This window comes from Miscanthus floridulus, chromosome 6 (assembly GCF_019320115.1).
Source record: "Miscanthus floridulus cultivar M001 chromosome 6, ASM1932011v1, whole genome shotgun sequence".
In the NCBI taxonomy this organism is placed as follows: Eukaryota; Viridiplantae; Streptophyta; class Magnoliopsida; order Poales; family Poaceae; genus Miscanthus; species Miscanthus floridulus.
The window spans coordinates 47,179,864-47,251,952 of NC_089585.1; the positions used below are offsets into that span (position 1 = coordinate 47,179,864).

At 41.2% G+C, this 72,089-nt stretch overlaps 3 protein-coding genes, 1 non-coding gene and 1 pseudogene across 4 annotated transcripts; 2 read left to right on the plus strand and 3 right to left on the minus strand.

Moving 5' to 3' along the window:
- Positions 1–4,084: 4,084 nt before the first annotated feature.
- Positions 4,085–4,193, plus strand: LOC136462022 (small nucleolar RNA R71). Its single transcript, XR_010760550.1, has one exon. It is a non-coding gene; the product is annotated as a small nucleolar RNA R71 (small nucleolar RNA).
- A 23,732-nt stretch (positions 4,194–27,925) lies between these two features.
- On the plus strand, positions 27,926–32,073 carry LOC136458219 (serine carboxypeptidase-like 26; annotated as a pseudogene).
- A 34-nt stretch (positions 32,074–32,107) lies between these two features.
- LOC136458220 (serine carboxypeptidase-like 26) lies at positions 32,108–38,031 on the minus strand. The gene is made up of 10 exons (XM_066458204.1): positions 37,708–38,031; positions 37,309–37,416; positions 36,543–36,638; positions 36,358–36,450; positions 35,660–35,748; positions 35,115–35,402; positions 34,858–35,009; positions 34,672–34,767; positions 32,411–32,516; positions 32,108–32,275 (listed from the first exon to the last, which is right to left on the minus strand). Exons 1-10 carry the CDS (start codon positions 37,955–37,957, stop codon positions 32,126–32,128), a joined length of 1,428 nt encoding a protein of 475 aa, XP_066314301.1. The 5' UTR covers positions 37,958–38,031; the 3' UTR covers positions 32,108–32,125.
- A 16,528-nt stretch (positions 38,032–54,559) lies between these two features.
- Positions 54,560–55,195, minus strand: LOC136460567 (uncharacterized). The gene has a single exon (XM_066460219.1). It carries the CDS (start codon positions 55,193–55,195, stop codon positions 54,560–54,562), a length of 636 nt encoding a protein of 211 aa, XP_066316316.1.
- A 4,051-nt stretch (positions 55,196–59,246) lies between these two features.
- LOC136460568 (serine carboxypeptidase-like 26) lies at positions 59,247–65,670 on the minus strand. The gene is made up of 10 exons (XM_066460220.1): positions 65,382–65,670; positions 62,744–62,851; positions 61,964–62,059; positions 61,782–61,874; positions 60,932–61,020; positions 60,563–60,838; positions 60,326–60,471; positions 60,141–60,236; positions 59,702–59,807; positions 59,247–59,584 (listed from the first exon to the last, which is right to left on the minus strand). The coding sequence occupies exons 1-10, from the start codon at positions 65,668–65,670 to the stop codon at positions 59,435–59,437; spliced, it is 1,449 nt and encodes a 482-aa protein (XP_066316317.1). The 3' UTR covers positions 59,247–59,434.
- Positions 65,671–72,089: the final 6,419 nt, after the last annotated feature.

Sequence of the window (72,089 nt, forward strand, 5' to 3'; positions counted from 1 at the left end):
TGGTATTTTGTTAGTCACTCCTTGGAGGGGGTTCATGCTTATTGATGGGGAAACCTTAGCGGCCCTAACTTGTTAGATGAACCTTTGAAAGGCTTCATAGTGAACCCTATCGATCTTCCTTGGTAGTGGGTTAAGAGGCTCATGACCTCAGGGTGAAAGGGTAAATCATGACTCACAGTGAAAGTGTACAACCTCTGTAGAGTGTAAAACTGGTATATCAGCCGTGCTCATGGTCACGAGCGGCCTTGGACCCTTACAGAATAGATGATGAACACTGATGATACTGATGATGAAGATGCTCACTAATGATTACTGTTTATGCTATTCATTATTCATGTTTACCTGATCATGTGTTTATATGGGCTTGTGATAAACTTGTTGCTACTCCTATGCTAAAATTGTGACTCATTAAAAGCTAATAGTAGTTAAAGTAGTGTCAGCCCTTTGAGCCTCATGAACCCCATGTTATATTTGTTGAGTATGACATGTACTTACGCTTCCTTAATTTTTTAATTATTTGGATAAAAATCCCGAATGGGTAACATATTGCTAGAGTTTGGAGGAAATAGGCTTGCGATCAACCAGTCAGTTATCCCTTGTGGAATTGGAGTCTTCACCCGAAGATCGGAGTTGTCCTTTCGCTATTTGTTGTTTAAGGTTATATCTCTTGTAATAATACATTATATTAAGCATTGTCTTTTGATATTACCCTTATTTGTAACTATATATGAGATTTGACTTCCTAGGCTCATATATGGTGCGTATCTGGTTTTGTTCTTAAAACCGGGTGCTACAGGGCATACATTTTTGGTGATCACTCCTAGTGTAGGAGTAAAATATTTTTTGGTGGATATAGATGGAATGGCATGGTTTTGTGCCTACCCCTAGTGTAGGAGTAGTGCATATGTGGGTGGTGTGTACGTGATCTTGATTTTAAGAGCATAACAAACCTCTCATAAGGTATCAACAAAGCTTGACTAAACTCAATGCAAAGCAAGCAGCATATATGTGGAAGTTTTTTAGTCCAAATATCATATATGGCTCTGCTAGGAATTCAAGCTTCATCATACAAGGAACTCATCATGAAGCATTTTTTAAGTTTTTCAAAAGGTGAATCTTCGGAACTCTAGTATCACTTGGAAAATGATAAACAATTGCTCAGACCATCTCATGTCATATCTATCAATTACCTAGACTTAGATCAAACATGTGCCACCCACGGGTTTCAAGCTCAGAGTAAATTCTTATATCAAACAGTCATATCTAAAACTCGGGAGAATTCAAGGTTGAAAACTAGGTACTTGAAAGGAATTACAACGGAGCAACTATTCATCATTTCAATTTAAGAGATTATCTTCAGAGTCCTTTCATTTTATTCAGCTCTTAAAATTCAAAACTTAAAGAAAACTAAACACACCTTTTTATTTTGTTTTCAAGTTGTTATGCATCTTTTTATTTCTTTAGCAAATATATAGCAAACTCAAAAATAGTAAAACCAAACAGGAAAGAAATACTTAGATAGATACATGAGGGATGCTCTTCCCCCAAGCTAGATGTTGTCGTAGTCGAATGTTGAAGTTGAGTGATCCTTCTTAGAGCAGGTTTGCCTGTGGATGTCCTTCTCATCCATCTGGAAGTTGGTTTACTTCGGGTGGAGTGAGATGAAGATGACCGAGTGAACTTGCTCTTGATCTTATGTATCATCCTGTAAAATATGAACAAGAACACCAAAACTCGTGGCATGGATTATGATAAGGGGTTAGTGGTCAGCCATTTGGAGAGTGGCTATTCTTGTGGGTTATAGGCATATTTTCTAATTGACAAAGTTCTAGTATGATGTCTTTCTCATCTTTTTTTCAGATGCAGGAAAGGAAATACATATGCATGGTATTTTTATTTTGATGCCACCACGGTGAATATTCCCACGGATGTTTACACACAGTAGATTTATTCACATGGGGCTTCGAATTTATGATGCAAAAATTTTCATTTTCTTTTCTAAATTCTATAGTACTGCAGAAAAGTAAATATGCTAAAGTGAAAAATAATTTACGTAATGCTAGAAAGTAAATATGGATAACTATCAATGTTACCTCACGACAAGGATTCGGGTTTTAAGTCCTCCAGACAGGACTTGACTAGAGAAAAGACCTTCATTCTTTGGGTGCATCATCCGGTCTCGGAGATGGAGACCTTGATGGTTGCACCTCTTGTGATGGTGACTCTGATGATGTCACCTTCTCTTTCCATATCTATTTGGTCTATGGACTTGACGTAGGCAGAATAGGCTCATCTTTCATGGGTTCTTCAGGTTCCTCATATCCATTCCTTTTCTCCAGGGAATTGGAAGTGGACTAGTCTAGATCTAACATAGATGATCGCGTTTATGGTGTTGAGGAAAGGTCTTCCCAAGATGATAGGTGTATCTTCTTTGTCTTCTCCCATGTCTAGAACCATAAAATTAGCAGGGACAAAGTGATCTTGTATCTTGACCATGACATCCTTTGCTATTCCCTTAGGAAATCATATTGTTTGGTCTGCCATTTGCAGTTGCATATATATAGGGAACAAAGGTTCATTACCAAACAAATACTCATATGTTATCTTGGACATTATGTTGACGTCCGATCTAATGTCGTAGAAGGTGTTGTGGAAGATTCTTTGCCCAATGGTACACTCGATCGTTGGCACACCAGGATCATCCTTCTTAGCAAGGAATGGTGAAGCAAGGAGGTGGTCGTACTCTGATCAGAGTGTATTGATCATGTTGACTGTTTCTTGGTCTTGTTCTTCCTCCTTCGGTTCTTCTTCTTGGTCACTATTGTCTCTTTGGGAAAGTATGATCTATGTGGATGTGTAGGAGATTGCAAGATATAGTTCTTGAAAGAGAACTCCTTTTATCCTTAATTGTGAAACAAATATTGGCACTGTCCACGTAGATGATGTCCTTCGCGGTGCTCAGGAAAGGTCGGCCCAAGATAATGGGTGCCCTTTCATCTCCACCTATTTCTAGAACCATAAAGTCTATGGGAACATATGATTGTCCCACTCATATGATGTCATCTTCAAGAACTCCCTTGGGATAGCAGAGTGACTGATTTGCAAGCTACAAATGCATATTTATGTACAACAAGGGATCTTCTAAAATTTTCTCATAAATTACCTTAAGCATGATGTTGACACTTGCTCTGAACTCATAGACAACTTTCTAGAAAATGTAGCATCCAATGGTGATGGGTATGATAGGTCTTCTAGGGTCACCTTTCTTGTCGGATAGGGAATAATCTATCTACCTTCCCTCCGATGATTGTGTGTAGTAGTAAGCTGTATTGTGAATATCGACAAGATTTATAGTTTCTAGATCTTTCAGCTGCCTCGGAATCTTACCTTTGTCGGACAGAGGAAAAACAACTGAGCTATTTGTGATTCTATCATTTTGTTAAAGCTATGCTAGTTCTTAATGGTAGAAGCAAAGCTATCCATTCTATTATTTATGTTCTCTAGAATTTTATCATTGGTAGCTACCTTTCTAGATAATCCCTCTATAAGTTTGGATTGGCCAGTCAATTAATTCTCTCAAGGGTGGTTGATTGAAGTTATTATAATTGTTACCTTGATAGTTACTTTGATAATTACCATGGTAGTTTGGCCTCTGTTGCTGGTTTCATCCTTGATTTTGTTGAGGACGATAGTTGTTGTTGTTGATGAAGTTCACATCCTCTTGAGTTTCAGGATAGTTGTTCCCTAAATGCCTAGTGTTTTCACATACTTCACATGTCATGCAGGAATCATGAATGTGCATCACTGCTTGTTTCTCATTAGCTTGGTCTTTAAGCTTCTTCATCAGTAGGTCCATCTTGGTAGACAACATGTCTACCTCATTGAGTTGATGCATACCTCCACCTCTCTTGCAGGTTTGAGTACGTTCTTCATTCCAGCTTTGGTTGGAGGCCATCTTCTCCACAAGAGCTGTTGCAGCTAGGATTGTGAGTGATAGGAAAGCTCCTCCCACAGCAGCATCCATAGTCTCACGGGTACTATTGTCAACCCATGGTAGAAAGTTTGCATGAGTAGCCAATTCTCCATCCCATGATGAGGGCATTCTGCTATGTAGTCTTGAAAGTGTTCCCATGTCTTAGGGATAGATTCATCATGTTGCTGCCGAAAACTTGAAATTCTCCCACGCAGAGCATTGGTCTTGTCTGTGGGAAAGAACTTTGCTAGGAAGGCAGTAGAGTAGTTATCCTATGTTGTATTTCTATCTTTGTTGGCATAGAACCACTATTTAGCCTTCCTCAAAAGTGAGAATGGGAAAGGGCGAAGTAGTATGGCATCCTTGGTTACTCCCTTGATAGTGAAAGTGCTACAGATCTCTAGGAAGTGTTGGAAATGAGCACTTGCATCTTCATGTGCCTTCCCATAAAAACCGGCTGGCTTGCACCATGTTGATGAGAGCTGGCTTGAGCTCGAATCCATTGTCTCCAACATTGACTGTCAGTCCAATACGGATGTTGGCTGTAGTTGGAGCAGAGAATTCACGGAGAGTCTTGTTAGCCATGGCTTCAAATTTAGGTGTTAAGCTTCACCTTATATGGTTGTCCTCTGACTCTAAAGCTGAAACTTTCCTCAGTTTAGCCTTAGTCCTCTTGAGTAATGCTTCTGGATCGTCAACGTAATTTGTCGGAAGGTCAAAACCGATCATACATTACCCTGCATAAGATACAAAAGTAGACAAAACAAGGGTAATCCTGCTCGACCAGAGGTCAATGGTTATCTCGATCATATCAATAAGTATAAGTTTATCAATACTTCCTTTGCCTAGCTACCTTCCCCAGGAACAGCGCTAGAAATGCTTGTTGGTATTTATTAACTTGTCACTTGTTTTAAGTAGCCACCTATTATATTCCTGCATCTCTTAGCATTACTTGAACTAGGTTGTCATCCCTAATGATAGTGCAAGAGATGCCCATTGGTACTACCTAACATTACTACTAGAATAATACTAAGTAGTGCTTTAAAATTTTATGTGACTAGAAAGAATAATATATATGAATGAAAAGGATCTGCAAGCGCACACATAATTATATCATTGTAGCACTTCACCCGAAAGTATTACATGTATCGTTATTTATATTTTACCACAGGGAAGGTCTGGCATGGATATGTATTGATAACTATACTATTTGATGGAGAATTGAGCCATAACTAATATTCTACTCACAACAGGGGTAAGTCATAGGATAAAATATGTATATGATAAGCATTGATCAATGATAAATCACTCAGATTACTACTTTCTATGGCATTAGCATGGTTAAGTAGAATATTAGAGAAATAATTTCTAAGTCATTCTTAATTACAAGTCAAAGCATACATTGATTAGTGCAATTACACCAAGTAGTCATGACTAAGATCATCTTTATATCTACACATAAGAGATATTACTAAAGAAGATTAATAACAGAGCTTGTTCTTCCTTCGTAACTGGATCCTACATGCGCCTATATTCGAAGAGTGGACTACAAAGGACCTAATGGGAATGTCACACCCGTGATCTACCACATGACCCAGAATATAGGGTGTATCCACAGGTAAACAACGTATAAGCACCATGCTTACACAATGTCGACCACTCACCCCGTGCACATTGGAGCGAGCGCTATACGAACTTATGCATGGATATAATGATAAACTAGCTATACTAAGCGTATAATCAAAGTAGACGATGAACATTATAACAAAGAACATGAATGGCATGAATACTAATATTATCATAACAATTGTAGCAAGCATATAAAAGTAATGGAGATACAAAAGAGAGGGGGTACAAAGATTATACCAAACCATGCTCTTAACAAGATCGGGAATCCAAGCGACGCTTGCTTTCCTTCCTCTAGACCTAGCCTAACTAGCTATGCCCTAGAATATTGTGGAGCTTTGAGGATGATTAGGGTTTCTGTCTTCTCAAATGACTTAATGCCTCAGGGGGGGTGGTAGGGGCTGGTATATATAGGTCGGATCATCCATCGTGAGCCATTGGATCAAACCGACTTAAAGGACGGCGTAGATGCAACCTAGGAGGCGGTAGAGAACCGACATTGCAATGGGGACTGACATGTGGGCCCTAGGGGCCGGGCGGCCGTCCCCACCTGGCAGCCACTCGGGCTCTGCCTTGGTGTGGAGTCCTCTCGAGTCTTCTGGAACCTTCTGGTGTCTATTTCGCTGCGGATAAGCGCAATTAATTCCGACATGTAGGTCCACCTTGACGGTTTTCTGAATAAACCCTACAGAAAATATAGATTCACCAAAACTCGTAGAATATGTTAGTTTAAACCCCTTGACCTTTGTTGGTGATCATATTTATGCCCTTATACATGTTTTATTGACGGTTTATAGTGGTTGTTAACTACCATCAACAACAATGAGAATGAATTGTTATGCAAACCATTTTCTGAGAGTGAGGTGGCATATGCATTATTTCATATGAAAAAAACAAAGCACCTGGGCCTGATAAAATACCAGTAGAGTTTTACCAAAGTTGTTGGAAGATTATTAAGAATGATATCATGGATCTTTTCAATGACTTCTATGATGGAAAGGTGAACATTAGTACAATCAACTATGGAATTATAACATTACTGCCTATGGTAAAAGAGGCTAGTAAGATTCAACAATACAGACCTATTTGTTTACTGAATTGCTTATACAAAATAATCACTAAGGCATTGACAATTAGGCTGGAGGCTGTAGCTGATAAATTAATTCATAGCAATCAGACAGCCTTCATGAAAGGAAGGAATATAATGACTGGAATTCTTTGTCTGCGTGAGATTTTGCATGAAACCAAAAAATGAAAAGAGGTGGGGATTATTTTAAAACTTGATTTTGAGAAAGCTTACGACAAGGTTAATTGGAATCTCCTTTTTGATTGCATGGGGAAAAGAGGCTTTAGATTAAAATGGTGCAATTGGATCAAGCAAGTAGTTACTGGAGGAACAGTAAGTGTGAAGCTCAATAATTCTATTGGGCCTTATATCAAAAGCTATAAAGGAGTCAGGCAAGGTTATCCCTGGTCACCTATATTGTTTAACTTAGTAGCAGATTGTTTGACTAGGATGATTTTCAGAGCTCAACATAATGGTCTGTTCACTGGGTTGATTTCCCACATTATACCCCATGGAGTAGCTGTCCTGCAATACGCAGATGACACAATCATTTGTTTGAGACATGACATGACTGGGGCTGTCAACATGAAATTTCTGTTATACATGTATGAAATGTTGGCTGGCCTTAAGATAAACTTTAACAAAATTGAAATTATCATGATTAACTATGAGGAAAGTTTGGGACAAACATACGCTGAGTTATTTAACTGTCAGATTGGATTCTTTCCTATTAAATACCTGGGCGTTCCAGTGAGCCCAAGCAGACTACATGTAATTGACTGGTTGCCCCTTATTGATAAAAGTAATAAGAGATTGGACACTTGGAAAGGAAATTGTATGTCCATAGCTGGTAGGACAACACTGATTGGGGCCAGTCTTAACAATTCCCCAATATACCATATGTCCATTTACCTGTTACCCAAAACAACTGTGAGCAAATTAGAAAAAAATAGAAGATCTTTTTTCTGGGGAGGGACAAAGAAGAAATATCACCTGATTAAATGGAAAAAGTGTGTAAGAGCAAGAAAAAAGGAGGTTTGGGTATTAAGAATTTGAGGAAAATGAACATTAGTTTATTGTGCAAGTTGTGGTGGAAACTAGAGAAAGAGGAAGGTCTGTGGCAAGACATTGTCAGACACAAATACTTAAGAAACAATTCAGTTCATTCTGTGACACACAGACTGAATGATTCACCTGTATGGTATGACTTACTTGAGATCAAAGAAGTTTACTTGTTGGGAAGAAAAAAATGCACAAAAGATGGGTGTCACACTAGGTTTTGGAAAGATTCATAGGTTTATCAACAACCCCTTTGCCTAGTTGCACCTGATCTTTTTGAGTTATGTGAATGTAAAGATATAACTGTTAAGAATGCTAGGAATGGTGAAATACCAATAACTTTTAGAAGGTGGCTGCCAGCAGATCTGAGAGGTAGATGGGAACAAATCTGGAGGGATATACTTGTTTTCCCTCTTGAAAATGTTTCTGATGAGATAGGGTGGTCTTTGGAGAAGAACAACAAATTTTCTGTCAAATCTACTTATAATGCTTTGACAAGAAATGATGCTGGGGTTTATCACAAACTGATTTAGAAAGGCAAGATTCCTGCAAAGATCAAAATCTTTATGTGTGGTTGAAGATTAATGATGCAATTCTAACTAAAGACAATCTTATCAAAAGAAAATGGAAAGGAGACCCTGCTTGTTATTTTTGTGATAATCATGAAAGTATCTCACATCTCTTTTTTCAATGCCATGTGGCCAAAACCATATGGGCTGTGGTGGCTAAATGCTTTGGAGCTAATACTGTTCCCAGGAATCTATACCAGTGTTGGCGTTGGGTAGCTAAATGGTTACCCTTTTGGGGAAAATTATCATGTTTTTGGTGTATCAGCAATCTGTTGGGCCATCTGGAAGGCGCGCAATATAGCGGGTTTTGACAAAGTAGTGATTAAAAGTCTGCTGGATATTTTCTGTCATATTTGTGCACTTATGAATTACTGGGCAGGCCTCTACGCTGAACCAGACAAGGAGCAGATCATTGAGGGGATCAACACGATGCTGAAGGTGGTGAAAGGGATCCTGAAGCGTCAGAAGGAGGAAGCGGAAGCAACAATGCAGCTTCAAGACGGTGGAACTGATTTAGACAATGCTGGAGTTTAAAATGATCTACTGACAACAAGTTATCACGTTGCATCTGAGAAGAAAGAATCATCTTTTGTTCACAAGATTTAGTCATCTTTGTGCTGGAAACCTTTCTGTAGTTGGCATGTTTGCCCCGTAGCCTGTGTTTGTTAGTGATCTTAAGTTTCTGGTGTCTTTCTTAGGTTCTGTGAGCGGATGTCCTAACTCTGAGCCAGAGTCTCAGGCGTCCAAGTTTGCTCACCGTGACTCTGTCCTCGAGCTCCTTGTTTCTATTCTTTTCTCTTCCAAAACTCTGTATTTCCGTTATGTCAAGTAATGGAAATGGGAAGATTTCTCGGTTGGAAAAAAAACTTTTGATTTGAACTCGTTTAAAAAAAATGCTTTGTTTTACCAAACAAAGTTTTTTCAAAAAGACTTTGGTTTCCACAACCTGCCTCACAACCCCAACTTGAAATATAATCATGATGATCAATTTGTTAATCTCTACTCTCGCGAGGGGTAAGGCCACTGTGAGTGTGGGATCTCAAGTGACGTAGCTCATGGAGCAATTAAGGACTGTTCATTGGGATAGCGAGTCTGAGTAACCACCCATACAGACCACATACCGAGTATGGGACTGATAAGCTAAGTAACTAATTGTGACCGGTTTGTCCGTTGAACTGGCAAGAAGGTGGCACCGATTAGATGCTGGTAGCATTAACCGGGAACCAGTCGAACCTTCCGTGGACATTCTGGACGGATTAGGGACAGGTTGGAGACGTGAGGCAATCCTTACTCGGGCACGGGTATGGTGGTTCATCACGTTCTCCGTGTGGGTACACTTGTACCCTCTGGGCGGAGTTTATTTGAAAGCCTGAAGTGAAGTCCTTCGGGACAGAACCGGTTGTTCTTACTTCTATACCCATTGTAGTGATGATGATGACACATGATGAAAAGATGAATTATAATGTTGATCACCTTTATTATATTACTCATTACTACTTGTCATGAACTGAAAATTGCTAATTAATTTAATTATGAATCATGAGCATGTCATTCTTTTAATGAACCTTATGCTTTTATGCAAATGAACAAATGCCTATTTAATCCCTCTTGCATCCAACAAATATTTATATGTTGGAATTAAGTCATACGAGTACACAATGTACTCACCATGCTGTCGTTAAGTTGTTTTGTAGGTAAAGGACATTGGCGGCCATCTCATCCCGTAGTTGGTGGCAAAGTGGTTGAATGGCAGGAGCCGTCCAAGCTAGGGTAGTAACGCCCATGGGCTAGGCAACTACCTGTTACTAGTGAGTGTATATCGTATTGTCATTGTGTTTGGTAAGATATTAGTTGTGTCTCACTACATATAATTGAGTGGAATCAATGTCTCCTCTAATGTTGTATAATCAATTTGTTGAATGTGACAATACTTGTAATATATGTTTTCCGCTAATTGTGTACTCCGATAATGAGATGAATGTCACACCCCCAAAATTTCCGATTTTGGGTTGTGTATAGAAAACACTAAATAAAATGAATTATTTTAATATTTGGATAGAATTTATCAAGTTTAGTTTGAACTAGCGCAAATTTAGTTATGGGAAGAATGTGAATTTTCAAAGTTTTCTAATTTTGACGGGCTTTTGGATAATGTGATGTTTCCTTGTGGCTTCTTTGTGTGTTGAGAGTGACCAAAGTCTTCAAAACACGTTTAGTAAGTCATTTATCTGTCTCTGACTCGTCTCTATCTTTTTCTATAATCAAATTCTGGCTTTCTCGATCCTAATATTTTCGTTCGGAATTTTCCAAGATCCTCTTCATGTGCTCTAAATCATTCCTTTGAGTTTCTCATTCATTAACCTATCTCTCAAAACTTCCTGTGAATTTTTTCCAGCTTTTTCTAGAACTTGTTCCTACTTATCTGTGAGCATAATATAATTTTTAGATGCTCTAAAATTTCTTTTCACGAGCTCCAAATATTTTATCTCGGTCCACTTTGTCTCTCCATAGACTCACTTAGCACATATTCACGTATACCCCTTCAATTTTAGGCCTACAAAGAGGAGCCAGCCCCATTGCTCCTTGCTCTCTTGTCTCGCTGCTTGATGGCCACGTGCTGTCAGCTCCTCAATTTCCTTGTCATCTAAATCGTATTGTAACTAATATCAATGCCAAGTTCAAGTTATATCCGGCCACATTGCCGTTTCGATCTGTACATGGGTTTCCCCTTGGCATGTCTATGTCTATATAAATAAAAGGGTAACCCTGCATCCATCGTCGATTCTCGCCTGATCCTCCGCAAGTCTATGCCCTAGTTTGCCTCGCTCGGCGACGTTTCTATCTGCGCAGCAGTCGATCTGAGGATGTACATGACCAACATATATATGAGAGCAAACAATGCTAGCTAGCTCCCGCCGCCGCGCCGTCGACCAACAACTTCGATCTGAGCTCCCTTGTCGTCATGCTATGTTGACATCACTGGTTGTGGCTGACGCCGACCTCATCTCTTTGCCGCATCCTTGCCCTAGCACTGCCCGACTGCCGCGCTAGGTCTCGCCGAGAGCTGGAAAATGCCCACTGCCGCTGTTACCGTCTGCTGCCTCGTCATCGTGGAGAATCTGTTACCAGCCTCGCCCAAGCGCCCGTAGCCACCCGCCGTGACCTAGCGCCGCTGTCCTCCGATGACTTGACAAGCCACGCGCCGTCTCCGATGCTTGGATGTCCCCACCAGTGCCCTAGGTGAGCTCGCCTCAACCTCCTCTCTCCTCCCGTGTTTCCTCCGTCGAAAACCGTGGCCCCTAAGGACGTTTTTGAGTTTCGCCACCGAGTTCCTAAACGCTGGCAATGGCGCCACCGCCTTCTTTCCCTGTTCCAGTAGCTAGCTCTCCCCCTCTCCGCTCTCAGCCGTGCGATCTTAAATCAAGAGTCCAGATTAGAACGTACCCCTTCGCATGGTCGTCTTACTAAAGAGCCCCTCTAGTTTTCTATTTTCAACAGATTATGTTTTCTTTTTTTGGAAAGCGTAGTTTCGTCGGTTTAGATCCAAGATATGTTTTCATTTATTTACAGATTTGCCACTAATTTTGTTTTAGCCATAACTTCTCCGGTTTAACTCTGATTTGACCCATTCAAATTGCGTTAGGTTTGTAATTTCATAATCTATATATTCATTGTACTGTTAGATATGTTTTCAGCTTTTAAAATTTGAGGTTAGTTTTAATCTATTATTTAATTAAAGGAAATCTTGTTTAATTCATATCTTCTACGTTTTAACTCCATTTTAGCCTGTTCAAGTTGTGCTAGATTCATTACAACGAGATCTACGTGTTAGTGACAATATTTATTATGTCACTAATACTAGAATTTTATGGTTTAATTTCTAATTTGGATAATAATTATGCAACTAGATTTTATAAATAAAATATGAATTGTTTTACTTTAGTTTTATAATTAAAATCTAAAATTGACTTACAGCCTGTTCGTTTCGGTTGAAACAATCGTGGATTATTACTGCTGGCTGGTTTGGTGTGAGAGAAAAATATTGTTCTGGCTTATAATCCACGATCATTTACGACCAAGCGAACAGACTGTTAATTCGATTTATATTATTTATAAAATATCTTATATAGATTATTTTATATAGTTAAAATAAATGAAGCTTATAGTTTTCTTTTCCACGTATAAAACAAATTTTTCGGTAGTTGTATGTTTTCAACCATAGCTCCGATTAGCACGCTTTTCGCGTCTGTGTGTTCGTAGCGCGACGTTGATTCGTTTTATAAACTTTTCATCTTGATTTTATGATTGGTGTACTGTTCTAATTTAGATCTATTGTTTGCTTCGTGTATGATGGCATGGATGCTTGTGTGGTGCTTTATGATCTTGTCCAGTCAGTGGGTTATACGTGGTGAATCAAGAAGCGGATCTTTGAAGTTTTAGACTTAAAGAAGGATCTAAGTTTAAGGCAAGTATAGCATGTGATCTTCCTTGTTGTCCTATACACCTTTAATCATTTAATTCATGCTGCAAGTGTCTACCTTGACTGCCACTAAGGATTTCCTAGTACTTTGTTACCTTGTGCCTTGACACCTATGAGGTATTGCATTGGGTAGTATGATGCTAGTGCTCAACTGAAATCATGATCTTGTAACTTGACTAATGGTATATGCAATAAACACTAAAAGAAGTTTTTTAGCAACATGGGACAAGGGGGATAGAGCATTGGGATGTTTTATGGTGCTCTAGATTCCTCTCTCTAAGGACCTATTTATAAGTGATCATCCGGGACTTACAGTACAACTGTGAGGGCTATATGGTTTTGGCTTTAGCTCAGTATGAGGACCTTTTCTAGTTTGTTAGAGGTTACCTTTTTTGGCATAAGAATAGCTTGACGAATCAGGTATAGGACAGCCTCTACTCTTATGTGTATAGCCGCGATAGAATTATGCCATTTGATAGGGGGTTTCTATATCTGTTTGCCGAGTGAATCTAATAGCCCTAACTTGTTAGACGAACCTTTGAAAGGCTTCATAGTGAACCCTGTCAACCTTCCTTGGTAGTGGGTCAAAAGACTGATCGCCTTGGGCGAAAGGGCAAATCACGACTCACAGTGAAAGTGTACAACCTCTACAGAGTGTAAAACTGGTATATCAGCCGTGCTCACGGTCACGAGCGGCCTTAGAACCCTTACGGAATAGATGATGAACACAGATGATACTGATGATGAAGATACTCGCTAATGATTACGGTTTATGCTATTTATTATTCATGTTTACCTGATCATGTGTTTACATAGGTTGTGATAAACTTGTTGCTACTCAATTGCTAAAAGATGACTCATTAAAAGCTAATCATAGTTAAACCAGTATCAACCTTTTGAGCCTCATGAAGTTCATGTTATATTTGTTGAGTACGACATGTACTTACGCTTGCTTTATTTTTTATATATTTGGATAAAAATCCTGGATAGGTACCAGATTGCTAGAGTTTGGAGGAATTAGGCTTGTGATCAACTAGTCAGTTGTCCCTGTGGATTTGAAGTACTCGCCTGAAGATCGGAGTTGTCTTTCCGCTGTGTATACTCTGAGGTTATAATCTTTATACTAATACGCTATGTATTTAAGCATTGTCTATTGATATTACCCTTATTTGTATATATATGTGAGATTTGACTTCCTAGACTCATATATGGTGTGTATCTGGTTTTGTCCTTAAAATCAAGTGCTACAAAGTGGTATCAGAGCAATGCTGACTGTAGGATGCAAGCCTAGTTGAAACTGGTCGTTCTAAGATTTAGAATCTGCTACAAAACTACTTTTTCATCTCCTTGACTAGTTGAATAGATTATTTCTTATCCTTGTCCTATTTTCTTCTCTCCTTGATAGCTTCCTTTTAGCTATTGCTTCTTTTCTCCTTGATTTTTATTTCTTTGGTTTACTAAAGTTTTTTGATCTCACCTTATTCAAATTTGCGATGGCCGTTCATCATAATCCACTCCGTAGGATGCCTGCCATCGCTACAGAAGCACGTGTAGTTTCGATGTTGTGATGCATGCTTGTCTTGTTTGGTGTGTTGCTTATTTGTCATCCCTATCTTTGTGATCCAAAGGAAGGCCCTAAAGACTACACCAACACGAGGATCTTCGTATGGAATATTCAGAGTTTAGCAAAACTCTTATTAAGTGGGGTAGCATCCTCTACAAAGCATAGTTGACCTTTATCTTCCTTGCTATCCTGTGCAACTCCCAAATCCACTTTATTATGCAAGTTAATTCCTTAATCTCATGAATTCCAAATCAAGGAAGTGTGGAGGCGTGAAGATCTTCATCTTTCTCCCTAGTCTCTCCGAATCTCAGGATGAGATTCCTGTTAAGTGGGGTAGTTTGTCACACCCCAAATTTTCCAATTTTGGGTTGTGCATAGAAAACACTAAATAAAATGAATTATTTTAATATTTGGATAAAATTTACTAAGTTTAGTTTGAACTAGCGCAAATTTAGTTATAGGACGAATGTGAATTTTCAAAGTTTTCTAATTTTGATGGGCTTTTGGATTATGTGATGTTTGTTTGTTGCTTCTTTGTGTATTGAGAGTGAGCAAAGTCTTCAAAACACGTTTAGTAAGTCGTTTATTTGTCTCCGGATCGTCTCTATCTTTTTCTATAATCAAATTCTTGCTTTCTCGATCCTAATATTTTCGTTCAAAATTTTCCAAGATCCTCTTGATCTGCTCTAAATCATTCTGTTGAGTTTCTCATTCATTAACCTATCTCTCAAAACTTCCTGTGAATTTTTTTCTAGCTTTTTCTAGAACTTGTTCCTACTTACTTATATGTGAGCATAATATAATTTTTAGATGCTCTAAAATTTCTTTTCAGGAGCTCCAAATATTTTATCTCGGTCCACTTTGTTTCTCTGTAGACTCACATAGCACATATTCACGTATACCCCTTCAATTTTAGGCCTACAAAGAGGAGCCAGCCCCATTGCTCCTTGCTCTCTTGTCTCGCTGCTTGATGGCCACGTGCTGTAAGCTCCTCAATTTCCTTGTCATCTGAATCGTATTGTAACTAATATCAATGCCAAGTTCGAGTTATATCCGGCCACGTTGCCGTTTCGATCCGTACATGGGTTTCCCCTTGGCATGTCTATGTCTATATATATAAAAGGGTAACCCTGCATCCATCGTCGATTCTCGCCTGAACCTCCACAAGTCTATGCCCTAGTTTGCCTCGCTCGGCGACGTTTCTATCTGCGCAGCAGTCGATCTGAGGATGTACATGACCAACATATATCTGAGAGATAACATTGCTAGCTAGCTCCTGCCGCCGCGCCGTCGACCTACAACTTCGATCTGAGCTCCCCTGTCGTCATACTATGTTGTTGTCACTGGCTGTGGCCGACGTCGACCTCATCTCTTGCTGCCGCATCCTTGCCCTAGCACTGCCCGACTGCCACGCTAGGTCTCGCCGAGAGCTAAAAAACGCCCACTGCCGCTGTTGCCATCTGCTGCCTCGCCATCGTGGAGAATTTGTTACCGCCCTCGCCCGAGCGCCCGCAGCCGCACGCCGCGACCTAGCACCGCTGTCCGCCGATGACTCGACAAGCCGCGCGCGCGTCTCCGGTGCTTGGAGGTCCCCCACTAGTGCCCTAGGTGAGCTCGCCTCAACCTCCTCTCTCCTCCCGTGTTTTCTCCGTCGAAAACCGTGGCCCCTAAGGCCATTTTCGAGTTTCGCCGCCGAGTTCCTAAACGCTCGCAATGGTGCCACCGTCTTCTTTCCCTGTTTCGGCGGCCAGTTCTCCCCCTCTCCGCTCTCAGCCGTCCGATCTTAAATCAAGAGTCCAGGTTAGAACGTACCCCTTCGATTTGGAGTACTCGCCTGAAGATCGGAGTTGTCTTTCCGTTGTCTATACTCTGAGGTTATAATCTTTATACTAATACGCTATGTATTTAAGCATTGTCTATTGATATTACCCTTATTTGTAGCTATATGTGAGATTTGACTTCCTGTGCTCACATATGGTGTGTATATGGTTTTATCCTTAAAACCGGGTGCTACAATGAAATCTTGAGTTGTGGAGGCTATTGTGGTATGATACTCAACCGAGATTTCTGGTATTGGAGATGTGAATTGGATCTCCAGGGAGTCGCTGATGTTGGTTTGCTTAAATTGAGTTGGTCAAGTGAATGACACTCGATTTAGGTAAACTAACGCGGCAGGTCCCACAAGAATCTTTGTTATACTGTGGGGATCTCCCCCACATTTTTTCCTCGTTAAAAGGAATCTTTGTTATACTCTGAAAAAACAGGTGAGGCCCAACTGAAATGAAAGCGAATTCTTGGTCGTAGGCCCGTAGCCCATGACCAGGCTGAAAGGACGACCACCATGTTGGACCATGTCGCGGCGCTGCCGGTTTATTTTTGGCACGACCCGGCAAGCTGCCAAGCCAAGCCAAGAACGGCCCCAACCCCAATCAAATGAAGCCAAGCCAACGAAGGCAAGGTGCAGTTTTATTTTAAGTCAACTTGTACTCATCTGGCAGCGATAGTTGGCTTCATTTTTATTAGTAATGGCATGGTTAATTATTGGAGAAATAGTGTTTTGATCAATTTTTTAACTACAATGGTAGGTATTTTATCAATATATATATGTAGAGAGATATTTTTATTTTATTTTCTAGTCCTCGAGAATTAATACGGAGGTTTTTGTTTTGGACAAATATTAAAGGCTTGTTTGGATCTTTACCTTGACTGAGAAGGCAGACCAAAATTTAGTCAGTCAACAAAATTCGTTCACCATTTGCTTCACTGCCTTAGTTTGTCGTGGTAATGAAAATTTGGCCATGACCATGCACAAATGCTGTGGCTGTCAGTCAAACGCGCTAAGAAGACAATGTTAGGCGGGTCACGGGCAAGCAAAACGCTGGCTCTGATTTGACTCGGCCATGTATCAGCGAGAGGAGCTAATGCTTCTGTTGTTTTGTGGTTTCATCCATGCACTTCGAGATTTCAAGACTTTGTCTTTATATAGATCTTAATTACTCTCAATGGATGTATCTCACATGTAAACTACTTACAGCAAAGTAATCCTTTCAATATTAAATCTATAAAACATGATCTAGTTGAGTAGATTTTACTAGGTGAATTGTTAGCATCACAGGAAGAGAAAGGGGAATTAGAAGAAGGGAACCAGGAGATTAGTAGGACAAGCTCTGATTGGAGTAGTTCAGAGGTTCATCTTTTACAGCATGTTCCTTATCTCTACTCTTCGTTCTCTTATACTACACTGCGCAGGCAGCACATGTACGCACGCAAGACCATCACACCCATCATGGGCCAGCAATACACACGAGTTGGGCCGAGGCACCCAAGCGCTCCGTCTTGGCCCGGAGTTAGACTGGACAGCAGGCATTGAAGAGCTGCTAAGATGGTGTTTGGGACTGTTCTACTACGCGTTTTTTTTTACCTCAGCTCCATGTTTACACTCCCTAACATGAATTCCCATACATTGCCGCAGAAATTTGAGAATTATGTTTATATGCCTATTAAATCAAAGGAAAAACTTGTTAAAAAGATACAATAGCATTGAAATCAATGCAATGTTTGGGCACATCTCATATATACCAAAATAGTCAAATGATATTTTGATACCTGAACAAAAATGATTCATGACAACAGGGAAGTGAGAATATACTTCTAAATGATCCTAATATAACGTGAATGGTCCTCAATTATTGAAAACTTCTAGAACACATCCCGGATTAAATCAATTGAGGAGTACCTAGGGGCTTCAGTGTTAGACTCGTCGTCCCCGTTTGATGAACCCTGGCGTCACCCTAGAAGCTCATGCACCCCTATTTGTTCAAAAGTTTCTGTGTGTCTCCAAGACGTTGATGCTGGTGCGGCATCGGTCATGATCTTTTGGCAAACTTACGTTGTGGTCTTCCATTGTAAATAAACAGACCTAAAGCTTGATTTGGTTGTAAAGGAGAACACGGTTGGAGTTTAATTGGGAATGGGGAATGCAATTGAGGTTGGACTGATTTTATATAGGCCAGAAGAAGTGGTGGGCGGTGGCATGGCAATGCAACGCCAGAATTCACTCCCACAAACATGCATTATGTCTCATCAGTTATAGAAGGTGAGGAGAGTACCAAACCATAACGTCAGAGCATATAGATCGGCATAAGATAGGAATGGCCAGGATTGAATTTTCTAGCTAAGATTAGATGACTAAAATGATAGCGATGACGTAGCTCTCTATGGTTCTAAGTTTTATAGCAATCAATAATCGCTAGTGGCCTCCATCTATATAGGTATATGGGATTAAAAATAAAATTTGTTAACATACGGGTCTAACATGTCATACATAAACTTCTACCAAATTTTATTGCTATTGCAATCCAGACATACATTTTTCTTCTTCACTTTATAGCTAAACTTAGGCTAGGCCATAAACGAAACACATTTTATTGTCCATATTTCGATATTGCTCCAACTATAATATGGCTAAATTTTGACGGGGATTTCAGGATCAACAACCAAATAGATTCTAAGAATTAATAGCCTCGTGTTAGGGCCTGTTTGGATCTCATTTTCATATTGAGATTCTATATTGTAGATAGTGAATGTAGAATCCAAATTCTAGATAAAAAATAAAGGGTGTTTGGATCTCATTTTTATAGTGCATAGTGGAAAACTCCAAATAGTAGGTTTGAGGTAGATACTCATTCTAGAATCCAAAAGTTTGTATAATTCTCATTTTTCTTAGGAGTTCCAAAAATCCTTTACCTTTTGTAACACCCTAAATTTTACAACATTTTTTAAAATAGGGGAAATTGATTTGTTAAGCATTTTATGGGCATTTGAATTTAGGAAATAATAATTTTATTAGGAATAAAATCAAATATAGGTCGACAACCATGAATGTGCATACATGCCACTGCATACTATTTTGGATTGCTTGGTTTGAAGTCGGATTTCGAATTGAGTTGAAATTGCATTTTGAACTTGCTTTGAAGAAAAATTCGAAAAAGAAAATAATAACTTTCTTCTCCTCCTTCATTTTGGCCCGAAGGCCTGCTGTTGCCGCTGTGGCCTTCTCATCCCCGCGCCGGCCTACTTTGCTTCTTACCCGCTGAGGCCCGCTCGGCTTTGCTCTGGAGCCAGCCCAGCTCGCGCAGCCCAGCAACGCGCGGCCCTCCTGCGCTGCATCGCTCGGCCCAGCCGCTCCTGCTGACTACGCCTTCCCCCGCCGCTGACCAGCCGGGCCCGCTGGTCAGGCTCTTCTTCCTCGCATCGTAACTGAGCCGGACACCGTCTCCGCACCGGTGCCATCGCATGAGTCCGCCTCGGCGACGCTCTCCTGGATGCCGTGCCGCCTAAGGAACCCCGCCCCATAAATAGCCGCCTATGCCGCCTCCCTATTCTATCTACCGCCCGGTTCTTCACCCCGCAAGTTGCAGCCGCCGCGAGCTTGGAGTACCGCCGCCGTTTGTCGAGCACCCCGCTGCCATTGTTGGTTCCCGGTCCTATGTTTCGGGTCCGGTGAGTTCGCCGTTCCTTTCTCTCTCTCCCTATACTTTTCTTTCGTTGAAACGTGCCCTAGAAGCCGTGTACCACGAGCTCCCGAAGCTGGCCATGGCGCCGCCGTGATTCCAGCCGCCGTCGGTACTGTGCCGGCGATTTCTTTTTTATTTCCGCTGGATCGATTCTCATCCGTCGGTTTCTAATCCGACGGCTCACAAAAGAAGATATCCCTTCGCTGCCTATCTTTCAAATACGCCCTTATAAATATTCCAGATTCAACCCGTGGTCCTTTGCGCGTTTTACAGTTTACGTTTCTTTCTTTTGAAAGCGTATTTTCTTTCGGATGGGCTGAAATACGTTTTCAATTATTTACATATTTGCCATTCAATTTGTTTTAACCGTAAAATCTTCGTTTTAACTCCGATTAGATCCATTCAAGTTGCGTTGGGTTTGTAATTAAGTAATCTACACGTTTACGCTACTGTAAAGTAGGTTTCCAACTTTTATAAATCGAGCTTAGATCTAATCTATTATTTGTCTATAGGAAATCTTGTTTAAACTATAACTTTTCCGTTTTAGATCCGATTTTTGTGATCTTCGCGTCTGTGTGTTCATAGCGAGACGTAGATTCGTTTTCCAAACTTTTCATCTTGATTTTTTGCTGTTGGTGTACTGTTCTAATATGTAGCCTTGTTTACTTTGTATGATTGCTCCTGGATGCTTGTATGTTGCTGTGGTTATCGAGTATAGACGGTGAGCAGTTCTCGGAGGATAAGGGTACGACTTTGACGAGCAGGACCAGCAGGAGTACGTTGCTCAAGGCAAGTATAGCATGGGATCATCCTTGTTACCTATTCACTTTAATTCATTAAATCCATGTTGCATGTGTCTTCTTGTTAGGAATTTCCTAGAATTGGACTATTGCCTTGTCACCTATGGGTTATGCATATGGGTAGCTTTGCTAGAGCTCAGTTAAACCATGATCTTGTAACTTGACTAATGGTATATGCAATAAACATAAAATGTGACTTTTAGCAACATGGAAACAGGGGGCTGGAGTGTTTAACTACTTTCTAAATGCTTAAGATTCATCTCCCTAAGGACTTATCTGTAAGTGATCATCCAGGACTTATAGTACAGCTGTGAGAGCTATATAGCTCTGGCTTTAGCTCAGTATAAGGACTTTTTCTAGCTTGTTAGTGGTTATCTTTATTGGCGTAAGAATGGCTTGTCGAATCGGGTATAGAGCGGCCTCTGGCCTTATGTGTATAGGCTGCGTGTCAATGTGCCATCGGGAAGGGGGGCTCTATATCTGTTTGTCGAGTGAATCTAATGGCCCTAACTTGTTAGACGAACCTTTAAAAGGCTTCATAGTGACCCCTGCCTGCTCACCTTGGGAGTGTTTTGGGAGTTATAAACCTAGGCATATGGGAATCATGACTCACAGTGAAAGTGTACAACCTCTGCAGAGTGTAAAACTGGTATATCAGTTGTGCTCTCGGTCACGAGTGGCATTGGAACATTTATGGAATAGATGATCACTAAGTAATATCTGTTTATGCTATTCATTACACATGTTTACATTTGATCATGTGTTCTACTTTGGGAACTGAAACACCTTGATGCTACTCATAAGCTAAAATTGTGACAACTAAAAGCTGACCGCTGTTAAGTCTGTGTCTAGCCTTTTGAGCCTCATGAACCCCTTGTTACACTTGTTAAGTACGACATGTACTTACGCTTGTTTATTTTCACTATTTGGATAAAAATCCCGGATGGATAACAGATGACCCTGAGAATGATGATTTCCCTGAGGACTACTAGACTTGTGGTCAACCAGTCGACGTTCCTGTGAATTGGAGCTTCCGCAATAGATCTTTTCATTATTTTCCGCTATACTTATGTAATAACTCTGTCTTATTCGTGATGTAATAAACATTGGTGATGATACTATTCATAATTTGTCGGCTTATGTGTGTGACTGATCCCTGGGCGCACATAAGGTTTTGCACCCCATTTTATCCTTAACATTGGTGATGAATAAAAGCTTTTCGATCTATTGTGATGCATCTCGTCAGGGACTTGGATGTGTTCTTATGCAAGAAGGTAGAGTAGTGGCTTATGCATCTCGGTAGTTGAGAAAGCATGAGTTAAATTATCCTACTCATGATTTGGAGCTAGCAGCAATGGTTAATGCTTTGAAGATATGGATGCATTATCTCGTTGGACATAAGAGTGACATCTATATTGATCACAAAAGTCTGAAGTACATTTTCACTTAGACAGATCTGAATATGAGACAGCGTCGATGGTTAGAGTTGATCAAAGATTATAATTTGGAGGTACACTATCATCCTAGGAAGGCGAACGTTGTTGTCGATGCTCTTAGTAGGAAGAGTTATATCAATGAGGTGCAAGTGACATCGATGTCAAGTGAGTTGTGTGCTGAATTTGAGCGACTGAATTTAAGCTTTGTTACCAATGCAGTGGAGTTGGTGTTGGAGCCTAAATTGGAGCAAGAAATACGTAAGGGATAGTTACAGGATGCGAAGTTGAAGGAGATAGCAGAAAACATAGTGATTGGTAAGGCACCAGGTTTTAGTATGGATGACAATGGAACTCTGTGGTTTGGGAAAAGGTTGTGTGTGCCTGAGGATAAGGCTATACGAGAGGCAATTCTTTGTGAGGCCTATGAGTCTGCTTATTCTATTCATCCTGGAAGTACCAAGATGTATTTGGATTTAAAAGAGAAGTATTGGTGGTACGGACTCAAAAGAGATGTTGCTGAATATGTTGCTTTGTGTGATACCTGTCAGAGAGTCAAGGCTGAACATCAAAGACCTACAGGATTGTTACAACCAATGAAGATACCTGAGTGGAAGTGGGAAGAAGTTGGTATGGATTTTATAGTTGGGTTACCACGTACTCAGAGAGGATATGATTCAATCTGGGTAATAGTAGATCGGCTGACTAAGGTTGCCCACTTCTTACCGGTTAAGACTACCTATACTGGACCCCAATTGGCTGCGCTATACATGGAGAGAATAGTTTGTCTACATGGGGTTCCTAAGAAAATTGTGTCTGATTGAGGTACCCAATTTACATCTCATTTTTGGCAGCAAGTACATAGTTCGTTAGGAACCAAGTTGAATTTTAGTACAGCATATCATCCTCAGACGGATGGGCAAACTGAGAGAATTAATCAGATATTGGAGGATATGTTGAGAGCTTGTGCGTTGCAGTATGGTACAAGTTGGGACAAGAGTTTGCCTTATGCAGAGTTCTCGTACAACAACAGTTATCAGAAAAGTCTCAATATGGCACCTTTCGAAGCTTTGTATGGACGAAAGTGTAGGACCCCGTTGTTTTGGAATCAAACAGGAGAAACTCAAGTGTTTAGACCAGATGTTTTGAGAGACGCAGAAGAGCAAGTAAGGATGATCAGGGATAACTTGAGAGTGGCTCAGTCTCGACAAAAGAGCTATGCCGACACTAGAAGAAGAGAATTGGTTTTTGAAGTAGGTGATTATGTGTACTTGAAGGTATCACCTATGAGAAGTGTGAGAAGGTTTAACATGAAAGGAAAGTTAGCACCAAGGTATATTGGACCTTTCAAGATTCTAGAGAGACGTGGAGAGGTAGCTTATCACTTGGAATTGCCTGAGAGTTTGTCAGGTGTACACGATGTGTTCCATGTGTCTCAGCTAAAGAAGTGTTCACGTGTACCTGAGGAACAGATACCGTTAGAGGAGCTTATAGTTAAGGAAGATCTCACATATGAGGAGTTTCCGGTAAGAATTTTGGAGACGGCAGAAAGAGTTACAAGGAGCCGAGTCATAAAGATGTGCAAGGTTCAGTGGAATCGGTATACAGTAGATGAGGCTACTTGGGAAAGAGAAGAGGATCTGAGGAAAACATATCCACAGTTATTTGAGTAAGCATCGTCTGAATCTTGAGGACGAGATTCATTTTAAGGAGGGTAGAATTGTATCACCCTAAATTTTACAACATTTTTTAAAATAGGGGAAATTGATTTGTTAAGCATTTTATGGGCATTTGAATTTAGGAAATAATAATTTTATTAGGAATAAAATCAAATATAGGTCGACAACCATGAATGTGCATACATGCCACTGCATACTATTTTGGATTGCTTGGTTTGAAGTCGGATTTCGAATTGAGTTGAAATTGCATTTTGAACTTGCTTTGAAGAAAAATTCGAAAAAGAAAATAATAACTTTCTTCTCCTCCTTCATTTTGGCCCAAAGGCCTGCTGTTGCCGCTGTGGCCTTCTCTTCCCCGCGCCGGCCTGCTTTGCTTCTTACCCGCTGAGGCCCGCTCAGCTTTGCTCTAGAGCTAGCCCAGCTCGCGCAGCCTAGCAACGCGCGGCCCTCCCGCGCTGCATCGCTCGGCCCAGCCGCTCCCGCTGACCGCGCCTTTCCCCGCCGCTGACCAGCCGGGCCCACTGGTCAGGCTCTTCTTCCTCGCATCGTAACTGAGCCGGACACCATCTCCGCACCGGTGCCATCGCAAGACTCCGCCTCGGCCACGCTCTCCTGGATGCCGTGCCGCCTAAGGAACCCCGCCCCATAAATAGCCGCCTATGCCGCCTCCCTATTCTATCTACCGCCCGGTTCTTCACCCCGCAAGTTGCAGCCGCCGTGAGCTTGGAGTACCGCCGCCGTTTGTCAAGGACCCCGCTGCCATTGTTGGTTCCCGGTCCTCCATTTTGGGTCCGGTGAGTTCGTCGTTCCTTTCTCTCTCTCCCTATACTTTTCTTTCGTTAAAACGTGCCCTAGAAGCCGTGTACCGCAAGCTCCCGAAGCTAGCCATGGCGCCGCCGTGATTCCAGCCGCCGTCGGTACTGTGCCGACGATTTCTTTTTTATTTCTGCTGGATCGATTCTCATCCGTCGGTTTCTAATCCGACGGCTCATAAAAGAAGATATCCTTTTGCTGCCTATGTTTCAAATACGCCCTTATAAATATTCTAGATTCAACCCGCGGTCCTTTGCGCATTTTACAATTTATGTTTCTTTCTTTCGAAAGCGTATTTTCTTTCGGATGGGCTGAAATACGTTTTCAATTATTTATAGATTTGCCATTCAATTTGTTTTAACCGTAAAATCTTTGTTTTAACTCCGATTAGATCCGTTCAAGTTGCGTTGGGTTCGTAATTAAGTAATCTACACGTTTACGCTACTGTAAAGTAGGTTTCCAACTTTTATAAATCGAGCTTAGATCTAATCTATTATTTGTCTATAGGAAATCTTGTTTAAACTATAACTTTTCCGTTTTAGATCCGATTTTTGTGATCTTCGCATCTGTGTGTTCATAGCGAGACGTAGATTCGTTTTCCAAACTTTTCACGTTGATTCTTTGCTGTTGGTGTACTGTTCTAATCTGTAGCCTTGTTTGCTTTGTATGATTGCTCCTGGATGCTTGTATGTTGCTGTGGTTATTGAGTATAGACGGTGAGCAGTTCTTGGAAGATCAAGGGTACGACTTTGACGAGCAAGACCAGCAGGAGTACGTTGCTCAAGGCAAGTATAGCATGGGATCATCCTTGTTACCTATTCACTTTAATTCATTAAATCCATGTTGCATGTGTCTTCTTGTTAGGAATTTCCTAGAATTGGACTATTGCCTTGTCACCTATGGGTTATGCATATGGGTAGCTTTGCTAGAGCTCAGTTAAACCATGATCTTGTAACTTGACTAATGGTATATGCAATAAACATAAAATGTGACTTTTTAGCAACATGGAAACAGGGGGCTGGAGTGTTTAGCTACTTTCTAAATGCTTCAAATTGCTCTCCCTAAGGACTTATCTGTAAGTGATCATCCGGGACTTACAGTACAGCTGTGAGAGCTACATGGCTCTGGCTTTAGCTCAGTATAAGGACCTTTTCTAGCTTGTTAGTGGTTACCTTTATTGGCGTAAGAATGGCTTGTCGAATCGGGTATAGAGCGGCCTCTGGCCTTATGTGTTTAGGCTGCGTGTCAATGTGCCATCGGGAAGGGGGGCTCTATATCTGTTTACCAAGTGAATCTAATGGCCCCAACTTGTTAGATGAACCTTTGAAAGGCTTCATAGTGACCCCTGCCTGCTCACCTTGGGAGTGTTTTGGGAGTTATAAACCCGGGCATATGGGAATCACAACTCACAGTGAAAGTGTACAACCTCTGCAGAGTGTAAAACTGGTATATCAGCCGTGCTCTCGGTCACGAGCGGCCTTGGAACATTTATGGAATAGATGATCACTAAGTAATATCTGTTTATGCTATTCATTACTCATGTTTACATTTGATCATGTGTTCTACTTTGGGAACTGAAACACCTTGATGCTACTCATAAGCTAAAATTGTGACAACTAAAAGCTAACCGCTGTTAAGCCTGTGTCTAGCCTTTTGAGCCTCATGAACCCCGTGTTACACTTGTTAAGTACGACATGTACTTACGCTTGTTTATTTTCACTATTTGGATAAAAATCCTGGATGGGTAACAGATGACCCTGAGAATGATGATTTCCCTGAGGACTACTAGACTTGTGGTCAACCAGTCGACGTCCCTATGAATTGGAGCTTCCGCGATAGATCTTTTCATTATTTTCCGCTATACTTATGTAATAACTCTGTCTTATTCGTGATGTAATAAACATTGGTGATGATACTATTTATAATTTGTCGACTTATGTGTGTGACTGATCCCTGGGCGCACATAAGGTTTTGCACCCCATTTTATCCTTAAAATTGGGTGTGACACCTTTGGAGCAAAGGATTTTGGCACAAGTTTTTTTTTTGAGAAAGATTTTGGCACAAGTTAGTTAATAGAATCATTGCCATATACTTGGCCTCGTACAAAGCAATGGCTTGTCGAATCGGGTATAGAGCGGCCTCTGGCCTTATGTGTATAGGCTGCGTGTCAATGTGCCATCGGGAAGGGGGGCTCTATATCTGTTTGCCGAGTGAATCTAATGGCCCTAACTTGTTAGATGAACCTTTAAAAGGCTTCATAGTGACCCCTGCCTGCTCACCTTGGGAGTGTTTTAGGAGTTATAAACCCGGGCATATGGGAATCACGACTCACAGTGAAAGTGTACAACCTCTGCAGAGTGTAAAACTGGTATATGAGCCGTGCTCTCGGTCACGAGCGGCCTTGGAACATTTATGGAATAGATGATCACTAAGTAATATCTGTTTATGCTATTCATTACTCATGTTTACATTTGATCATGTGTTCTACTTTGGGAATTGAAACACCTTGATGCTACTCATAAGCTAAAATTGTGACAACTAAAAGCTGACCGCTGTTAAGCCTGTGTCTAGCCTTTTGAGCCTAATGAACCCCGTGTTACACTTGTTAAGTACGACATGTACTTACGCTTGTTTATTTTCACTATTTGGTTAAAAATCCCGAATGGGTAACAGATGACCCTGAGAATGATGATTTCCCTGAAGACTACTAGACTTGTGGTCAACCAGTCGACGTCCCTGTGAATTGGAGCTTCCGCGATAGATCTTTTTATTATTTTCCGCTATACTTATGTAATAACTCTGTCTTATTCGTGATGTAATAAACATTGGTGATGATACTATTCATAATTTTGTCGGCTTATGTGTGTGACTGATCCCTGGGCGCACATAAGGTTTTGCACCCCATTTTATCCTTAAAATTGGGTGTGACACCTTTGGAGCAAAGGATTTTGGCACAAGTTAGTTAATAGAATCATTGCCATATACTTGGCCTCATACAAAGCAACACTCTATGAGAATATTGGTGCATTAGCTCCAGGTGAGGCCCAATGGAAACAAAATCGAATTATAGGCCGTAGCCCATGACCAGACCCAAAGGAAGACGTCCATGGGCCATGTGGCGCCGCTGCAGATTTCTTTCTGGCACGTTCAGTACTTCAGTTTCTGTAGTGCCTACCAAAGTCGTCGTCGTCGAGCCGGCTAGCTGCCAAGCCAAGCCAAGAACGCCGCCCCCAATCAAATGAAGAAACCAAATCTTGATCCTTGCGAGTTGCGACCATTTAAAGGATACTTTTACACCTACTCGGATAATATAAGGTCACGCAGATGCAGGCAGCCGTCAGCAGAAGATGCCCTCGGCTAGAGTGCAGCAGCGGCAGCAAATAAAAATCGTTATCCGGCCGGCCTTCACATGCGCCACCACCACCCAGCAATCCGCCAATCCGTGCCGTGATCCTTCCGATGCCGATCCCCACCTCCAATGGCAGGCGCCATCCGCTTCACATGATCTCACTGTCACACGCTTCGAGCCGCTTAGCTGTGAGCCCTGACCTTGGCCTGCTTGCTAGACTGCGAGAACCTGAAGCCTGCCCGTTCTCTGATCCCTTGCACAGTCGCGGTGCACGTGCCTCTCGATCTGTCATCCTCTCGCTCGCCTTCTCTTCTTGGCCCTGTATCGACTGCTGCTGAGCACAGACCACGGTCTCAGCATACTCGGATTCGGATGGCGACAATGTCAGGGCGTCTTCTTGCCCGGACGTCCTCGTCCAAGCGCCAGCAGCTCAGCTTTGCTGTTCTCCTCCTCGTCCTCTTCCAGAGCTCGTGCTGGTGCTGCTACGCGGCGACGGTGGGTTACAGTTACAGCGAGCAGGAGGGCGACCGGGTGGCGTTGCCTCCCCGGGCAGCCGAGGAGCCCTCCGGTGTCGCAGTTCGCCGGGTACGTCACCGCTGAATGAAGCACAACGGGAGGGCGCTCTTCTACTGGTTCTTCGAGGCTCAGACGTCGCCCGCGCACAAGCCTCTCCTGCTCTGGCTCAATGGAGGTTCTTGCTTGCCTTCAGCTAGTTTTTTTTATTTTCTTTCTTTACTTTTTTAGTTTCTGATGTTCAATTTTCCACGAGGACAGGAATTCAGAGCATGCACAACTGAATGACAGATCAATCGATGTATTCCTTGTGTCTAGTTCACTGTAAGTAGTTAGCTCATGCTCTGCAATGGTAGTAACCTGCAATGTGCAGGGGTCATTGATCAGGAATACTAGCAGTGCTCTGGACCTTGGCCTGTCCTACGAATGTTTTGTGCAAATTATCTTATTGTGCTTGCAGTTCTCTGCATTCTTCAGGAAAAGTTAATGTACAAACTATATTTCTGCATAACATGCAGGACCTGGTTGCTCATCAGTTGGGATACGGAGCTGCTTCTGAGTTGGGGCCTCTCAGAGTCACCAGACACGGGGCAGGGCTTGAGTTTAACAAATTTGCGTGGAACAGAGGTGCCTGCACCAACTTTTTCATTTTTAGATGGCAAAAGATCACTGCAATATAACCAAGCAAAACTGATAAGTACCTTTTATTGCTCTTGCCAGAGGCCAACTTGCTCTTCCTGGAGTCTCCTGTTGGGGTTGGCTTCTCCTACACCAACACATCCTCTGACCTCACCAAACTGGATGATGCTTTCGTAGGTACTTCCAGTATTCTTTAGGGAGTTTGTCTTTGCTTCGTCATTGTTTTCAAAATGTTTAAGATGTGTGCGTGTGGTGTCATTTTTTTTTTGTTTTGTAGCTGAAGATGCATACAGCTTCCTAGTAAATTGGCTCAAGAGGTTTCCGCAGTACAAGGGCCGCGAATTTTATATCTCCGGGGAGAGCTATGCAGGTAATTCATGACATTCCTTTATCCAAAAAAAGGTAATTCTTGACATGGGCTTACCATACCAAATACTAATAGTTGTTTTGTGATTGTCAACAAAGAACAATGTGGTGTATTATTTTTCACGTAAGAAAACATAGTTGCCCTCGGAACCATGGTCTCTAGTGTTAAGTTAAAACGTGGCAACCCTTGAAATTCTACATTCCAGTATTCCTACTGATTAAAATCTGGAAACTGTTCTGACGCTGAAAGTTCGGCTATACGTGTCTTTTACAAGTCCAAATTTTGATCACTACTGATAAGGTCCAGGAAAGGAAGGCGTAAAATTAGTTTTATGTTCAAGCATATGAATCTCTTCCTACAGAATCTCTTCCAGTTTACAAAATGTTAATGGTGGGTAAAAGTGCACTGTGTACATTTAGCATTCTACTTTAGTGTGACATCTCATTTTCCCAAAGTAAAAACTTCATTACCGCAGGTTTCAGATTCCATGCCTTCTTTCTATAAAGACACAGGAATTTAAGGTTTCTTCATACCACGTCATTAGGCCTTTATAGGTTGTATGGCATTACGGGAATGTCCACTGGCCATGGTATCTTTGATAGTGCACAAATTCGTGGAGCAAAACAATTCCTTTTCCTCTGCGCATCACTCAAAAAGAATCTTGAATGAATGCAGGTCACTATGTGCCACAGCTTGCTGAACTTGTCTATGACAGGAACAAAGGCAAGAGCAACACATACATCAACCTTAAAGGTTTCATGGTGAGAATCTAAAGAAAGAATCCTTTGACTACCGAATCTAGCCTTCTCCTTCTATTTGACAATTAGCTGATAGTGACAAGGTAGCTAAGAAGTGAATAGCAATTTTATTTATGCTTTACATGTGAGAAACATTATCTATTTCTTGAAAATGTACTTGTATCTGTAAAAATTACCAAAAAAAAGGGCACTGCCACTTCTCTGTAAGACTGTAACTATAATTGTGCTCCACTTTCATGAAACAGTTCATAGAAATGTAAAGTTCTAGTAGGAAAAATGTTCTGTGATGCTTACAAAATAATTTCAAAGCGTTACATGTTGTAACAATTGGATTGTCCCATTGTAGGTCGGTAATCCACTAACTGACGATTACTACGACTCGAAGGGGCTGGCTGAATATGCTTGGAGCCACTCAGTAGTGTCAGATGAAGTTTACGATCGCATCAAGAAGGTCTGTGATTTCAGGATCTCAAACTGGACCGATGATTGTGATAAAGCCATGAACACTGTGTTCAGCCAGTACCAAGAGATTGACATTTACAACATCTACGCACCCAGATGCAATCTTCCTCCGTCATCAGCTGCACTTGCTGTTGATCAAGAATTCGTAGCTAACGATCAGGTGAGCAACAGTTAGCTCAAAGTATATGCTCTGTTCTGAACTCCTGACGCTTTTTCTTACATGGTAGGAACGTTTCAGGAGAAGGATTAGGATGTTCTCGGGATATGACCCATGCTATTCTTCGTATGCTGAAAAGTACTTCAATAACGCAGATGTGCAGAGAGCATTCCATGCAAATGTCATTGGAACTCGAAAATGGCAAGTTTGCAGGTGAATCACCCTCAATTTGTTGTGACGAATGTCTTTACATAGTGCTTATATTTCATTGAAAACTGAACAAAGTAGTAATTAGGGAAACATTGGCATGGTTAAACTTTATAATTTATTAGGAAAAATTAGGCAGAGTTAGACATGAATGTGAATTTGACTTACTTTTATTTTCATGTACCATGCAGTGATTCAATTTTAGGGTCATACAATTTTTCGGTACTTTCCATCTTACCAATCTACTCTAAGCTTATCAAAGCAGGATTGAGGGTCTGGCTCTACAGGTATGAATATGATTCCTCTTAATCATTTCTCAGTCCTCCTATTGTTACAGAATATACCCTGTTCTTACTTATCCATGTACAGATATTTTACTCTTGGAAAACACTTGCTGAACCTTTCTGAAACATAATACTGTACTTGTGATCTCCGGTAGCTTAAGCCTTTAGAGTAGATTTTATCAGTGTTGGCGACTCAATGATAATTGAGTCTAATCCTCCATGCAGTGGGGATGCAGATGGTAGGGTCCCAGTGATCGGATCGCGGTATTGTGTGGAAGCCCTGGGCCTGCCTGTTAAGACACAGTGGCAACCTTGGTACCTGAACAAACAGGTCAGGAGTTCTGACTATTTTCCAACTGTTACCTTTGATACTGTTGTCAGTTTTGTATTATGGTACCATTAATGTGGAGGACATGTACAATATTGTAGGTCGCGGGAAGATTTGTGGAGTACCATGGCATGACAATGGTGACAATCAGAGGAGCTGGTCATTTGGTGCCCCTCAACAAACCTTCAGAAGGTCTCGCACTTATCGACACATTCCTTCAGGGCAAACAGCTTCCCACACACAGATGACAAGAGTGTTTAGGGTTGTGATGAGGGTTATTTTTATTTCAAAAACAAAATCTCAAGGATTGGACAACTTATGTGCGCCACACACGAGCTAATTAGTAAGCATTTCATTTCCAGTTGCTGCATGAATTGGGTTGGTTACAAATAGAGCCATACTCAACTGGATACTGGTTACATCAATCTTAATACCGGTTATCCCTTCTTACTTATTCAGCATATATCATTCTGGTAGCAGCCCTCAGTTATTTTTTGCCGGAAGTTGTGTGTCGGAAAGGAAGGATTTGATTAGCACAAGTGCCTCTGCTGGCTTATCTTGAGGAACTGTATGACCTGCTCCTCTGACAGTGGCCATGGTCAGCCCTTCATACTCAACATACCTTCCAGCAACCTGTAATGAGTTTCTTTAGCATCCTTTCAATACCAATGACCAATGCATGAACTCTGAAATGCAGTTTTCAGCTTACATGAAAAATATTAAATGAATAAATATGGAAAGTTTTGGGCTTGTAGTAGGGTGGCCGACCTGATTTTTTAGATACCATGGTTGCCACTGTGACTTCATAGGAAGCCCAAGTGCGTCTACCCAGTAGCGGGATCCAATAACCGGAACCCTGCCATCCACATCTCCGCTGTAAAAGAGTAACTATAATGAATTTAATTTGATCAATATCCAAACATGCACAAAAACAGGCCCCAAGTGCATGTCTAGCAGTTAGGACTTCATCCATGCATCCAAAATACAAGGACTTCTAGCGTTTAAATTTTATCCCAAATATAAAGACATTTGAGAACCCAACCCTACATAAGCTAATCCTCGCAACATGCTACAAGTTAATTTTATCCCGACCAAGAGTGTTATCGTCTAGCAATCTCAATCTCAATATTACTAACTGGAGGTCTCTAACAGCGCATTCCCATGTTAATTCTCACGATGCATTGAAAAAGGATAAATTGTAGAAGTTCTCATAAAAATAAGAGAGACCTGGCCATCAATTGTAGACTCTAATCACCATGGACAATAATAGAGATCTATTTTATTTTCTAAAGATTTACTGACATTATTTACCATTATGAAAAAAACAAAATGGAATCCCTAAATCAGTGTCCAAAGTACCCAACTCTCATATTATAAAGCATATTCTAAAGTAACCTAAACTTGTAACTAAATTACCCATATCACAATTAGTAAGTAAACTAAATATTATCTCAAATCTAATCTAAATTAGCAACATATTTTTATATGATATTATGGAAAAAAAGGTTTTAAATAGTCATAAGGTATGCCTATATATTTCTAAGTTACCCACTTGTATCACTAGTAATAGATAAAAACTAACTTAAATGTACACAATGCGCCATTATATAGATCAAATATACATGCATACATGAGCAACAAATACATATACTTATGTTTTAGCAATAATGACTTATATACTAATGGCACTAACATTTCATTTGAAATATATTCCATAATAATAATAAACTTTGTAAGTTATTACTTTAGATAAATATATTTTTTTTACAAAAAAAATCATTATTTATCTATATTAATAGTATATTTGTAAGAACTCTATTTTTGTTAAAAAACAATATTACATATATAATTCTTTGATAGAGGAAATTAATAAATATCTTGAGTAACGGAGGAGGTTAGTTCAAACCAAAAGGTGCCCTGGTTTTTCAGATTCAATTTGGATTACACAATCATTTTTAGACTTAAATATCAAATATTCTTTTGAGGTTAGCATTGTTCTACAATCTTGAGCGCCATTGTGTAGGCTTAAATGACGTTTTTATGCCATTGTGGTAATTAAGGGTGCAGTCTATAAGCTATGATCCTTATTCTTAATAAAGTACAAAATGAGTTTTTATTAAAATATACATATACAGATAAATATTTTGTAGGAACTCATAAATCAAAAAATTAAAATTCAAATCTAGATCTATGTTATGACAAAGGCAAAGCATGCAAAGAAGAGCCACTGTAATTTAATCTAAAGTTTCAATGAAAAAATATTTAAATAAAAACATAGAGATCATGCATAAGAAGAGAAACTATAGATATGATGAAGAAACTACAAAGATTCTAGCCTAAGTAGTAGTAGAAATTGATAGACTAGTTAAGCCAATTAGTCGCAAACAAGATTAGCCCCATCATTGGGCCACAATTAAGCCAAATAAGAGTGGTCCCGGATGTTTAATAAGCACTGCTACAAAACATACATATACTTGTAGGTTCCTGTGGGTACTGTGGTATCCCAAATATTTAATGATATTAAATAATTTTGAATGGAGACAAAATCAACATCCAAATTATAATAGCCGAAGAGATCTACAACTTTGTAGTTGTTTTTTTTTATTTGAGATTATTTAAAGTGTCAAATATATACAATACAAGATCCATAAATGTGTAGTTAAGATAATAGCGTCGGTTATATAGTCACGAGTTGTTGCGTAGTTGAGATAATAAAGAAGGCTATGGATGAGGCTGTATGTCATTGGTCTGAATTATGAGAAACACACTTTCTTTTTGTAACTATTAGTGCCTATATGTGCTTGAACCCATTATCACTACCGGTTTGGAATAGGCAATGATGCCCTGCTTGTCCACTGCCGGTTATAGTCAGTTTGGAAGCAGTAGCCATAGTATATTAGTATTCCCTTGTTGCCTAATCTATCCTAATCTTTTCAGAAATTCTTATACTTTGGGCCGGATAGAGGGAATAATCTATCCAAGTTATGTTGTTCCATGCATAAAGCAAGCAGGTGAACTGCATATATTACCTGTAGACCCAAATTCTTAGTCCAGCCTTAATAAGCTTGGAGTAAATAGGAAGAACAGAAAAGACCTCCATGTCGTAGAAGTCAAAAATTGGATCACTGAAACAAATTGTACGGCATATTCTATCTGATTAGTAGGGCATGCATCTCAAGGAAAGTAATAATAATGCTTTTATATTATTATGTCACCTGCAAAGACTCCATGTTCTGTCCTTGATCCGTCCACTGGTATTAGCATTAAGTGATTTCTGAACATCCATCCTGTTGAAGTAAGCTTCAATGTAGTTGGAGTAGCACGGATCGTATCCTGAGTACATCCTCAATCGTCTCTTGGACTTGTTCTAAAATTTGCATCCAGTTTATCTTCAGTTCCTAACTACAATACATTTCCTCTAGTTGCTGTACCTGCTAATGTATCAGCATGAGTTAATGAACACCTCACTTACCTTGGCTTCCTTTTCTACCGCGCTGCTGTCAGAACTAGACGACGACGACGACAGTGCTGATCCATCTGTGTTGCACTTGGGTGCGTACACGTTGTAGATGTCAATCTCATTGTACGTGTGGTATAGAAGGTCCATTACATGACCACATTCTGTGGAAGTGGGTGAGAGCTTGAAGTCACAAACATTTTTTACTCGCTCGTAAAATTGATCTGAGATGACTGAATGGCTCCAAGCGAACTCGACTATTCCCGTGTAGTCATAGTAATCATCAGTCTCTGCATTGCCGACCTATCAAGTGTATGTAGGTAAATTTTAGTTCTCAGCTCTTTCATACCTTATTACTTGTTGGAGCAAGGAAAAAAGCAGTAATCAATGTAAAAAAAAAAAACAAAGAATCAATGCACTTGAACAAAACTTGCACCTACAATCTCTGCAATACAATATGATACATAGCACAATGATTTGAAATGAAAATAACTGCCATAAATTTAATATTTCACCTGAAGTAAAAGAGTGAGATGGACGTGTGGTTTCTAATCACTTACAATAAATCCTTTCAAATGGATTTGCTGATTCGCTTCAAGGTGCTTGTTGTGCTCATACACCACTTCTGCAAGCTGTGGAACATAATGCCCTGTTGCATCAAAGTTGGTCAGTTTCTTAATCATAAAAATGCTATCACATATGTTTCACACATATATTGGTGGTTGTTGCTTACCGCATAGACCCTCAATTTTCTTGTGCTTGGCCAGTAGGATAACCACCATACTTGAAAACTAATACTTTTCCCCATATATTTTGTTGTCTTATTGCACACACTACTTTTCCTACCATGTCAGCCTAATATCATTATTTGTTTTTTTCCTTTTCAGTAACAACAAATTAAAAGAAGCATTAATTTTCTACAAAATTAAAAGAAGCATGCATTCAGCTGATTATATTCCGACAAGTCAATCGTATTTTTGAACAGAATAATTCCCGTCAACTTGGCTCCGCACCTAACAACAGTAGTGGGACTGTTTGGAATAGGGTCTGCATGTAGTTTAGGCTAACAACCTTTTTGACCAGGGAATAATAGACAGTGGAAAGATAGAATTTATTCGATCCTATTTTGCACGCTTACACTACTGATCACTATAGAAAGGCGGTATCCTTTCATTTTGGCCTTGGCCTCGGCCTCATTCAATCTTGCAATTTCTTTGCTGGGAGAAAGGGAGCTGTCTGCCTCCTTATATTATATTACCTGCATAGCTCTCTCCTGATATGTAGAAATCATGGCTCTTGTACTGTGGAAACCTGTTGAACCAGTTCACTAAGAAGGTGTAGCTATCTTTGGCTGCATCATTTTAAAGTTTTAATCAACAAACAGAGCAGCACGAGTTTAATTAGCTTTCTTTTTGTTAAATAATACGAAGTGAAGGTTAATACCGACGAAGCGATCATCGAGGTTGTCTAGGTCAGAAGAAGTATTTGTGTATGAGAAGCCAACACCAACGGGGGATTCCAAGAACAGCAAATTGGCCTCTGAATGAAATTTCAACCAAGCAAACGAAAAATGAGTAACAGGAAAAAAATTTGAACTACTCTGAACATCACGAACTCTGTGCTAATGTGGACAAAAGAAAAATTGTGGGTAAAAACAAGTTCGGTGCACCCCTGTTTCTCTAGGAGCTCAGGTCATCAGGTGTTATAAAACTGAGTTGCATGCTAATGTAGAAAAATAAGAACTGAAATTAATTGCGATTTAAAAGACAAGGTGGGGTGGTTATGTAAAACATGGTGAGGCATCAACTATATGCGTTTTTTATTCAGAAGGTGAAATTTTGCCATAAGTTTTTATTTGGAGAAAACAAAAGTATTTTTAAAGTTTTGAAAACACAAGTTTTATTAAAAAGAGAATACAATAATATTTTTTCCTGGAGGGGTGTGAATGTGCTACACTTCCAACAAAACTACCACGTACATCGATCGACCAAACTAACAACTCAACACCACTGACCACTGCCCGTTCAAGGATGCTATGTTGAGCCAATTTGGTCAGAGTGATGACCCAACCAATTAACAGTTCAACATAGACAGGAGCGTGCGGTGGCGCACCCGGAGGTTCAATAAAGCCTTATGACCCTATGATGTGACCAGAAGATGAACACGACACCATTCAAGTAGCAGAGAGCAAGGAGATAGAGAAGTAAACCTTTATTCCATGCAAATTTGTTGAACTCCAAACCAGTTCCGTTGCTATTGACCAAGAGAGGCCCCAGCTCAGAAGCTGCTCCATAGCCTACAGATGAGCAACCGGGACCTGAAAATTGATTGAAAAAGGTTATGTTAGAGGATCACAGTGCAAGAAAATATCGAACTGCATGGAAAATGTTAGAGAAATTAAAGAACACAAAGGTTTAAGAATACCAATCAACTTTTGCAGTAGAAAAAAATGACCATAACTAAGCAAGGCTATATATTAAGGTCTGAGGACGTTTGGTTGAACAACATCCGTGGTCGACGTGTATCGCGAACTACAGCGCCAAATAAAGGCAAAAGCACAAGAAAGAACCAACAGAAAGCTGAACATTAATCAATTCTTATTAACAACCTCCATTGAGCCAGAGCACGAGAGGTTTTTGAGCCGGTGACGTCTGAGCCTCAAAGAGCCAGTAGAAGAGCGCCCTCCCGTTGTGCTCATTCACGGTGACGTACCCGGCGAACTGTGACACAGCAGGGCTTCTCGGCTGCCCCGGGAGGAAACCCACCCGGTCGCCTTCCTGCCGGTCTTGGGCTACCATCGCTGACACTGACAGCAAGGATAGAGCAACTAATAAGATGGTGAAGAGTGGATGCCTCATTGGGTTTCGATCTATTGTTGTATGCTCGCTTCACGTTCACAATGAAGTAAAGAGTGCAAAGCTCTGTGTCTGTGTGTGTGCCGTGTCCACCGCCACTGAGGAAGACACGATACTAGCCGTCGCTAGATGGCTTGAGCTATTTATAGCAGAGGTGCCACTACTTGATGTTTGTCATTTAGGGACTAGGGTGCTTTCCAAATACTATGCATGTGAGCATAATCAGGGGCGGATCCAGAACGGGGCTGCGCCCCGGGCTGAGCTGCTGATTCGGTCTTCTTTTGTCTAATTAAGATCATAGTTTTTTAGGCTAAACACCACATATGTTACAGGGGCTACATGGACTCGCCCCGGGCTACAGCCCGAGCAGCCCGGGCCCTGGATCCGCCCCTGAGCATAATCGATGGAGCTCTCAAAAGGTGTTGACTAGTCAAATCATCCGGTTTATTATCCAAAAAAAAGTAAGATGCTTTACTTTCCTTTTAATTCATTTTTCCTAATAACTTTGATTAAGTCCAATTTCTCTATCATTTACTGACATCTAGCTTGCGATAAAAGATTATGACAAAAACTTTTAGTAAATGACAAAATATTACGATAAAACATTTAGTAAACGACAAAATTATCACATAAAGCTAAATCAATAAAAATCAAGTTATTAACCAGGCTAGTGTGGTTACTATCAAATCCAGAACCGTAGGTAACACTGAAAACCATTGCCACAGGTGCAATGCTAACCATGGGGATAGTAATTTTGATATAATTTAAATATATATTTTTTTTCAATTTTTCATTTTAGTTCATCTAAAAATTCTTGATGATGGCTACTCCATCCGTAGAAGTCAAATATTTTTAACTTTGACCCATTATATATAAAAAATATTAATATCCATAATACATAATTAGTATCATTAGATGAATCGCTAAATATTACTTTCATAATAAATTTATTTAGGGAAACAAATGTTGCTTATTTTTTTATAAAGCTAGTCAAAGTTGAGAGAATTTGACCAGCACGTAGCGCCATTCTTTTTGGAATGGAGGGAGCAGTGTATGTAAATAAATATTAACATACACATGTTTTAATGGGCATGACTATCAATCTAAGAAGAAGGAAATAGTACCCTAGCATTTATTGTTCATCTACCATTATCAAAAATTGAGAATGACCACGACAATAAAGTAGACTTGCACGAATATCCTAACATCTACAATGGGGTAATTGAAATCTACTTCAAAAAGAGCTCAAGATCATTCTAGATTCTTTACTCTGGCAAAACAAAATATCCAAATTTAAAGCAAACGTAGTATAGAATTAGAGAGATTACACCTTGAATTATAGCTACATCCTTTCCAAAATCAACTTTAAAATTAGAGGTTATATTGAGAAATAGAGTCAATATTTTTTTTCAAAACCCCAATTTCTCCAAATCTAAAGAAAATAAATACCTAAATCTAAATACAAGTGAGGATGATGTTACTAACCTTGGAGAGCTTGGATTAGAGTACTACATTGAATCCCCAAATTTTTCAAAAGTTTGGGTCCCTTCCAAGCCACAAGCACCCAAGAACAAAGCTCCTCTCCTTACATGAGCAAGGTTAGGGAGATAAATTATTATTTACAAGAGCATATCACTAGTGGTTTATAGCTAAAACCTCGTAATAATGCATCAACATTAATATTGGTTGTTGTCCAATATCGGGGTATGGTGTAGTGTTGCTTGACCCATCAAGACTAGTTGGCCACAATGGCTAGGGGAGGAGGTATCACTGCTGGTTTGAGCCTCCAATTGGTTTTGGTGGATTGCCATGAATAGTTGAGTTAGTTGTGTAGTTCAACAAATTGTGATGCACTATCACTACCGGTTTTGTCTCACCAATGGTGATGCCCTAGGAGTGATGTGTCATTCCATAGTTGTTTGGAGTAGAGAGCACTTATTTGCAACAGGGGGCTACTCTTGCTTAGGTACTCCATAAAGATAGTGGGGAGTGTAGAATCAAGGATACCTTTGCAAAAAAATATTGAGCATCTTTTAAACTCTCTTCACTATCTATATCTCAACTCTTATAATTTATATTGTGTAATACAGTTTCATAGAAATGGCGTGGTAGATTTAACAACTCTTTTTTGATAGATACCTCACTTTAGAACATAGACATAACGCGTTTTTGGAATACTAATGCATCGGATGATCCTAGGTGTTAATTGCCAGTACTAGAAGAAAAGGTGGCTCCAGAGAAGGTCCAGAAGAAATCCATGGTTATTAGACGATCCACTAGAGGGTGGGAAAATCATCCGATAATAAGTGAGAAATTCTAGTGGTTCTAGAGACATTCCATACAAGATCCAACCTTCCCAGATGATATGGTGTGTCCAAGAGAATAGAACTAGATAAATAGTTTAGCATTGGATTTTGCTTAGATTATTCTGTCATTGAACAATCGCTATTCACCGGTTTATGAGACCCTAACTTCGAGTGCTTAATTATACATCTGCAAACACCTAGATCAACTTGCGATGGCTTTCTTAGGATTGTTTTTAAGGGTTTCATTTTGTCACGAGTGACTCCCCAAATATCTAGATCAACTCCAATAGGGGAAATTAGTTCCATCAAGGTGAGAAAGCCTAGAGGTATCCATCCTTCTATCTCTAAATAACATCGGCTCTACAATGGTTAGGCCAAAGATTCAAATTGAGCCAACTAGCTCAGATACCACTTGTAGAGACCATGATGCCTAAGAGGGGGATGAATTAAACTTTCAAAATTTCTAAGATAAACTCTTTCCTCTAATTTCCACTTATCAAAACCAATGCAATAAAGTAATCTATCTACGTGCAACTGAGGTTTTGCTAAGTGTGAGTAACACCCTAAAATTTGCATGATTTTAAAATAGAAGAAAATGAATTAATTATGTATTTTTGTGAGCATTTAAATTTAGAAAAATAATAATTTTGTTAAAAATAAAATCGAATATAGGTTTATCTACATTTTTATGCATTTATGCTGCTGCATATTATTTTTGTATTGTGTGGTTTGAACTCAGATTTTAAATTAATTTGAATTTGCATTCAAAATTTGTCTGGAAATTAGTTTAGAAAATAAAAAAGAATTTTCTTCTTCCTCCTAGCTTCTGGCCTGCTGGCCTGCTTCTCCACGCCGGCCCAGTCTCGTCCGCGCGCCCCGTTTCTCCCGTAGCGGCCCAACCAGCTCGGCCCAGCACGCGGCCCAGTCGCATGCCGCGTCGCGCCCTCCTTTCCCCTTCTCTCTCGCTGACATCGCGGCCCCATGCCTTTTCTCTCGCTGGAAGCCTGGGCCCACATGTCAGCGTCGTCTTCCTCGCTCGTGTCTGAGCCAGACTCCACCGCGCTGCCGTGACTGCCTCTACTACGCCGCGCCTAGCATGAACCCCAAGCCAGCTCCGCCCATAAAATAGTAGCCCGAGCCCACACCGCCTTCCTATCCTGCCTTAGAGCAAGCCTTCGCCCTCGCCCAGAGCTCGCAGTCACCGCAACCCTAAGCTCCGCCGCCATCATTGGGTTTGAGCAGCCGCCGCGCGCCATCGTCGGTTCCCCGCTCTTGTTTTTTGTTTCGGTGAGTTTACCTTGATTTCCTCTCTCCCCGTGGCCTTGTTTCTCTCAGTCGTGGATCGTACGCCACAAACCAGCTCGTCGCCGGCCACTTCCCCCTCCCGAATCAATCCTGGTCGCCCGAGTTTAATCCAACGGCCGGTATCACCCGATACCCCTTCGTCGGTCGCTTTTGCAAAAAGGCCCTTATAACTATTTGGATCTCAACCCGCAGTCCCTATTTTTATTCTAAAGAGCCCCTGACTTTTCTTTAAATCATGCCCGCAGTCCTTATTTTGGTTTAAAACCAGATTTTAATTATTTTAAATCCGAAAATCAAGTTTCATCTATTTACAAGACTGCCACCATCTTCCGTAGGCCATAAAATCTCTGTTTTAACTCTGATTTGATCCGTTCAACTTGCGTTATGTTCATAATTCCATAATCTACATGTTAATAATACTATTAAGTATGTTTTCAACTTTTAAAATTCGAGGTTAGATTTAATCTATTATTTTACTAAAGGAAATCATGTTTAATTCATAACTTCTTCGTTTTAGCTCTGATTTTTATGATCTTCGCGTGTGTGTTCGTAGTGAGACGTAGATTCGTTTTATAAACTTTTCATCTTAATTTTATGCTGATTGGTGTACCGTTCTAATCTATAGCTTTTGTTTGCTATGCATGATTGTTTCTGGATGCTTGTATGTTGCTGTGATTATTGAATATAGATGGTGAGCAATTAGTGGAAGAACAAGAGTATTACTTTGACGAGCACGATCAGCAGGAGCATTTTGTTCAAGGCAAGTATAGCATGGGATTATCCTTATTTCCTATTCACTTTAATACATTTAATTCATGTTGCATGTGTCACCTTGATAGGGATTCCCTAGAATTAAACTTATACCTTGTCACCTATGGGATATGCATTGGGTAGCTTTGTTAGTACTCAATTAAACCATGATCTTATAACTTGACTAATGGTATATGCAATAAACTATAAAATATAACTTTATAGCAACATAGAACAAGGGGGCTAGAGCATTGGGCTATTTTATGGTGCTCTAGATTCCTCTCTCTAAAGACGTATCTGTAAGTGATCATCTGGGAGTTACAGTACAGCTGTGAGGGCTACATGGCTCTAGCTTTAGCTCAGTATGAGGATATTTTCTAGCTTGTTAGTGGTTATCATTATTGGTGTAAGAATAGCTTGACGAATCGGGTATAGTGCAGCCTCTATCCCTATGAGTATAGGTTGCGTGTCGATGTGCCATTGGGAAGGGGGGCTCTACATCTATTTACCAAGTGAATCTAATGGCTCTAACTTGTTAGACGAATCTTTGAAAGGCTTCGTAGTTAACCCTATCGATCTTCCTTGGTAGTGGGTTAAGAGGCTCGTGACCTCAGGCAAAAGAGTAAATCATGACTCACAGTGAAAGTGTACAACCTCTGTAGAGTGTAAAACTAATATATCAGCTGTGCTCACAGTCACAAGCGGCCTTAGAACATTTATGGAATAGATGATCACTAAGAATTATTGGTTTATGCTATTCATTATTCATGTTTACATTGTTCATGTGTTTTACTTTGGGAATGAAACAACTTGTTGCTACTCTTATGCTAAAATTATGATAACTAAAAGCCGAATGTTGTTAAACCTGTGTCAAGCCTTTTGAGCCTCACAAACCCCATGTTACACTTGTTGAGTACGACATGTACTTACGCTTGTTTATTTTCATTATTTAGATAAAAATCCTGGATGGATAACAGAAGGCTATGGTAATGACGACTTTCCTAAGGATTACTAGACTTATGGTCAACCAGTTGACGTCTATAGGATCTATAGGAAGATAAAGAAGGCCTAGAGGGAGGGTGAATAGGCCTATAAAAAATTTAACTCAAAACTCTGTTAGAACAGAGGGCGGCACTGCCGGCCTTACAGGGCGGCACTGCCGCTCTACGAAAAATAATATAACACAGTTGAGATTTAACAGATATAAACCTGACCCCACTAGTTGCTTAATCCTACAATATAAAGCCAAGATCCAGTTCAAAGACTAGATACCACAGAAACTTCACACAACAATGAATCGAGCAACTAAACCCTAGCAACAGCTAGCAATAAGATGAACTGCAAGTATAGTAAAGATGAAGCACGCGAGACACAAGATTTATCCCATGGTTTAGCTCACCACTAAGGTTTGCCTAAGTCCACGTTGTTGAGGAAGCCACAAAAGGCTTGAGCTTGCCACCAAGGCTTGCCTTACCCTCGTTCTCAAATCAAGAGAGTGAACTCTTGAAGTGAGGGGTGATTTCTTAGTTTTTGAATGAGGTTACAAACCTCCCAAGGCTGTCACACAAGTTGGCAAGCACAAGGGCGATGCCTAGCCGGCTAGGAGCAAGCTCCAAGAGTAACAAACCCTAGAATCGCTGGCCAAATGTGAACCAAATGCTCTTAGACTTTGGGAATCAGTGGACCTTCTCTCTAATCGAGTTTTGCTGCCTTTTCTCTCAAGTTTTGATGGTTGGAATCAAGGATTAGCTTGAGGAATGGAGGAGCAACAATGGAGGAGAGAGGTGAGCTTTAGTTCTGTCTGTTTTTGAGCTGAATGACTCAGTGGAGAAGATGACTGTTGTGGGCCAGGCCTGAAGGGTATAAATATCCTTTGAGCTCAACGATCAGTTAAGGGCAGCACTGCCGCTATTAACCGGGCGGCACTGCCGCCCTAGCCAAAACAGGTAATAGGATATCAAATTTGGCTGGCTGTTTTGACTAGGTGGGAGGATGTAGATCTGTGAATTTGAGCATCTGATTCAATAATTGACCAACTGTCCTAAAATCCCTCTCAATAGTACGGCTTTCCCTAAACTCAAATTCAACACATAAAAGAATTTAAACCTCCTTTGAGCTAGGTCTAGCCACCTTTTGTAATTAGGACACCTGCAACCTGTACATCATCCTCATTCTTTGATTTCCTGCTTGTCATCTCGATAAATCTTATTAGTCCTCTAATTTGGTGGTCATCAATACCAAAACCCACAATAGGGCTTGATTGCACTTATAATCTCCCCCTTTTTGGTAATTGATGACAACCCAATTAGAGCTTACAAATGATATAAAATATAAACTGAGATTTTTGAACCATGGGAGTAGGAGCCTCCCCCAAAATATGTGAATAAAGATTTGAATTCTCAAATTTGCATGAAAGACCATGATTCACAGTTTAGGTGTGATGGAAACCTCCCCCTACATCCATGCCTATTGTGGGGTGCTGAACAAAGTGTCATAGGAATGAACTTGATGCATATGACAGGTTTTATCAGTTCAAGCACATAAGATTTCGGCTGATACAACAAAGGGCGGCACTGCCGGCCCCATAGGGCGGCACTGCCGTCCTGACTATGTCAGTCAGGTAGCAATCAGATTTCTACAGCAGATCATATGGATATAAAACAATTTAAACACAGAATATGATAAGCTAAAACTATAACCATGAATACATGTCCATATCCGAAGCAAATAAAGTCACAAAGTAGCATAATTTCATAAAATAGAGTTTTGAGCGACTCTTAAACTCACAACCTAACAACTACTCTCATCGTATCTGAACATCAAGCGCAGCAGTGAAGAACATATGGCATCGAAAAACTGTTGACCCCTCTAATTTTCTCCCCCTTTGGCATCAAGTACCAAAAAGAGAAGAAATAGCAGAGAGATCACTCATCACTATCGGAGTCGACGCGGGCACGTCCGGCGACGTGGGTGTGTGAAGTGAAGCATGCTGAATGTCGTGGAGGTGCTGCCCCAGCTAATGTAGAAGGCCCTGGCTGATCCGTCGAAGGATGCGGTCTCCTAGAATATGTGCGAAGCAAAGCTGCCTGAACCTGTGGATCGGCCTCTGTAGGGTGAATCTCTGCACCAAGGTCCTGCTGACTTGGGGGCTCCTCAAAATGCTGTCCCTGTGGGTACCCATAGTACTAACTGAATGGTTCATATGAGTGTCCATGCTGCTGATCATCTGGCTATTCATCATGGTGCTCATCTGCCTGATCCTACTCCTCATCGGAAGAAGAAAGGCGAGGCAAGTTAGGAAACTGAGGTGGTGGCTACACTGGTGGAAGTGGTGGTAGCCCTGCCATCTCCCTAGCATGCCTCACTGCTTCTCTATTCTCCATTCTATCCTCATAAGCAGTCTGAGAAATATATGTACAATGAGCAAAGATTACCTTCATCCATGCACTCATCTTTCCCCACTTAGACTTCTTTTGTTCCCTAGCCCTGGACGGCTCAGGAATATCTCTGTGTTTAGCTCTAGAAGAGTGAAAGCCTACTGCTCCACTATCTCCAAGTCCTCTAGAACCAGTGTGCTGAGTAGCTGAGCCAAGTCCCCCTAAGCCACCATGTGTCTTTTTGATCTTATAAATAGTGTGCTCATAGTCCTTAGGGAACCACATGCCAGTCACTCTTTCAATCATAAACATGAGGTAAGGAGCATAGGGCAAAGATCTTCTCCCATCATCCATGGCATATGCTAGCTCAACCCAAATGAATCTTAGAACATTAAACTTTTCACTGCTGGGAAACCTAGACAACACATTAGTGATATAGCCATTCAAATCTGTTGCATTGTCTTTAGGGTTGAGAGTGATCCTAAAGAGATTGTTCATGATGTAATAGAAGCTCTTGAGCTTTGTTCTTGACCAATCAAGAACTGCAAGATTTTGATCCTCTCACATGAAGCTTACTTCCATTGGCTCAAAACAACGCTCATTATGTATCCTCTCATATCCCCTGTGGATGTGTCCAAAACCAAGAATACGACAAAAGGTGACAAAGTCAATGCGATAATTTCGCCCATCAGTCATCCAATGAAGCTCATCCACTTCCCTGTTCCAATAGTAAGTAGCATGAAACTGAGCAAGAATCTCCCTGTTCCAATAATACCTGAAACTCATGATGTCTGTCATCTCAAAGCGGTCACAGGTCTTGATTGTTGTAGCAAATTGATGATCATCTCTGCTCTCCAAGTCACCAAAGTCAATGTACTACATCTTGCTAATCTTGCCCTTTGACTTGGATAGAATGGCTGTAGAATAAAAATCAGATTGAAAAGCATTCCAAAATCTATAATCAATGCCATTTGATTTGTCAGAGGAGTAGGGATCAATCTCTCTGGCTTCACCAGTCTTCTTACAACTCATAGAATAATCAACAACTCTATGATCATCACTATTTTGGGGAGGGATGAGATCGAACCTATCAGTGTTATCTCTCATGTAGCTGCTATCAAACTCTAAAATGTATAGAGGAGAATCAGGCCACACTTGAATGGTTCTTCCCATCTTCTAAATATTTTCCTCTTCAGCAAGGTCTTCATCAAGATTTCTGTCTCTGGGGTTATAGCTCGCCTGTCCCCTGCCTCTCTTGACCTTTTGCTTAGTTGTCAACACCTTCCTTTTACCTTGGTCCATCTATGCAATATAAATAAGACTTGATAAGAAACTGTATAAGATAATGAGTTAGACAAAGCTGCAAGCAGGTTTTAACAAGAAAAAGAATTTTGAAGATGACACAGGAAGCAGTGCTGGATTTGGAATCAGCATGGTAGGGTGGCACTGCCGCCCCCTGAGGCTGGCACTGCCGCCCTCAGTTGCTTCACTATTTCATCTTCCAATAGTGTCTATTCATCATCACAATTTCAGAATCATAGTCTAAGCAAGGAATACATGAAACCCTAGCCATGAATTTGAAAGATTAAGTATAAAAATTTTAGAAACAATTTTTGATAAATGAATCCAATCCATTCTGAACTTCATCAGATTTATGAACTTGAGAATAGCAGTTTGAATCTGCTAGGGGTGCCATTAATGGTCCCAAGGGCGGCATTGCCGCTCTCCCCAAAATTGTCCAACCGGTGAAATCCAAAATCAACTCGATTCAACCATCAAAAACCTTTTTAAACCCTTCATACTCCCCCTAGAAACTGAAATCCATGACTAAAAGCTTCACATTGCATAGATCAAAAGGGGTTAGGGTTTCACGTTGCTTCCAAACCATTGGAGTGGAGGGAGAAGAGAAGAAATAGCTTGGCTAGGAGCCTCCTGCAGTGACCAGCGAAGAAGAGTCTCGGTCGGCTGTAGGAGCGGCACTGCTGGGGTGGCAGTCCGCAAAAAACAGCAGCGGCGCATGCTTGAGAGAGAGGAAGAGAGAAGCACGGGCGTCGGCATCGGCTGGGAGAAGAGAGAGTTGGGTCGAGGGCCAGAGAAGGAATAAGTAGAAGAAAACGGGCCCCGCGACCTAGCCAAAATGGACTGAAAATGGCCTAGTTTTCAAAGAGCGGCACTGCCGGCCAAGATGGGCGGCACTGTCGCCCTACCAATTTTGCACGGTTTACGCTGAAACTTTATGAACTCCTTCACCTCAGATATGGATATATATTCTCTAAATATCATGACCAGTAAGCAATCAACAATACAGACAATGGTCATGGCACTTAGTTGGCCTTTTGAAAAGGTTTTGAAACACAATATAATAACCTTTTAAATCATTTTCCTATGTTGCTAAGCAGTCAAATAGAGGTGTGCTATATTTCAAACCATGTTACGAGAATCAAGTATATTTAGCTCACTATGCAAAGCACAAAACCTTGACTCATTGAGAGGCTTAGTGAAGATATCGGCTAGTTGTTTTTCGGTGCTCACATGACAAATTTTGATATCTCCTTTGGTTTCGTGGTCTCTCAAGAAATGATGTCGGATGTCCATATGTTTGGTTCTTGAGTGGCTTACAGGATTGTTTGTTAGCTTTATGGCACTTTCATTGTCACACAAGAGTGGGATTTTGGTGAATTGACATCCGAAATCATGAAGGGTTTGCCTCATCCAAAGTAATTGAGCACAACATGCACCGGCGGCAACATACTCGGCCTCAGCGGTGGAAAGGGCTACACAATTTTGCTTCTTAGAACTCCAAGACACTAGGGATCGTCCAAGAAATTGACATGTCCCTGAAGTGCTTTTTCTATCTACCTTGCAACCGGCATAATCGGAATCCGAATAGCCAAGTAGATTGAACTTGGAACCCTTGGGATACCACAAGCCAAGGTTAGGAGTGTGTACTAAATATCTCAAGATTCTCTTAACAGCCACTAAATGGCACTCTTTCGGGTTAGCTTGAAATCTAGCACACATGCACACACTAAGCATTATGTCCGGCCTAGATGCACATAAGTAAAGTAAAGAGCCGATTATGGAATGATATACCTTGATGTCTATGGCTTTCCCTTCTTCATTTAGATCAAGATATCCATTAGTTGGCATGGGAGTTTTGATAGGCTTGGCATTCACCATGTCGAACTTGCTAAGCATATCATGGGTGTACTTGGTTTGGCTAATGAACGTCCCTTCCTTCATTTGCTTGATTTGAAATCCAAGAAAGAATTTCAGCTCACCCATCATGGACATCTCAAATCTCTTAGTCATAATCCTACTAAACTCATCACAATACACATGGTTAGTACTACCAAATATTATGTCATTGACATATATTTGGCATACAAATATATCATTTCCAACTTTATGTGTAAAGAGTGTAGGGTCGGCTTTGCCTATTTTAAAGCCTTGTTTGAGCAAGAATTCCTTAAGGCATTCATACCATGCTCTTGGTGCTTGTTTAAGCTCATAGAGCGTCTTTTGGAGTTTATAGACATGGTTGGGGAAATTAGGATCTTCAAACCCCGGTGGCTGCTCCACATACACCAACTCTTATATTGGGCCATTGAGGAATACACTCTTGACATCCATTTGGTACAGCTTGAAGTCATGATGGGCGGCAAAGGCTAGAAGCATTTGGATTGCTTCAAGTCTTGCCACCGATGCATATGTTTCTTCAAAGTCCAAGCCCTCTACTTGAGTGAAGCCTTGGGCCACCAATCTTGCCTTGTTCCTTGTCACCACACCATTTTCATCTTGCTTGTTGCAGAAGACCCATTTAGTACCAATGACATTTGTATTGGGCCTTTCAACCAATTTCCACACTTGATTTCTCTCAAAGTTGTTGAGCTCTTCTTGCATGGCCATGACCCAATCCGGATCTCCAAGTGCTTGTTCTACCTTGAGAGGTTCCAAAGAGGAAACAAATAAGTAATATTGACAAAAATTTGCTAAATGTGAACGAGTTGTTACCCCCTTTCGAATGCTCCCAAGAATGTTGTCAATGGGGTGATCTCGTTGTATAGTTTGATGTAGCCTTGGATGCTCAACACCTCCTTGTTCCTCTTCTAGACCTTCAACCTCTTCTTGTTCAAAGATAGGCTCCAGGTTGAGTCCTTGAGGTGGTGGAGTAGGAGTTGAAGAAACTGCTGCTGAGGTAGATGGGGCGGCACTGTTGCCCTCATAAGCGGCACTACCGCCCGGCTGATGTCCAGCAGGTGAGTGCTGCCCTCGTCGATGGAGTATGTCAACAGAAATTTGTGTAGCAACAGCCTGGGGATCCTCATCATCAGTGGCTTGATCTTCTTGTGGCCTAATGTCGCCTATAGCCATTTGCTTGATTGCCTCACATGGTGGATCCTCCTTCCCTGCAACACTTGAATCAACTTGCTCCACTTGAGAGCCATTAGATTCATCAAATGTCACATCTACTGTGACTTCAACTCTACCCATGGTTTTGTTGAAGACACGATAGGCATGCTCATTTGATCTATAACCAAGAAGAATGCCTTCATCAACTTTAGGTGCAAATTTAGAGGTTTTGGGTCTTTTGTTAAGTATAAAACACTTGCACCCAAACACTCTAAAGTATGACACCTTTGGTTTGTTACTGGTTAGAAGCTCATATGAAGTCTTCTTGAATTTCTTATGTAAGTAGAGGCGGTTGATTGCATGGCAAGCGGTGTTGACAGCATCACTCCAAACGAGATCTGACATCTTGTACTCATCTAGCATTGTTCTTGCCATATCAAGAAGTGTACGGTTCTTCCTCTCTACTACACCATTTTGTTGAGGGGTGTAAGGAGTTGAAAACTCATGCTTGATGCCCTCATCATCAAGAAATTCTTCAACTAGAGTGTTCTTAAATTCGGTCCTATTGTCACTTCTTATCTTCTTGATAGGAAGACCGAACTCCCTTTATGCCCTTCTCACAAATATCTTGACTTTCTCTTGCGCCTAGGACTTATCATAAACAAAGAACACACAAGTGAAATGGGAATAATCATCAACAATAACTAGACCATATTTGTTACCCCTGATGCTTATGTAGGTGACCGGTCCAAAGAGATCCATGTGAATCAACTCCAACGGTTGTATGGTAGTCATGATGCTCTTTGGTGGGTGAGGTACACCTACTTGCTTTCCAGCTTGGCAAGCGCTACAAATCCTGTCTTTCTCAAATTGAATATTGGTTAGTCTAAGGATGTGGTTGTCTTTTAGGATTTTGGCCAAGTTCCTCATCCCAACATGAGCTAGTCGGCGATGCCATAGCCAACCCATGCTAGATTTTACCACTAAATAGGTCTCAAGCTTAGCTTTCCCTTTGCTGAAATCAACTAGGTAAAGCTTGTTCTTGAGGCGACCCATAAAGACAATAGAGGAATCCTTCCTCTTAGAGACTTCTACACCTTTATCCGTGAAGAGACAATTGTAACCCATCTCACACAATTGAGAGACGGACAACAGATTGTACTTCAAGGAATCAACATGTAAGACATTTGTAATTGAATGATCAAGTGTAATAGCTACTTTACCAAGTCCAATCACACCCCCTTTTGAATTTTCACCAAATATGATATTCTCATCTGAATTTGTAGTTGGGGGGGTATGATGACAACATACTCCTTTCTTCAGTCATATGATTTGTACAGCCGCTGTCAAGCACCCAACTTGACCCACCGGAGGAGTATGCCTGCAACACAAGTTTAGTTCCTAGTCTTAGGTCCCCAAATATTCTTGGGGCCTTGTATGTTAGTCACAAGAACTTTAGGAACCCAAATAAAAGTATTATGATAAACATTTCAACAATTTCCAACAAACTTGGCAAACACCTCCCCCTTGCTGTTGTGCTGCAAAACAAAGTTAGAATCCAAACATTGAGGAGGTGTTTTTGTCTTTGGTTGATAAGCATATCTATTTTGAGTGACCCAGATAGATTTCTTTGGTTTCTGAACAACCTGCTCTGGAAGTGACACCTTCTTCTTGGGCTTGACATGAGCAGAGGAGTAGGAGGTGGTCTTCCTTTTTCTGTGGGGGGGGGGCGGCACTATCGCCCTTTACAGCGGCACTGCCGGCCATAGGCCACGATGCTACTCTGTGCTGGCCTTGTGCCACCTTCTGTGCAGACCTATCTGTACCTTCCTGTCCTTTGCTCACGAACTGAACGCACTCATATCCATTTATTACATTTCTTCCATTGGTTTTACCTCCATGAGTGTGCCCAAGCCCATCTTTGATGCGTGGATTCCTTCCATCTTTTTATTGTGGCCTCTTTGGTTTTTCACCTTTGCCACCAGCAGGTTTCTTATCTTCCATGCCCCTTTTTCCTAACATAGCATTGAGCCTAGCAATCTCCTTTTTCATGACCTCTAAGTTTGTAAGGTTAGTGGAATAAACATTTAAGTCAAGATTATAGCATTTTCCACATCCTTGGCTAGTGGAGGGAATATAAATGTCATTTGTGTTGGAGAGAAGTGGGGTGCTCTCGCATAGAAGGTTATATTGCGTCTCAAGTTTGTTGTGCTTTTCAACTAAGACACAATACTTGTCATTGAGTGCAATATTTGTCTTCTTTGTGAGAGCATGTTCTCTTTGTTCTTCGGCTAAGGCCTTGTTCAAAGAGTCCACCTCACTTCTCTCTAACTCAAGAGCTTCCTTGCAGCCAATATACATCTTTTCGGTTTCCTCAAGATAATCATCTCTATCGGCTAGCTCGGCTTTGACACTTTCTAGTTCCTCCATTAGATTCATAATGAAGAGCTTGGTTTTAGAATCTAACTTTTTAGTCAATTTAGCATATTTCTCAACATCACTAGTATCATCATCACTAGAATCACTAAGTTCACTACTAGAGATGTCACTAGGAGGTGGAGGAGATTTAGCTCTTTGCTTTACCTTCTCACCTTTTGCCATAAGACAAACGTGAGTGGAGCGGTGGTCATTATCATCGGACATGTTGTTGAAGAGCCTTGATGTAGAGGATGACTTTTGAATGGCCACAGTTGCAATCTTCATGATGGATACAGGCCCGATCTTCCGAGAGGTAGCCGGTAAGTTCGATTTGTGGAGATCTCGACGTTGGCGATCCGGCTTCAAATCAGACACGATTCGAACCCTGCAACCGTTACACCACCGCTCCGTTGGTTATCAACCAAGCACAACTTGATTGACCTCGCCAAGAAGGCTTTTCCTGCAAGCGAATCGAAGAGCACAAGCAAGAAGGTAAAACATGCAATCTAAAATTGCAAATATGAATGACGCGAATATCAATAGAGGGTTCAAGAACTCGGTTCCAAAGGACTAATCGACACAGTGGAGGAGATCAAGAACGGGGCCCTGGATCACTGTAAAAGGATTTGTCACCACAGTTACAATGAACGATTCAGTTTCTCGAGGGAAAACTAAACTCTAAACAAAACCCAATTGTGTAGCAGCGGCGGCGGCTGTGTTTATAGTCTAAGACTCGACCTAGGGTTGGGGATGGCTAGGGGTTGGGCGCCCACAACTTGGGCTTAAGGCCCGACACGATACATGGCCAAGTTGGCCCAAATAGGTGACGCAGCACCTTGCCGTGGTCACACAGAATGATCCACGGACCTTCTGGAGCTGGGACCAGATCCAAAACGACGGCATCGTCATTCCCCTTTCCAACGCATGCAAGAACGGCCCGTTTCGATGTCGTATGAGGAAGTTATGACCGAAACAGTAACGACGTGTCTGCTGAATCCGAGGACGACGTGGCAGCTGAGTTGGAAACGAATTGCAACTTGGGGAAGACCATGGCGTCGGTGTGTCCAGCGTGGCGATGTCCTCATCACTTCACATCCTCTTCACTTGACTCTTTAGTTGAGTCCCACTCATGCCCAATGTGTGCCTCTCCCATTTGCTTATATCTCTTTTTGTGTTCATGCTTGCCTTTATTGTTGTCCCTCTTGTATTTGTTTTCTTTGTTGTCATAGGGACACTTAGCAATAAAGTGCTCCGTGCTGCCACAATTGTAGCAAGTCCTCTTCTTCTTGTTGGGGAACCTTCTTTGCACTATTTTATACCCATTCTTTTTCAACCCCTTGTGATAGCTCTTCATGAACAAGGCCATGTCATCAATCTTCATATAATCAGCTCCATCATCTTCATCTTCACTTGAGGATGAACTTGGATCATCATTTTGTGGAGTTGACTTGATTTCCTTGGGTTGACTTGTTGATGCTTGCTTGCTGCCCTTTGCCTTGTTGGAGGTGCCTTGATTGCTTGATTTATTTGTCTTGAGAGCTACTTCCTTGATTTTCATGCCTTCTAGCTTGGCTTGCAACTCACCAAGTCTTCTCCTCTCATTTGCCTCTTCTCTTTGCATGTCAAATGTCAACAATCTTCCAAGCACATCATTAGGTGTGAAGTGCTCAAACTTCTTATCTCTAATCAAGGTAACTACGGTCTCATTTCTTGGTGAGTAAGCTTCCAACATAACCTTCACCACTTTGTGATCATCAAGCTCATCACATCCATAGCCTCTAATTTTGCCCACCGTGGTCATCAATCTATCAAACATCTCTTGTAGCCCCTCTCCATCAACAATCACGAACCTATTTAGCTTGGCCATCAACAAATCAATCTTTGCTTTCCTCACTTTATCTACACCTTCATGTGCTAGATGCAAAGTGTCCCAAATCTATTTTGCAACATTGACATTCATCACGGTTGTACTCATTTCCATCCAAGGCACTAAGAAGAATACCTGTGGCTTGGCCATTGAGATGGACAGCAGCTAGCTCTTCATTTGTTGGCGCTTTAGGATCTTCCGATGGCTGCAATCCATTCACCACAATCTCTCAAAGACCAGGGTGAAGACCTACAAGATAGGCACTCATCAAGTGCTTCCACTTGGCAAAGTTTGTCCCATCAAAATGAGGCAACTTTCCCGTGGGTACATTGACAAAGGACCTTTTATTATGGTTAGACAAATAAGAATAATTAAAGGATACGGCAGCATATTTGTTCTTGTTATTGTTGCTGCCCTTGTCCTTGCTATCCTTCTTTTTGTCCTTGCTCTTCACCTCCTTGCCATCTTTTGAAGCATGGTATGACACATCTTCATCTCCATCACCCGAGCTACTAGAGAGCTCACTAGATGATGCATCATACTCATTCTTCTCTTGCTCTTGAGCTCTTGCTGTTCTTCTCTTAGCTATTGCCTCTCTTGTGATTCTTCTAGCTTCTTTTCTCTTTTTCTTGTCTTTGAGCCGCTGCTCTTCTTTCTTCTTTTCTCTAGCTTCTCTTGTTGCAATCTTTGCCGCTTTTCTTTCTTTTCTTGCCTTTCTGCTTTCGGCATTGGTGGTCTTGGGTTCTTTGATGGTGGCATCACTTGCTGTGGACATGGATAGCTTGCTGCTGTTGCCGACATCCTCAACGTGCACACCACTTGCGTCCGCAACGCGAACGTTCTTCGAACCTTCTCCTTCTTCCATACTTCACGCGGTGAAGCGTATACGAAGCAACCTCGCTCTGATACCACTTGTAGGATCTACAGGAAGATAAAGAAGGCCTGGAGGGGGGTGAATAGGCCTATAAAAAATTCAACTAAAAACTCTGTTAGAACAGAGGGCGGCACTGCCGGTCTTACAGGGCGGCACTACTGCTTTACGAAAAATAATCTAACACAGTTAAGATTTAACAGATATAAACCTAACCCTACTAGTTGCTTAATCCTATAATATAAAGCCAAGATCTAGTTCGAAGACTGGATACCACAGAAACTTCACACAACAATGAATCGAACAACTAAACCCTAGCAACAGCTAGCAATAAGATGAACTACAAGTATAGTAAAGATGAAGCATTCGAGACACAAGATTTATCCTGTGGTTCAGCTCACCACTAAGGTTTACCTAAGCCCACATTGTTGAGGAAGCCACAAAAAGGCTTGAGCTTGCCACTAAGGCTTGCCTTACCCTCGTTCTCAAATCAAAAGAGTGAACTCTTGAAGTGAGGGGTGATTTCTTAGCTTTTGAATGAGGTTACAAACCTCCCAAGGCTGCCACACAAGTTGGCAAGCACAAGGGCGACGCCTAGCCGGCTAGGAGCAAGCTCCAAGAGTAACAAACCCTAGAACCACCGGCCAAACATGAACCAAATGCTCTTAGACTTTGAAATCAGTGGATTTTCTCTCCAATCGAGTTTTGCTGCCTTTTCTCTCAAGCTTTGATGGTTGTAATCAAGGATTAGCTTAAGGAATGGAGGAGCAACAATGGAGGAGAGATGTGAGTTTTGGTTTTGTCTATTTTCGAGCTGAATGACTCAGTGGAGAAGATGTCTATTGTGGGCCAGGCCTGAAGAGTATAAATACCCCCCGAGCCCAACGGTCAGTTAAGGGCGGCACTGTCGCTCTTAACCGGGCGGCACTGCCGCCCTAGCCAAAACAGGTAATAGAAAATCAAATTTGGCTGGCTGTTTTGACTAGGTGGGAGGATGTAGATCTGTGAATTTGAGCATCTGATTCAATAGTTGACCAATTGTCCTAAAATCCCTCTTAATAGTACGGCTTTCCCGAAACTCAAATTCAACACATAAAAGAATTTAAACCTCCTTTGAGCTAGGTCTGGCCACCTTTTGTAATTAGGACACCTACAACCTGTATATCATCCTCAATCTTGGATGCCCTGCTTGTCATCTCGATAAATCTTATTTGTCCTCTAATTTGGTGGTCATCAATACCAAAACCCACAATAGGGCTTGATTGCACTTACAACGTCCCTGTGATATGGAGCTTCCACAAGAGACTTTTCCTTATACTTTCGCTACACTTATGTGAAGACTGTCTTCTTATTCGTGATGTAATAAACACTTGTGATGATACTATTTATAATTTGTTAGCTTATGTGTGTGACTAATCTCTGGGCGCACATAAAATTTTGCATCCCATTTTATCCTTAAAATCGGGTGTGACAGTGTGTTACTATCTCTATTACAAAAGAGTTATGCAACCTAGGTTCCAATCCTATCAACTAACCTAACAAGCTAAACTATAATAGTAAGGCACATAAACTAAGTACACAATATAAATACGGAAACTTAATTGAGATAGGGATGCAAACTCCCGTCGACAACTCCAATATTTTTACCAAAATATTGAGAAGCTCACACTCCCCCTAGTCCTTGTTAAAGCCCTTCGCAAGGGCCAACTAAGGTTTTGCTAAGTGTGTTACTATCTCTATTACAAAAGAGTTATGCAACCTATGTTCTAATTCTATCAACTAACCTAGCAAGCTAAACTATAATAGTAAAGCACATAAACTAAGTACACAATATAAATGCGGAAACTTAATTGAGATAGGGATGCAAACTCCCGTTGACAACTCTGATATTTTTACTGAAATATCAAGAAGCTCACGCTTCCCCTAGTCCTTGTTAAAGTCCCTCGCAAGGGTCAAGCTCCCAGTTGACTAACTCCGTGGATAGCCCACGGGCCTTCCCTACATGCAAGTGGGTCTTTGAGATGGCCACACCCAGATTACTCACCGCTATCTTCACTACCGAGCTTCTAGTCGAAACACCGCAGGCCTCGTTCCCTCCAGTATACCGGTGGTGCCACACTACAACAGTTGGTGTGGTCTCGCAAGACTATAAGCCCCTTCAAGTACGATAATGGTGCGCGCAAGCACCGAGTGGTGAGAGGTGTGCAAACCTCATTAAACACTAAGCCTAAACCTAGAGCAAACGTATAAACGGTGGTCTAAGTAACCTAAGTACTTCGCAAAGCACCTATATTAATCACCGAGTAATTCCTTAAGCACTATTGATGGCAAAAGCACTAGGGTGGAGCCTCGACTCCCTTGATATGTTCCTCAACTCATGCATACCTCAAATGATCGGTTGGGGGTATATATAGCTTCAACATCCAAAACTAGCCTTTGCATTGCCAAAGCCTGCAGCTTCCTGCACACGCACTGTAGTGGTCCGGTGGTGGCACTGGAGGGTTCCAGGGCTGCCTGGTAAAACAACCATTGGATTTTGATCATTGCCGATCGTTGGAGGATGATCTCTCTGGTTCTTCTTCTGGTGAGGTCACCGGACAATTCCGGTGCGTTGATTTTGCCGCTATGCCGTGCTGCAAACTCTTTGGACCAAGGTCTGGTGGGCACTCCGGCGCCCATTACCGGAGAGTTCCGGTGAATTCTGCCAGCCTTGGTCACCGCTCAGGATGGCACCTTAAGCTCCAGTGCCTCGCAGTCCTGTGCACCGGAGATATCCGGTGCTGCTATTGCAACTGTCTCCCAAACCTTGCACGCTAGCTCTCCGGTGCCACTCCGTGGCTGACACCTTACATATCCAGTGCATGCAGTGAGCATGCATTCGGCTCTGTTTCTTCGTGTCCTCGTGTCCGAGCTTCTTCTATCTCGTGGCTTGGACTTGTAGCATCACTTGTAGGTCTTCTATAGTTGCTCCAACGTCTTGCTTTAGGTGTGTCTATGTTGCCTAAGTTCAAGTCCACTCTGCATTCATTTAAAATTTTCCTTATATACTACTCCCTCCGTTCCAAATTATAAGTCGCTTTGACTTTTTTATTTCATCCATTTTGCTACGCATCTAAACATATTATTATATCTAGATACATAGCAAAATGAATGTAGCTAAAAAGTCAAAGCAACTTATAATTTGGAACGGATGGAGTAGCTAGCAAACATCACTAGTCCAGATGGTCATGTTGTTCATGAAACACCAAAATCAACTACTCGCCCATGCCGTGTGGCATCTTCCTCACTGGCCTATATATATAAAATGATATGTGCGATCTCAAAGTGTCGGATACCAGCTTCGCTACGTTCGGGCCAACCCTCTCCTCCTTGTCGACCACCCTCGCCAAGGTCCTCCCACCCGATTCTCAAGTGCCCCTCGCCACATGCACACGCTCTCTACTGTCATCGTCAAGACCCACATCCTGATCACCATGAAACTGAAGATGGCCAACTTGTGCGCGCAATTCGTCCGCTCCATGTGCATGAAGTTCGTGATTCCCGACCACATCGACAGTACATCGGCTTGTCCAACCGAGATCATCTAGCTACATACAAACATGTGTGTGCGCGGCTAGCTATACGGTAGTAGTGTTGCCGACGACATCCTCAATTTCACCATGGAACTATATCGAGATGAACCTTTTCCAGGACAACAAGGAACCTTGCGCCATCTTCTAGCACCACGAGTTCCACTGGCTCTTGTGCAAGGAGATTTCTCTGTCAACGTACTGCCAGTGCATGAAGGTCCAGTCTTTGCATCCGTGACTCTCCGGTTTCGACAGGTATTAGAGATATGTAAATGTATTGTGCACATATCTTGTAACACAAGTTGTTTGGGCCTATATACGGAAGCCACCCAAACCCAAGGGGTATGTGGTGTTTTTAATGTCTCCTCACAAAGGATCCATATTCCACGGTCCTGATTAAAAGTTACAAAAGCATAAACCAAACCTAATAATGTTTTTATCTTATATAAGGCATGAAGGTCTGAGAAGCTGTTAATCAACATCAGCAGGATGTTCACTAACAACTAACACACTGGACTCTCAAAGTTTTAGTAGCTTCGAGATCTCTTAAAGCTACAAGCATGTAGCCTTTCTGATTCAGCAATTTCAGCCCGCAAATATACCAATGATCCTATACTCTGCATGACCTGTTATGTCGGTCGCAGCATAAATTATTCTGCAGCCATCAGTTGTTTTCCGTTGGCAGTTTTCTGTCTGAAAGGAAGGAACTGATTAAGACAAGCGCCTCTGCAGGCTTGTCTTGAGGCACATCGTGGCCGCCTCCTCTGACAGTCAACAGTGTCAATCCTTCATACTCAACAAACCTTCCAGCAACCTGCATTGTGTTCAACATCAAACGAACATTGCACATAAGCTGAATTTTCATTTTTCATTTTGTAAACACTTTATAGTGGATTAAGGAAATTGTATGGCATGCTGTATGGTAGCGAACCTGATTGTTCAGGTACCATGGTTGCCACTGTGACTTGACAGGAAGGCCAAGCGCTTCTACCCAGTACCGTGACCCAATAACTGGAACTCTGCCATCCATATCTCCACTGTAACAGAAGAAAGAAAAAAAATATAAGTGCTAAATAACAGGTAACCATAATTAGTTGAAAGAAATGGATCAGCATCAGAAATCAAGCGAAACATAAGAACAGGTCCTGAAAGCATTTCTTGCAGTTAAGGAATTCAGTAAGTCAACTGAAGGTATTTAAGGGCAGACCGAGTTATTACAAGAAACTAAATTTGCTTAAAACATAATAGGAACATTGTAAATATAGAAGCAATGGAAATCATATAGATCTACTCCTCTTTCCAATTTCTTGTGTAACTGTTGATCCGTTGCTTTGATTCAGAAGTAAACAAGTAAACTGCAGGAGCCGAACCTGTAGACCCAAACTCTTATTCCAGTCTTGACAAGCTTTGAGTAAATAGGACGAACAGTAAATATGGTGTCATAATAGTTGTCAAAAACTGAGTCGCTGCAACAATGTTATGAAAATAAGTTATGTCTGGTATCCAATTACTACTAGGGATGGATAACAAGGAAGCTCATGCGCATATATACCACCTGCAGATACTCCATCTTCTATCCTTGATCCATCCACTGACATTCGCGTGAAGTGATTTCTGTACATAAATTCTGTTAAAGTAATCTTCAATGTGGGTTGAGTAACATGGATCATACCCTGAGAACATCCTCAATCTTTTGAACTTCTGATGGAAAAAACATATCCAGTTATCTTCATTTTCATTCTATTGTAATATTTCTACAGTACAAGCAGAAGTTACTGAAATGTGCAATTACCTTGGCTGTCTTTTCTACGGTATTTTTAGAACTGGATGAAAGTGCTGACTCATCAGTATTGCACTTGGGTGCGTATACGTTGTAGATATCAATCTTATCATATTGAGTGTATACAAGGCTCATTGCATGAGCGCATTCCCCAGTAAGGAAGATAGTCCTGAAGGTGCAAACGCTTTTTACGTGCTTGTAAAGTTGATCTGATATCACCGAGTGGCTCCACGCAAACTCAAGTAGCCCTTTGTAGTCATAGTAAGCATCAGTCTCTGCATTGCCAACCTATTAAAGATAGATCCATATACTCCTCGAGTTACAAATTAATTCCGGATTCTGAAATTCAAAAACTAAAATAAGATGGTTTTTGGTACTTACAATAAATCCTTTCAGATTGATACGCTGATTTGCTTCAAGATGCTTGTTGCGCTCATACACCATCTCAGCAAGCTGCGGAACGTAATGACCTGTCGCATTAGACTTCATCAGAATCCGAACAAATTAAAGATTGTGTCACATGTGTTTTAAACATTGACTGGTTGTCTCTTGCCGCATATATAGATCCTCATGTGTTTGTTGTGTCAGACTGAGGCCAGTAGGATAACAACCATACTTAAATTTTGATACCTTTCCACTCTAAATTTTGTTGGATCAGCCATTTTTCTACTCTAACTCTCAATATCAGTGTTCCTTTTTTTTTTAGAAAGGAGCCTAGCTAGCTCAACTGGTTGGGTTGGGACTTGAATTTGAGTGCTGACTTTTTTCTTACAAATCATCCACTTTCTCTTAGGTAGGTTAGGTCTCATTTTCGTTTATGTTTTTTTTTTTTGCAATAACAACCAAAAGGACCTGTTCAATCTACAAAGCCTTGACGCATTTTTTAACAGAACAATTCCCGTCGAGTTGCTTCAGGACCTAACAAAAGGCAGCAGTAGTGGCGTGGTATCCTTGTGACGTCATGGACCAAAGACTATACAGAATAGGAACGCGTGTAACCTTTTTTGACTAGAGAATAGTGTAAAGTGGAAACATAGGAACGAATTATTCCTGTTCTTCGTTCAAAAAAAATTATTCCTGTTCTTCGTTCAAAAAAAAATTATTCCTGTTCTGCGTGCTAACTTTACTAATCATTAAAGAAAGACGAAAGGCAGTGCCCTTTCATTGTGGGCTTATTCAACCTTGCAATGTGTTTGTTGTGAGAAAGGGAGCTGTCTGCCCACTGAATTACCTGCATAGCTCTCTCCTGAGATGTAGAAGTCATGGCTCTTGTACTGAGGAAACCTTCTGAACCAATTCACTAAGAAGGAGTAGGAGTCCTCGGCTGGATTGTTCATAAATTTTCGGTTATTAGGAACCAATTCAATCTTGACTTTCAGTTCAGTAGAAGAATCATGAGAGGAAGTTCAGTACCAACAAAGCCATCGTCTATGTTGTCTTGGTCAGAGGTGGTATTTGAGTATGAGAAGCCAACTCCAACAGGAGACTCCAAGAACAACAAATTTGCCTCTGATCAAATTTAGACCATGGAAAACAAAATTGAGTTAAAGGAAATTTTTGAAACTATACTGAGCATCACCTTATTTTTACATCAAACATAAATCAAAGGACAAAAGTGAACATCAACATGTTCCATGTACGCTAGATTTCTTGAGGGGCTTCGGGCATAAAAAAACTGATGAGTTATGATCTACTGATACATGGTAACATGGACAAATTCTTTTTTTTTCTTTCTGAAAACAGAACAGTTTTGGCCTCTACAACCGCACACAGCCAAGTTTTACAAAATTATTTAGATAAACCGCTGATCAAATAAATAGAGAAACATGAACCTTAGGAAAATCATAAAATCAGATACATCGAAAGAGGAAAGATATAGAACCTAAATAGGTGAAGTTTTGGTTCTCAAAAAGTAAAATCATCAAACTTTGTTTTTTGTTTTGAGGCAACAACGGAGGGTGGACAGCACCCACTGAGCTTGATTAAGACCCGCAGAGAGGCCTAATTTTAAAAATGAGTAACGAAAAAAAACGTGACAGCGCACAGGATTGCGAGAGAGGGGGCCTAGGTTACATCATCAACTAGACAAGTGGAGAGGGATCGACATGCCACGTGTCGCGGCGAGCCCAGAACCTGGCAGCGTTACCAAACTGTGACTAGTAGAAATTCAGAGCAGGAAAGAGAGCAGCAAACCTCTGGTCCATGCAAATTTGTTGAACTCCAAGCCGGTCCCGTTGCCATTGACCAAGAGAGGCCCCAGTTCTGAAGCTGCTCCATAACCTACAGACGAGCAACCAGGGCCTGATAGAGGATGCAAATTGAGTTCGCTGTCAGTGTAAGGTAGGAAAAGATCAAATTAGAGAAAATAAATTATATATAGGCAAATTCATTTTATCGTCGACCGTACATAGTAGACAATAGTTAATGGTTGTTCGTGCCTGCCAGTACCGTGCAGGAATGAAGTAATTAATCAAAGAAGAATCGCTCAATGCTAGGTACTCCTCTCCGCATAAGAAAGAATACAGTTCTAGCAAAAATTTTACTAGTTATGGATAAAAAATATTAATATTTGTAAACTAAATGTACTTTTGATAATAAATTGTTTTGGAGCCATAAATGTTTATCATTCACTAAAAACAACCACTTTAACTGGCATAGTTGTATTTTTTTAACAAAGGGAGTAAGTGCTTAACATCACTTTTCACTACCGGAAACAACAGATTTGTCGAGTGCATTCTATCGGGCACTCGGCAAACAAGCTCTTTGCCGAGTGCCGCAAAAAATACACTCGGCAAAATAATGGCACTCGGCAAATAAACTCTTTGCCGAGTGCTGAAAAAAAAACACTCGGCAAACTAGGAAAAAACACTCGACAAAACAGAGACACTCGGCAATAAACCGCCACGTGGACATCCGTCAGTTAGTGTGCCGGCCGTTAGGAGTTTGCCGAGTGTTTTTTGGTACTTGACAAATAAATAAGTTTTTTTTTCTCTTCTGACCTTGAAACTTTTTCTACTCTCCACATACAACATGTGGTACAATATGTTAAGATTTGGTATATTTCTACTCTCCACATACAACATGTGGTACTCCATGTTAAGATCTGTTTGCTATATTTAATTAATTTATTGCATTTCAAGGAATTTTTGGTATAAGTCAAATTTGAACAGCAAGTGATTCAAATAATAGAATAAAATGAGTAGAAAAATGATATTCATGTTATTGAGTCCAGTGTGAGGCCTTACCCGGCAAATGAAAAGAAATTTCGAACATCTTATTCAAGAAACACGACCACGAACGTGTGGCCGAATGGTCTTTAAATTCTTAAAAAAAAAGCAAACAAAGTCTGAAAATCATGAGATTTGTCAAGATCTCATTATGTCATACATGGAGGCTGTGGTAAAAAAATTGAGAAGGTTTTGCACAATTTTTCACGTACGATGCTTACAAACCGAAGCATCTCCGAAGAAGAATCGTAGTGTTGAGAAGGATTCGGTAAGATTTGAAGTCAAAGTGACGGTCGAATTGGGGTTTGACTTCAAAACTTTTTGTATAGGCAATAGAGAACATAGATTGTTACATGTGAAATTTTGGTAAATTTTTTGATCCGTTTTGATAATTTTAATTTATTAAGTGCAATTATAGAATTTTAATTGATATAAATTAAATTTGAGCTGTAACTGCATAAAATAATGGAATAGTATTCTTAGAAAAATCAAATATGTATTGTTGAGTGAATTTGACAAGGTATTTTCAAAGTACATCGGAACAAATTTAGAAAACATACGTTATGGAAAAGAAGGAGAAGGAAAATAGAAAAAAAAATAGGTTTGCCGAGTGCCCCTTATCTGGCACTCAGCAAATCTGCGGTTTGCCGAGTGTCAGACCTGGGACACTCGGCAAACCCCCTAACCACATTAGCGATCCGTGTCTCCAAAATGGAGCTCTCCCATTGGCCCAAACTCCTCGCCCTAGATCCGTCCCCTCTTATCCCTTCCCTCTCCCCCCTCTCTCTCCTTATCCATTCCGGCGGCCGTGGCGGGTGGGCGCGCGCGGGTCGGCCGGGGCATGCGAGCGACGGCGCGGGGCGGCGCGGCACTCCGGCGACCGTGGCGGGCGGTGGGCGGCGCGGCACTCCGGCGGCCAGGGCGGGCGAGGCGGCGCGGCACTCCGGCGGCCGTGGCGGTGCGGGGCGGCGCGGGTCGGCCGGGGCACGCAGGCGACAAGCGGGGCGGGGCGGCACTTCGGCGGCCGTGGCGGGCGGGGCAGCGCGGGCGGCGTGGCACTCCGGCGGCCGTGGTGGGCGGGGCGGCGCGGGTCGGCCGAGGCACGCGGGCGCCGGGCTTTTTTTATTTTCATAAAAATATCTGTCGAGTGTTAGGGCCTGGACACTCGGCAAAGACAGGCATATTTGCTGACTGTCAAAGCCGGGGCACTCGGCAAACAAGGTCATGTTTACCGAGTACCGAGGCCGTTAGACACTCGGCAAACACGCCGTGACCGTCTCCGGGCCGTCACGTTACTTTTTTTTTGCCGAGTGTTAGTTTCAGCACTCGACAACGTCTTTGCCGAGTGCCCCATAAAAAATACTCGGCAAATAAACTTTTGTTGTCACTGTGTACGCCGAGTGCCGTTTGCCGAGTGTAACACTCGGCAAAGCCCTTGCCGAGTGTTTTTTAGGTTTCGCCGTGTACCGTGGACACACGGCAAACTTGGGCATTCCGGTAGTGTTTTGAGCACTCGTGAAGTATATAAGAAATGACCATGAATAAATAAATAGGAGTATTTTTTGTATGAATAAATGAAGCAAGCAAGTGGTCGAGTCGAGTACCTCCATTGAGCCAGAGCAGGAGAGGCTTGTGCGCCGGCGACGTCTGAGCCTCAAAGAACCAGTAGAAGAGCGCCCTCCCGTTGTGCTCGTTCACGGTGACGTACCCGGCGAACTGCGACACCGGAGGGCTCCTCGGCTGCCCGGGGAGAAACGCCACCCGGTCGCCCTCTTGCTCGTCTCTAGTGGCGACTGCGAGCGCCGCCGGCAGCACTGACACTGAGAGAGCAACTAGGATGATGGTGAAGAGAGGACGCTGCAGGCGTAGGATCACTCGAGAGGAGGCGGCCATGGAGTTACGCTTTGGACGTCAGGGGGGTTGGTGCAGAGCTCTGCGTGTGGACAGCGTGCACACTACTACTACTACAACATCCACACACAAACAAGCACCGTGGGAAGGTTTGCGCCATTTATAGCAATGTGCCCTTCGGGTTGGTTTGTCATTAGGGTGCTTTTCATTTTCAAATAATGCTTGTTAGCGAATTTTTTTGGTCTTTGTGTGCTCTCAAAAGGAGTTGACTGTTTGACTGGTCAGCTGTTTGCTTTATATTACTCCGTACTTCAGTTGTGCTCCGTGACGGTGTGTTGTGAGCCACACGTGTCGATTGCTTGTTATGTTGCACCCTCTCTTGAGCTTGGAGCATGATTATCAGAAGTTCTTTTGTAAAACACTGGAAAGGATATCATGTATATCTACGCATGAAGCACCTGTTTTTCGGTGCCGTTTTACTCGAGCTGTCTCGTCTGTTATTCAGGCGGCTTCTAGCTTGTCTCAACCGCATAGTGTATCAAGCGTGTCTGGGTCTTGGCTCTGCGGTCTTAATAAAGAATTTAAATCATTAGTTTTGTTAGGAGTAACAGCTATATGTTGATCGCTTTGGTTATGCAGAAACGACCTGGTTTTTGAAAAGAAACGTACTTCTTTTCCTCTATAGATTATCTACTCGATTATATATTGGCTTTTCGTACATGGGTTGTCCTACTTAAGCCAAATTCACAAGATTTGGTTGTAGTGGCATCTCAATAATTGGCGCGGGTGGCGAAGGAGTTTTTTACCTGGACACATGTGTGGCAGTCTAGCCTTCGGATTGAGTGTTATTAGTGTGTCTATTTTTTAAAGATTTTTTGTAATGTGGTGTGTATCTTGTTTGTTATACAGAGGCCGAAAGCGTTTCAAGGTCTTTGTATCATCTCGATATAATGATCTTGAAATTAATAAAGCTTTCCTTATCGAAAAAATCCATGCTCAACCTATAAATGAACACTGTACCCTATCTATATGAAGGTCTTCAACAAACTAGACCATCAGCCCTTGTGAGACGAACAGGGTCAGTGGGGATAAACCCTCTTGGAAGGTCCTAAATGGCTAGAGGGGTTGAATAGCCTATAAAATTCTCTATAAATTCACTAGAGCAAATGGTTAGTAACCTAACTGGCGTAATGCAATTTTGCTCTAGCTCTACAAGGGTTGCAAGCCACCTATTCCAATAATTCTAGTTACTATGATCATTAGGCACACACAAGACTAAATCTCTACTTAGGTACACTAGTGAACTAGCTAAACAACTAGTTTACCAACTAGGCTAAGCTACTCTAGCTACTCAACTACCTCTACACAAGATATCTATAGAAATGTAAATACAAGAGGTAGAGAGGGGTATACCGCACGTGGCAAGAGATGATCAACCAATAAGTGAATACCAAGTGAATACCGGGAGAATTCCAAAGAGACAATTAATACACAATTTTTCTTCCGAGGTTCACGTGCTTACCGACACGCTAGTCCCCATTGTGTCAACCGTTCACTTGGTGGTTCGCGAGCTAATTGATGCCACGCCAAGCCCTTCACTAGGGCACCTCAAGAACCTACCCAAAGTGAGGGTAACTCAATGATACGAGCAATTTACTAGAGTACATTTGGCTCTTCGCCGGGAGAAGGTCAATAACCCGCATAAATCACTGGGAGATGGCCATGAACAATCACCAACTCTTGCCAATGCTCCTCCACTGCTCCAAACTGTCTAGGTGGTGGCAACCAGCAAGAGTAACAAGTAATCGCGCAACTCACACAATCACTAGTGCCACTAGATGCTCCAACTCTAAGCAAATGCACTAAGATCACTCCCAATCACAACTTGGATGAACAAATCAAGAGCTAGATGAGTGGGAGGTGTTGGAATATGCTCATAAGGTGTATCAATGAGTTAAAGAGCTAAGAGAGTGAGCAAGAGCCAGCCAAACCATATTTATAGAGCCCCCAATGCTCAAATAACCGTTGGCCAACTCACCCCAACTTTCACATGATGATCGGACGCGCTGCTTGAGATGACCCCGAACATGTCCGGTCGCTGAGTTCGATCGCTGCAACAACACCACGTGTCCCGAGCGTTTGAAACTAACCATTGCCGCCAACGGCTCTATTCTCGCGCGCGCTCAAGCCACTGACCGGACTCGCTGATCAAATGACTGGACTCTCCAAGTCCAGCGTACGGTCCAACATAGAGAGCTCCTAGAGCTGCTTCGTGATGATCGGATGCGTCCGGTCCTTTGTGACCGGACTCGCCATAGAGTCCGACGAAATTTTTCCAGAGACGGAGAGCGACCAAATCCACAATGGATGCGTTCGACGCCTGTGTCCAGTCGTGACCACAGCATCGGGTCGACTCTGCCTGTGCATGCCTGAAAGTGAACAGTGGCAAGGGCATGTCCGGTTGCGTCCCTAAGCCAGCGTCCAATCGATGCGCCACCTCTGGCTGGAGCCCGGGTCAAGCACCGGACGCGTCCGGTCTCACCGTGACCGCGTTCGGTCACTTAGAGTGAACCCTTCTCTTCATCCCTTGTGCATGTGTGCCAACTCCAAGTATTCCAACATGTGTGCGTGAGTTAGCAACATTCTAAGTCAATTTCTAAGGGTGTGTTAGCTCATTAGGTTCCAATGCACATGCTATCGAGTTAGATCACCTAATGGCACTTGACAACCGCATCAACTATGATTTCTCTCCTCTTCATAGTATGGCTATCTATCATAAACACATTCACACTCTCTATGGTGTCTTGAGTGCCAAAACAAAATCCTATTTAATACCTTTGCCTTGATCTCTATAGGATTTTTGTTTTTCTCTTTCTTCTTTTCCAAGTCGGAGCACTTGATCATTTCTTTTGGTCATCACCACCACCTTGATCACCATCATCTAGCTCCATTGCTTGAATGTACCAACCTAGCTCCCATTCACACTTAATGACATAGGTTAGTACTTAGGTTTCATCAATTAGCCAAAACCAAACTAGGGCTTTCACCTCTCTCGCTTTCACTTTAATATTTTATTAGAGAAACAAAATCAGAATCGGAAAAGCCAGAAATGGGAACGAAAATGGGATTTACTGGAAATAGATAACAAGTCAATTCGAACAGAGACATGTCAATAGCGGTCAGGATACGGAAAGATTAAATAGGAATGTTAACACCATAGAACCAAGAAACCTAACTTCACGTACTAACATAACCAATCTGGCATGGCAACACAGCCAACACATAGATAATGCTAATTCATATCATAAGGTTCTAAGATGACAAGAGTATAAGAGGCAAGACCATAAGTCCATCACGCGGCAAGCCAACCATTAATCTATCATGGACAGGGCTAAAACTGGTAAAAACGGGACATCCCAACAAAAACAGTCAAAAAATAGCTATATTATTTTTCTCCTGTTTTTAGATTTGTCGAAAATAGTCAGAACGACTATCAAAATATGAATTTGAGTGGGTTACATGCAGAAATCAGGACGGAACAGAATGGGATTTATCCTAACCATTTTCACCCTACCTACAACTGTTTGAGATCATGTGATGAACTTTTGATTGAGACTTGAGATAAATTACATTGGCAATGCAAAGTGATTAAAATGTGGCATGGGGTGATATGCATGTGTTTATTTTTTATGTTTGTGCAAGGAAGATGGTTGGATACACTTGTGATAGTGTAGTGGTTTTATACATTGCATGATACGTTCATGTGAGGTATTGTGCAGATTAACTTGAGAGTTAAGACGTTAAGTCATCGACTTATGCTCATACGTGGTTTCATGTTTGTTCATGTGCAGGTGTCACTTAAGGTGAAACGTGGTCGATGAGGACTGGAACTTTCTTTATGGAGAAACTAATGTTTTAAGACTAAATTCAGGGAGACTGCTATTAGTCAAGGAAAAAGATTGATTAGCAGAAAGAGCATTTGACAAATCAACGTACATAACCTTGGAAACAACACTTGTGGGGGGGATCTTCAACAACATCAATTGGTACTCGATGCGGTTTTTTGTACCCATTATCTTGACCTTGTTCTAATCCGACTTGCCATTTTAATGACCATTTTTAGACTAAGTTTAGGAAGCTCTCGATCAAATCAACTTGAGTGATGTGTGGACACAGTCAGTGAGAATGATACTCCAATGGCAACAAACATTTAATTAGGTTGTGTCAGATGGCAAGCAACAAAAGATCCATCAATAGTTTCGTCGACAGCGACACAGTGAAGGTAACTAATTATAACCCTTTTATGATGATTTAGCTTATGCTATTAGGAAAATTGGCACTTTACTCTAGATAAAAGAAATAAAAAATATTAAAAACAAGATGCTTTGGTTGAATCTTAACACGCTGAAATGGCTAGACTTAAAATTTTGATTCCTAGTGATGATTCTTGCAAATTATGTGAATTTGTCTATGATGAATTTATTTCTCTATGGGATATGCATGCTTCTACTCTAGAGCAACTTAAGGCTTAAAAATACAAATGACAAACATGTTTGTGCTATTGTTGAACAAACTTTTTGTGATAAATGTTGAAAGAAGTTAATCTCAAAATAGAAGATAATGGCTACTCGTGAGGTTCACTCATGCCCTAATTGTGATAAAAAAGGATAAATTTAAGAGTGATCCTCATGAAACTTGTTCTACCATTTTGAAGTGTATTGAATACTTGCAAGGGAAGATGGGAATAAAACTTGAATCAAATTTTTGGAATGAAAGACTAGCACACATAAAAATGGTTTAGGTTATGATCCTTATGATCACTCTAAGACACATGCATTAGAAGGTTCAACATGCCCAAGAGTGGGGTAAATTGGGCTAATGTAAAATTTTCAATGGAATATAGCCTATCGCTTAGTCAAATTCACCCATTGTGCCTAGCAAGTGTTCTATTCCTAACGCACAAAGTTTTGCACCCTAGGTTCGAACCATGCACTAACATGACAATTTGAAGTATGTGAATTGCATCGAAGTAAATATGAAAAGGAAAGGGGGTTAGAAATACAAATATTTATTCATAAGGTACCAGAGAGTCAACACTCCCCACTAGTCCTTTATGGAGCACCTGCACAAGGATTTAGCTCCACCTTGATCCATGCATGGACCATGAGCTCTCTATTTGTTGATCCTTGTCCACTCTGGAAAGGTGGATCACCACAACCATGTACACCTTCTTGGGCCTCTCACAATTGCCACGGAAATATCAACAAGAGCAACAACATCACCAAGACGTCTAGGTGATATCATGCAGATCCACCTAGAGTAAAAAAGTTTGAACTATGAAGTTTTAAAACTTGTCAAATGTTAAGGACTACAACTTTGGTATAGGATATGTCTCCATGAGAGATTGTTTGGAAATTCAAAAATTTTAATATCAAAATATGTGAATTTAAAATAAATATTTGAGATACTAAAAAACTTCAAATCAAAAACTTGCCAACAACAACCATGTAGATTAAGCCGGCCACTACAACTTTGTTATTAACTATCCCTAAATTTTGAATTTCAAAACTTATAAACTTAAAACATATATTTAGGACTCTAAGCAAATTCAAATAAGAAACTTTTAAACTACAATGTTGTAGATTGTATTGAGAAGTACAACATTGATATAAACCATGTCAACATCAAAGTTTGTTTGAAATTTTAAAGTTAAAAATTCATGAATTTAAAATAATATTTTTAGACTCTAAATAGTGTCAAATCAAAAACTTGTCAACTACAAAGTTATATCACTTCAAGTGATACAAAGTTTATCTTCATTTGACTTCATAAGAAAAAGTTATGAATTATGTTTTGATGTAACTATTTTTAGAGGCAAGCTTCTTGAGATGCCCGCAATTTTTAGAGATGGACCCTTAGAATGGCGGCCTCTGTCGATAGTGATTTTCAGAGACGAACATCTTAACATGTTTGCCTCTGTAAATCGATGATTTATAGAGGCGGCCGCCTTAAGATCTATGCCTCTATAAATGATTAACATGTGTGGGTGTTTGCCTGGAGGCCTCATGACCATTTACGGAGCTGGTCCCTAGTTGCGACTGCCTCAACTAATCAGAGAGCTTATCTCCTTATGTTTTTCTAGTAGTGAACAAATAGGGTAAAACTACATCTAAGCCTTCGTTCCTTTCCTATTTAAAAATCCCAACTTGAAATTTTTGATTAAAAATATGCTTGTTAGGTATTTAGAAAAATATAAGAATAGCAAAATCTTATGTTCTAAATCTAATTTATTTCCCTAAAGATTATTTTCCAAATGTAGAACCTAGTTGAATTCGAGTTGACACTCAAACTGAACTTAAACTATTGTTATGTTTCCTTTTCAAAATCCTAAATTCCAAACTATTTTAATAAAACCTGGTTTTTAATTTGATTTATGTATTTCATGTAGTCCAGTTGTATGT

Excerpts from the sequence above, each read along its gene's own strand:
- LOC136458220 (XM_066458204.1), bottom strand. The coding sequence starts at position 37,957 with ATGAGGCATCCACTCTTCACCATCTTATTAGTTGCTCTATCCTTGCTG. Across the intron at positions 35,749-36,357 it reads ATCAGGAGAGAGCTATGCAG|GGCATTATGTTCCACAGCTT; the intron begins GTAATATAATAT and ends TTGATGCAACAG. Across the intron at positions 35,010-35,114 it reads CGGTAGAAAAGGAAGCCAAG|AACAAGTCCAAGAGACGATT; the intron begins GTAAGTGAGGTG and ends TGCAAATTTTAG.
- LOC136460568 (XM_066460220.1), bottom strand. The coding sequence starts at position 65,670 with ATGGCCGCCTCCTCTCGAGTGATCCTACGCCTGCAGCGTCCTCTCTTC. Across the intron at positions 60,472-60,562 it reads CCGTAGAAAAGACAGCCAAG|AAGTTCAAAAGATTGAGGAT; the intron begins GTAATTGCACAT and ends TTTTTCCATCAG. Across the intron at positions 60,237-60,325 it reads AGAAGATGGAGTATCTGCAG|CGACTCAGTTTTTGACAACT; the intron begins GTGGTATATATG and ends ACATTGTTGCAG.
- LOC136460567 (XM_066460219.1), bottom strand. The coding sequence starts at position 55,195 with ATGGAAGAAGGAGAAGGTTCGAAGAACGTTCGCGTTGCGGACGCAAGT.